The sequence below is a fragment of the Ceratotherium simum genome, chromosome 4, assembly GCF_057802395.1.
Source record: "Ceratotherium simum simum isolate JZ-2026a chromosome 4, ASM5780239v1, whole genome shotgun sequence".
In the NCBI taxonomy this organism is placed as follows: Eukaryota; Metazoa; Chordata; class Mammalia; order Perissodactyla; family Rhinocerotidae; genus Ceratotherium; species Ceratotherium simum.
In genome coordinates, this window is record NC_141903.1 from 70,570,876 (window position 1) to 70,642,964 (window position 72,089).

General features: G+C 36.9%; 1 long non-coding RNA gene across 1 annotated transcript; it reads left to right on the forward strand.

Annotated features, from left to right (window-relative positions):
* The first annotated feature begins 10,213 nt into the window (after positions 1-10,213).
* LOC147917323 (uncharacterized) lies at positions 10,214-54,658 on the forward strand. Its single transcript, XR_015552004.1, has 5 exons — positions 10,214-11,031; positions 13,347-13,439; positions 16,598-16,686; positions 25,297-25,333; positions 39,634-54,658. It is a non-coding gene; the product is annotated as an uncharacterized LOC147917323 (long non-coding RNA).
* Positions 54,659-72,089: the final 17,431 nt, after the last annotated feature.

Here is a 72,089-nt window from a genome sequence, read left to right on the forward strand (position 1 = left end):
TACTTCTTCCTTTCCAATGTGGATGCCTTTTATTTCTTTTTCTTATCTAATTGCTGTGACTAGGACTTTCAATACTATGTTGAATAAAAGTGACAAGAGTGGGCATCCCTGCATTGTTCCTGATCTTAGAGGAAATGCTGTCAGCTTTTCACTCTTGAGTAGGATGTTAGCTGTAGGTTTGTCATATATGGCCTTTATTATGTTGAGGTATGTTCCCAACTTCATTGAGAGTTTTTATCATAAATGGATGCTGAATTTTGTCAAAAGCTTTTTCTGCATCTATTGAGATGATCGTCTGATTTTTATTCTTTGTTTTATTAATGTAGTATATTACATTGATTGATTTGTGGATATTGAACCCATCCTTGCATCCTTGGGATAAATCTCACTTGATCCTGGTGCTTGATCCTGGTGCATGATCCTTTTAATGTCATAATGGCCAGCATCAAAAAGACAACAAATAACAAGTGTTGGCAAGGAAATAGAGAAAAGGGAACCCTCATGCACTTTTGGTAAGAATGTAAATTGGTGCATCCACTATCAAAAACAGTATGGAGGGGAGCTGGCCTGTTGGCGTAGCAGTTAAGTTCGTGCACTCCGCTTCAGCAGCCCAGGATTTGCAGGTTTGGATCCCAGGCGCACACCAATGCACCACTTACCAAGCCATGCGGTGGCAGGCATCCCATGTGAAGTAAAGGAAAGATGGGCATGGATGTTAGCCCATGGCCAATCTTCCCCAGCAAAAAGAGGAGGATTGGCAAGGGATGTTACCTCAGGGCTAATCTTCCTCACAAAATAAAAAAAAAAACCGGTATGGAGATTCCCCCCAAAATTAAAAATAGTAGTACCATATGATCCAGCAATTGCACTTCTGGATATTCATCTGAAGAAAACAAAAACACTAATTTGAAAAGATATATGTATCCTATGTTAATTGAAACATTATTTACAATAGCCAAGATATGGAAGCAACCTAAGTGTCCATCGATAGACGGACACTTCTATATACCATAAAGAAGTTGGGGGGTATATATATATATATATATACATACATACATACAAGGAATATCACTCAGCCATAAAAAGAATGAAATTGTGCCATTTGCAACAATATGGATAGACCTAGAGGTATTATGCTAGGTGAAATAAGTTAGACAGAGAAAGACAAATACTGTATGATTTCACTCATATGTGGAATCTAAAAAACAAAACAAATGAACAAACAAAACAAAACAGAAACAGACTCATAGATACAGAGAACAACTGGTGGTTACCAGAGGGGAGGGAAGTGGGGGATTGGGCAAAATAGGTGAAGGGGATTAAGAGGTACAAACTTCTAGCTATAAAATAAATAAGTCACGGGGATATAAATATACAGCATAGGGAATATAGTCAATAATATTGTAAAATTTTCTGTGGTGACAGATGGTTACTAGACTTACTGTGGTGATCATTTCATAATGTATATAAATGTCGAATCACTGTGTTGTACACCCGAGACTAACATAATAATGTATGTCAACTATGCTTCAATAAAAAACCAAAAAACAAAGTTGATAGGCACTATAGATGTCATCTGACTGATCTATTTTCTTGATGCCAGTACCACACACTGCCACCAATGAATAAAACACTTACAACCAGACTCAGAGAAATACACATTGTAGAAAGCAGCAGCATGGAATCCTATGTTGCCATGACAACAAGAAGATAATTCCATTTCAAAAGGATCACCAGCTCCTGTATGAAAAATAAACTTCTCTTCCAAGCAAGGTTTTTTAAATGTTGCATGCAGGAAGGAAAGTATTGAACATCTCACTCCAAATAACTGATTACATCCTTTGGTACCATCAGTACCAACTACAACCAATATGAAAAAGCCACTTTGCTTTCTCCAGGTGTCCCTAAAATGTGAGTGCCAGCAACGGAATGAAACTTCCAGATAGCATATCATTCCCTCTGCCAGGGAATAAAGTAGCTTTTCCTTGAATAGTAACAATCATGCAATCTCAGCAATCTCCTCAAAATGAAATGTTTTGATCTAATAAACTAACCTTATGAATAAACTCATATCCCAGAAGTCTTGCTGTTTTAAATAAATACACCCTTAAAAATTACATGACACTGATGTTCTTTGAGGCTATGTGATAGTAATATTATAGATATAGATTACTTTAGAATTACAAGTAACCCTACAGATCATTCAGTCCAAATTCTTCACATTTTGGATTAGAAAATTGAGACTCAGAGATGCTTAGTGACTCAATCAATGCCGCAAGATGAATTAATACTATTTTGTACTATTATACTGTTTTTGTACTACTGCAGCATTGATACTATTTTTATACTGTGCAGTGTTTTCTATTAAAAATAATCAAAGTACCCACACTTCCAGCAATTACTTACATGAGCAATACTGTAATCTCTAAGGATATTTTAAAATATTTTGCCAATATTATACTTCCGCATGTAGAAGTAACTTCCAATGTAATCTTTTTAACTGTAAGGAGTTAACGAAAGAATAAACTGATGTGTTTCCAAATCTTCCTTGTCCTTCACTGTCTTTTGAAAAACTGGTACTATAAAACTTCATCAAGTTTTTATTAATTGTAAAAACACTATCTTATCTAATGAAAAGTGTCCATTATTATATATCTAATTATAAATATAGTATAATTTGAAGTGTGTGGCTTTATTATCCAGTTGTTTACATTAACTGAGCTACTCAACATTAAAGTCCTACTTTAATGAATAGATAAAAATAATTTTAATTAAATTATTGAAGTACCTGAAATCTAATTTATATACTTATTTCATAAATAGCAATTATACTATATTAAGTTTAGAGTGTTTCTAAACTGGCTGAAAATAATTATTTTGCCTAATTAGGTAGATATGCCATTGAAATTTCACTTACTATTAATTTTCTTAGCAAAATTTTCATTGAAAACATAAAGGTAAATTTCAGTTAAGCCTCTCTTCAAATTAATATTCATTCATAATTAATGAAATTTGAAATAAAATATTTTATATGTTAATAGTGACAACATTTAAATAACAAAAAATTAAGTGTGCAGGAAAATATTTATCATGATATTTTCTAAAATGAAAAGAATAGGGAAGCTTGAAGAAAAGAGCTTACAAACAAATATATCCTTTTCCACCAGCCCCTTGTCAATCTTAATTACTTTCTAAGCCTTAGCATTACAAAATAATCAATTTAGAAAATAGACCTATCAATATTCTGCCCCAAGTAATTCTTCATACATTTTAGATAAAGGTAGAAGAGCAAAACTACAGAGAGAGGCAAATATATAGACTGATATGGTATGAGCTTCCTTCCCATCTTTTACGGCCACGAGAACCTTCTCTTTCTGAACTTTTCATTTCCTCTGTAAATGTCGACCAACCTTAACAGTCTGATCATAAGACGGACCAACTCCCTCCCAGATTCCCCCACCACTGCCACCAGAAAATGCTGAAAAGGAGATTCAGTCTTACTGCCACTATTGGCCATATATTAGGAACAAGACCTGAATAAAAGCAGAAGCAATGGGATACCTACCAGTCAGCTCATCCCCTATGCCACCATATCTAATCTGATGCTTATTTAACAAATGTTAAATTTAACCTTTCTTTGATTTAACCCTTTTTCCATCCTGGCAAAGTTAGTACAACATTGGAAAGAGATTATCATTCATATTTTTTTTCAGAAAGTAGAAATAAATATCCAAAAGGAGTAAATGATTTTAGGAGCAGGAGAAGATTTACAAATTGTCCCTTTATCAAAAGAACAATACAGTCTCCTTATTCACACACATACCTGGGTTGAGTTACTGATAGAATGACATAAAAATATGATTTAAAATAATAATAATAATAATCAGGACTAGATACTGGCCCAGGATATTTGTCTCTATCTCAGTGTAAAAGTTCTTAGCACAATCATAAAACATAAGTTTTCTTGGTTTCTGTTTGGCTTGGTTTGGTTTCAGAATAATTCTTCTTGCCCATCTAATGTAAGGGAACTGGCAACAAATATTAACGTGAAAATAAAAATTCAAACTTCATTTTAAAATTTATTTCTATTTTTAATATAACCAGAAGATCAAATTTTTCCAGCACCACCACTATCACTTTCTTTTAGAATGCCAAAGTCTAACCCCAATGTGGGGACTTAGGAACCAATCCATCCTTTTGCCAGTTAGGTGGCCTTGGGGGAGAAATTGTCCATTAGCTTTCTCTCCATTTCTTTCCCCCTTCCACTCTTCTCTGTAACAGCCTGAGCACATCAGCATTTCTCTATGGAAAAGAAGCAGTCATCATTGAAGATATTTGATGAGCAAAACTGAAAACGAACGAAATGAGAAAGATTAAGAGACTGAGTAACTCACCACCTAGGAACTAAACAGGAGTAAATGAGTACAAAATGGCTCTGAAATATGTGGAAATGAATGGTTGTACTCCTTGGGTATTCTAGATTACATTTTCAAGCACTAAAAGAAAATAATACTTCCAAACTCACTTCTTAAAACTAATTTCAGAATTTCCATTATACTACAGTCCGGATGTGTCTTGTAACATTTACATGTGTAAGGAAGGAAACGTAAGTTGCTCTCATCACGCTCTGGCCAATGTTTAGTGCATTTCCAATGCCAGTCCCTTAGGGACAATGGTCAGCTCTCCTGCCTTTTCTTTTCCCTTAAAGACTAGTAAACACCACACTAGATTAGAAGCCCCACTAATTAAGAAATACAGAAGAAAGAACATTAGTGCCTCTTGAACAATGAATGCCCTACCCTATAAATGGGTAGTCTGATTTATATTATTTGAGTTTAGTTAGCAAGAAGGGGATCAAATTTTTTTAATCCATAGTTTAAGATATTTGCTGTTGCTTAGAGATAGAGAAATGAGAAAATAAAATCCAACCCCCTCAACTTCATCAAGTCACAGAAAAACACCAAACCAGACTAGGATAACAGCCGAGAATTGAAGTATAATTTACCAATGTGAATCATGAAATTTACAGATTCATTTTCTATAAGGAGAGAATTTAAGAATGCATATGAGTATAATTGCAAAATAATACATAAAAGCTTGAGTCTAACAAAATGTTATTTTAAGGGTTCTATAATATGGTTGGATATGCTCTTAAGATCTAATTTGTATATAAAAGATATGTTTATAAGTTTCTTTATAACTCTTTGCAATATGTTATATAATAATTTTACTTGGTCAACAAATATTTTAGAGATAGTTATTACTATTCAGAGGTGGTTCATAGAAATATTGGGTATAATGGAATGCCTCAAACAAAGAGTAGCACTTAAAGAATTTTATGAGAAAAGACAAGACAGAGATTAATAAAATGTATACACTTGAACAGCATTTTTAATGCACTGGAAAGATGCTGTGCTATGTACATGCAACATTTGAATTAATAAAACACTACATATACCCCAAACATCTTTATGTATACCAAAGCCTCTGATAACTAGCTCTGAAAACCTCTATGCATGTCTATGCCTATTTTATTATCATGCACGTGAAAATTAGTTACTCAAATCATTCTGTGTAGCACTGAGAATATCTGAGAGCCTGCTTTTTAGAAAGAAAGTGGACAGTCACACTCAACAAACAGATTAAAAATGACAATAGCATTCCTTTTGGTTATTCTTTCTCACTCAGTTCATTCTTGCTGGTTAAGGTATAGAAGGAAGGAAGATAAACAAGTCCTTCTCCAAAGATGTTTACTTGCTCTAGAAGCTACCATGAATTTAATTAAGTGCCACCCATCCCTTCTCTGCAGAAGCCTTAAAAAAATATTAAAAGGCTGTTTAGTTTTCATAGATACTTAGAGTCTCCTAGATCAAGTCTTGAGAAAGGCTAAGAATGTCTCCCATATTCCATTAGCTTGTCTCTAGTTTGATTTCAAAAAACTCTAATTCTCAAGGCAGCCAGGGGCCACAAAAAAATGTAGGGAACAGAGAATATCAGAAAAAAAGAAAACGTAAGCAAACTCAAGAAGAATTAAAAAGAATGAAAAGACAGTGACTTAGAAATGTCTTTCTCTTTTCTTTTACTTTGAGATTATCATAATTTCATTCTTTAGAATCTTTCCTTTTTCTTTATCTAACTTCCATTATATTACTTCTTGGCCACGAGATAAAACCTACTTAATCTGCCTAGCATTTATGTCTATGTCAGATCATTTAGTTACACCCTTCTGCCTCCACTCCCTGAAACAGACCCTCCATAACCACAAGCACACCCCAGGCATTAGGAAGTTGATTAGGAAGATTAGATTAGGAAACTGAGGCCCAGAGAGACTGAGCCTTGGCCATTGCCTTGACATTTAATTGTCTTCTTATGATCAAATGTAAAGTTTTGATATTTTGCACATATTGTCAACTAACCCCTAATGCAACACCAGGGAGCTAATAAGCTCTATCAAGACACATACCCAAGTTTCCCTGGCAGTCACCTTATTAACTATTTCTTTTTAAAAGAATTTACAGGGATATCTCAGTGTAAAGACAAAAAAGAAACAGAGATGAGGAAGACTGGCAACTCAAAAAGCCTTATCTAATTATTTCAGATGGAATAACCTCTCACTACTTATTTCTATATCTGATTGTTTTATTTCCTCTTTAAAATTCACCTTTAATGAAAAAAATATAGAATATTCAGAATTTTTACCTAGAGGAGATCCTATATGAATCCTTTTATTTTTCTCCCAGAAGTAGAATAATTCAAACCAAGAAAAGAACAAAACTGAAAAGATTAAAAAAAAATTATACCCACACATAATAGTTGACTCTTTTCCTCACCATTCTGCACCTTTATCTGCTGAATTTTTCTAAAAACCATCAATTTAAAAACATGTAACTTGCGGGGCCGGCCCGGTGGCGCAAGCGGTTGCGCGGCTCCGCTGTGGCGGCCCGGGTTCGCTGGTTCGGATCCCGGGCGCGCACCGACGCACTGCTTGGCAAGCCGTGCTGTGGCAGCGTCCCATATAAAATGGAGGAAGATGGGCACAGATGTTAGCCCAGGGCCGTCTTCCTCAGCAAAAAAAGAGGAGGATTGGCGGATGTTAGCACAGGGCTGATCTCCTCACAAAAAAAAAAAAAAAAAACATACACTTTTATTCTCTAGTTCTTTTATGTCTGTATAATGTTTTCCAACACATTATGCACTGTTGTACATATTAATTGCATTTTTAATATAAATGTATTCTTTTGCATTAATAGTTTAAACCTGTAGGCCATTCATTATGATTAGTTATTTGAAGTAAACAAATGAGTCCTTGAAATCAGTTTGTTATATACCACGAGGAGAGAGATTGTTCAGTAAATACAATTGATAAACTATGGGACTGAGGACCTCTGCTGGCAGTTTTGAGGCATTATTTTTTTTAAACCATAATACTGACAAGAGGAAAGGTGAAACTCTCTCTTTAATCTGAAGTATTCCTTTTTACTTAGAATCCTTTAATTGCCTTCCTAAAACTTTAATTATTGGTTCTACCGCACTTTCAGCAATTTGAGTCTTTCATTTCCACAACAGTTGCTTTACTTTTTAAAAAGAAAAACATTAAAAGTAAGACTATTGGATGAAAATATTAATTTTAATATTATTAATGTTTTAAAGCAAATTAAATTTGTTCATGAATAATGACTTCATTTTTATTTGACATAGTGGCTGCATACAGATATATTTAGATGAAGTGTGTATATATAGATATAGATACATCCTCATGACACAGAACATGGAATTTAGTATCAAATTAGAATAAAATTTTAATAACATAATTATTAAGAAATTTCTCATTTTTCCAGAAACTAGACTTGTTTCATACCTAATATATATCTAGACACCCTTGGAAGACAAGTTTTTATCTAAATGTTCAGAGCAATTTTTTAAAGCTTGAAAATGCAATTGGACTGGTAACCCTTCACTCCACTTCACCCTAATGTCACTTACTTGTGCATTCTTTCTATTATTCATAAATTCATGTATTATTACGACTGAAAGAGACCTTAGAAGTCGTATAGTTCAGCCCTTTCATTTTACAAGGAAGACATCTGAGACCCATAGAGATGAACAACAGCCTCTACCTGTCCTTGCCAAGTCAGGACGAGACGAACAGATAACTCCCAGAGACACTCATCTTCTAGGGACCTATCTCCTCAAGCAAGAGAAGGGACATGGACAGCAGAGTTGCAGCTCTGGGCCACAAGAACCCAGTTCTGCTGTGGATACAGGAAGACCTAATCTGAGCTTGGTTCCAAGCATTCAAGCTGCTAGGAGGAAGTTTGGATTCAGGGGCAGGAGCAATAATAATAATCATGACAAACGTTATTGAGCACCAAGTATGTGCTAGGCAGGCACAGTCCTAAGCACTTGACATGGGATAACTCACGTAATCATCACAGCTATCCTGCATAGGATAAAACTGCTAGTATAATTAAGGAAACTGAGGCACAGAGAGATTGAGCCACTTCCCCAAGGTCACTCAGTGAAGGTTCAAATCCATGCGGTATGGATCCACAGCTCATGCTCTTAATCTCACATTAGGAGAAAACATAACAAGCCCAAAAATTGGTCCCAAAGGGTCCATCCTAGAATTATAGGTGCCCTGCATAACCTTGAATCAGATAGAGATCTCCTACAGCCCAATTCTATTAGATCTAGAATTCTAGAAATTTAAGAGCTGGAAAGGGCCTTGGAGAACATGTAATCTGGTGCTCTTTAATCTCTTTTGGTTTACAGACTTCTTTGAAAATCTGCTAAAAGGAATAAAACTTGTCCTCTGAAAAATGCATAAACACACATGATGGCACAGCAACAGACACACACAATTATGCATAAAATTTTGTGTTGCTTATGGAATCTCTGAATCCCATTTATAGATCTTAGGGGACCATAGGACCCCAGATTTAAAATTTCTGACTTAGACCAAACTTCACAATTCACATTTTATATAAAATTGTCTGTCTCATATCTCTGTACTCAAAGCAAAGAGGCTAGCTTTATAAATGACAATGCTGTCTGACTGTTTTCACATGATGGCACATATAGAAAATCATAATACTGCATGGCACCCAGGCATAAAGAAAGAAACCTTCTCAAGACCAGAGGTGACCGGCCCCAAGAACCCAGCATCCCCAGACCTCACCAAACCACCCAAGGACTGAGAAGAATCAATATCTCCAAATATCCATACCCAATTCACAGCATAGCTGTTGGGAAGCCCTGCCTTAGAGTCCTCCACTAGATGACAAACTACAAACTGGCTTAGGATACCAGGGCTTAAATTTCCTTCTCACTCCTGAATCCACTTAAAATTCTCACTCCCACCACTAGCCCCAACTTAGTTTAGATTTTAAACCTCACTTCCCAGATCTTCAAAATAATAGCTAGATGGGGCCAGCCCAGGGGCGTAGTAGTTAAGTTCATGCACACTGCTTCAGCAGCCTGGGGTTCACAGATTCGGATCCCAGGTGTGGACCTGTGCACCGCTTATCAAGCCATGCTGTGGCAGGCGTCCCACATATAAAGTAGAGGAAGATGGGCACAGATGTTGGCCCAAGGCCAATCTTCCTCAGCAAAAAAAAAGAGGAGGATTGGCAACAGATGTTAGCTCAGAGCTAGTCTTCCTCACCAAAAAAAAAAAAAATCCTAACAAAATAATAGCTAGATGTATTAGTTATTGATTGCTGCTTAACAAATTAACCCAAACTTAGTGACTTAGAAGAGAAGTATTTACTATCTCACAGTTAGGGCGGGCAGCAGCTTAGCTCAGTGGTTCTGGCTCATCGTCTCTCCGTCAGGCTGCAGTCGGAGTGTCAGGTGGGGCTGCAGTTACCCGAGGCTCGACCGCGTCAGGAGGATCTGCTTCCAAGCTCAAGCACACAGCTCTCGGCATGAGGCGGCAGTTCCTCGCCGCCTGGTTCTCTCTGCGACGGCACACAACATGGCTTCCCCCGTGGCAGGCAATACCAAGAGAGACAGAGAACCTCAAACGGAAACTGCAATCTTTCTATCACTTCATCTCAGAAGTGATGCTTCTGCTGTATTTGATTGTCACACAGACCAACACAGGCACAGTGCAGGGAGGAACTGCACCAGCGTGTGGATACCAGGAGGCGGGGTCATTGGGGGCCGTCTCAGAGGCTGGCTCCCACACTGGTGTTTATTGAGTGTCTACTCACTTACAAGCACATATTTATAGAGTATTATCTCATTTATTTTTTACAGTAGTACTCTGAGACAGATAGCCCCATTTCACCATATTGGTCAAAGAGCCTAAGGCCAAGGGATGTTAATTGCCCAAGGTCATACAGATGATAAGTGGCAGAAGAGAAAGTCAAAACAAGGCCTATCTGTCTGTAAGGATTCACATTCTTTTCAACATGTTATTATATTTCCATGATGTGCTTTGCCTTCCTGAATCTCAATTTTTCTAGACCTCATTTCTCATCTATGAACCCCCTGTCATTTTCTTTTCAGTTCTGACTCATCATTCTATATTTTGCCCACTCGTGCTGCCAATTCCACACCCTCTGATTACTTAGGTCAACAGCACTTCCTCAGACCATATTTCACCCCATCTTCTCAATAATCATGTGAGATGTGCAAAGCATTATGTATCAAAATATAATTGTAACTTTAGTAATAGCTATTGTTTAAAAAGATGTAAAAAAGAAAAGTGTAAAGATGTTGAAGAACAAACCTGAAACATATAATTGTTTCATTTGCAGAGATTAACAAGTGTATTCCACTGCCAGTAAAAACAGGCTGAAGTTTCAATGAGGAAGGAGAATGAGGCAAAGTGCAGGTGCCACTGAGATGATTTCCACACGTTTCCTGAAGACTCTACTGATTAAAATGGATACACAACAAGCTACAGGATGAAAGTGGCCCTGTAGAATATCAGCTGGCCATTCAAGTTTTCACTTCAAAACAAACAGGAGTCAAATATGAAAAACTGCCTCACTTGCTGGCCTTTCTGTCTACCAACTGCACTAAGTAGGTTTTACTGAATGGACTGGTGGGTGTATATTAATTAAAGGAATCCCATCCTAATACCAACCTATCCAGGTATTAACTTCCCTGGATATCAATTGGTCAACATGATATGAGCCAAGTAGATATGTCTAATCTAGTTTTCTTTCCACATATAAAAGAGCCTTAAAAATTGTGCTTCTTGAGATGCATCAAATCTGAAGTTACCCCTCTCTGGTCACTCTGAATAGGCAGTGGTAAAAATGTGTTGGAAAGATGGCGTATGCATATGTGTGCGTGCATTTGTGCATGTGTGTGAGTAAGTGTATGTTTGCATGAACGTTGTTCTGTGATTAACAGTGAAAATCAGACTTCTTGTCCTATTTGTACATTGTTCTAAGTCACTCTCACTAAAGTCATGTATTTGTAGATATGACTTTCCCATTTTGAGGGAGCAGGGGATGTAGTCATAATCTTCCCCAACTTAGAAAAAACCCTGAAGCTTAGACAGAAGTTGTGGACCATATAGAAGAACCAAGACTTAAACTCATGTCTCCCAGCTCTAAATCTAATTCTCTGTCTACTACACCAAACCAGAGAATCACAATCAGAGAAAAACTATTGGGAGACGAAGGGCTTATGATATCGAAGTAAGAAATAGTATCTCCTTTCTCCATCTGATTTTAAAATTAAACAAGAAAAGGAGGTCCTCAAATTCTTTGAAGGGATAGAGCAATCTTACAAACACTGAAAAAAGCTAAATGGTATAGCCCACCAGCCTTAAAATATTTTTACCACTGTCTAAAATGTTCTCTAATTAGTTTCATTGTATTCTTTCCAAGAGACCCTTTATAAGACAAATGTTAATTTCTCAATTAGGAGCACTATACATTTCATGTGATGAAATAACCATGTTAGTATAAGCTAGTGCAGAAATTTTCATCGTCCATGGAATCCTGCAGCCTCTGGAACAGGATCTTATAAACTTCCTGGAATACGAGGTGCGTGGGTGAGTCTCTACCTCTCCCATACGTCTTTTTTTACAGAGCTATCTCATGATTTTGTCAGTTTTATGTGTTGACATTTTGTTTGAATAAAGAGTTATATTGTTTTTAAAACTCTGAAAACCACTGTATTAATTCATATTATAAGTTCTCTTTTGGTATGAAGATGCTGGGTAAACATTACATCCCTACGACAAGTAGAAGGAATCACAGGACAAGGCCAATGAAAAAAATCAAACCCAGGGAAAATGTGAAATTCATGAATTCTGTCAATAGAGGGAGTGCTAGGCAAGTATGGAACTCAGAAACAAAAATTTAAAATGAGGAGACAATTCCAATGAGATGAGCCGGTGAAGGGCTTTCCTCACTCATCTGCAAGACTCAGGGTTTGTTGTATGCTGGGGCTGGCCCTGCAAAAACTGGTGTGCAGCCCTCCTAAAAGAAGCTATGTTCACTGTAAATTTTGAACGTTTTCAAGAACATCTTTGGCAGAGATCTTATGAAGCTAGGAAGGATACAACTGTGCCAGCAAGTTATATATAAAATGCATAAACCTGAGCACAGAGGATTTTTACAGGAGTGAAACTATTCAGTGTGATACTACAATGGTGGATGCATGTCATTATATATTTGCCAAAACCCATAGCATGTACAACACCAAGAGTGAACCCTAATGTAAACTGTGGACTTTGCGTGATAATGATGTGTTGATATAGGTTCATCAATTTAACAAATGCACCACTCTGGTAGAGGATGTTGATAATGGAAGAGGCTATGCATATGTCAGGACAAGAAATACATGGAAAATCTCTACACCTTCTCATCACTTTTACTGTGAACTCTTGCTCCAAAAAAATACAGTCTATTTAAAAATCTGTAAACTTGTCTTTTCCCACTATCAATTGTTATTAGTGAGAAAATTGGATATATAAAGACCAATTTTGCCCAACTGCTCTGTACCACACACAGATTATAAACTTGTTTTTTTTTCTAGAGACCCATAAACTATTCTCTCTTAACTGTTTCTCCCATTAAGAATGAAGAAAGACCTTCATCAAGAGAGGTGGCAAAAGTAATACAATGTAATCAATTATCTAGGAAATGCAAATAAGAGTTTCCCCCCCATCTGAAGTGACAATGGTCGTAATATTGCCCTTTATTTATATAGCTCTCAAAAGAGTTTTTACATCAAAAGACCACTCATGTGGTCATCAAAATTACCCTAAAACATGTGTAGAGTAATGAGAAATGAGAAAATCATGCCTCAGAGTATTAAGTGACTTTCCCAAAGTTGTGCCACCTGTATGTTGAACCAAACCTTTTGCTCTTACACAGATGACAGGATTCCTGTTAAGAGGGAGAAGAGGGAGAAGACATGAAAAAAATCCAAGTCTGGGCTGATTCTTCACAAATTTGGTAACAGAAAGGGTAGGTGCCTTTCTCCCAAGGCAAATCCTTCATCTTTATTTTAGATCCTATCCAATCCTACTTCCCAGGAATTGTACTTAATCAATGATACCCTATTCTTATTTGTCTTCATATCTCCATTTCTACTGGATTTTTTCCTCTGATATATATATGTGACTATCCCAAGTCTCTCAAATACCAAACGAATAAACCAAACTTTTCTTGACCCTATGTCCTACTTAGATAGACACCATTCTATCTCTTCTCAGTTAACCTTCTCAAAGACAGTCTATAATAATTGTCTCCACTTTCTGACCTCTTATTTATCCTTCAACCCACTCCCCTGTGCCTTCTACTTCTTCTATGCCATTGAAATAATTATTGCCCACTTAACCAATGACATTTTTATCAATAATCTCAATGGGAATTTCTCAGTTTTGAATTACTGGACTTTTGTGCTGGTTTTGACAAAAAACTGATTGCTGTCATCTTATTGATACTCTTTCCTTCCTTGGCTTTTGTGTTGGAGAAGGATGGAATGGAAAAGGAACAGAAAGCTTTCAAGACAAAAACAACAACATATATAAAGACTCCAGGGCACAAGGGAAGTGAATCAAAGAATTAAAGGATAGCCATTGTGATTGGAATATAGATAGTAGGGGTGAGCACAGCAGAAGGTGAGCTGGAAAGGTAGGTAGAAACTAGGTAATGCAGACCATTTTTAAGACTATAGATTTTACCCTAAGAAGAAAGGATGAAAACTGAGGAAGGACGTGATATAAATAGTTTATTAAAGATCACCCTGGCTACAGTCAGGAGAAAACATTGGTAGGTTGGATAGTGTGGACAGGCCACGTAGGAGGCTACTGTAATAGTTCAAGTAAAGACGATGATGGTTGAGAATAGGCTGGGGGTGATGGAGATGAAGAGACATAGCTGGAGGCCACTTTATTCTGGTTTTGATCTGACTTTTCTGGCCACTTCTTTTTTTCCATGTGACTCCTAATTTACCATCCCTAAAATATCGATGTCACCCAAGATTAACTTTTTTCTACCTTTGAACCTTCTTCATTTCATTATTCACCATTGTATCTAAGTTAGACATATATATTAGTATCACTTGTATAGCTTTCAAAATAAAAATATGTCCAGAACTTATTTCTTCTAGCATTTGGCATATGTGATGGCCATGAGAATGGGCCTCTCAGATCTCTGCCTGCAGGCAATGTGACTCGGTCAGTTCACTCAGGGCCCCAGCAGCACTCTGAAACCATCACAGTTTTATTGAGGCCATGCTGGAGGCCAGGCATTTCCCTAATTAATGAATTTCTTCTACATTTAACCCTATCTCGGTGTCTGTTTCCTGGATGACTCAAACTAAGCTCAGCTGTACCAAGAGTAAACCAAGATAAAGGCAGTAAGATCAAAATTTGGGTTGGTTACCCTGCTACCTGGCAGTTGAATAGGATGTCATCTGGTTAGTAGGGTGGGCACGGATTGTCCTTGACACAAAATGGCAGCACAAATGTTAAAATTTCAACTGTAGAAACCTGGGGAAATGTCCCGGTGGAGGAGAATGCTATGCCATGTGCAATGATAGGCATTTGAAAAATGATCCTAGTCATTGCCAAGTTGTTAGACTGCAGAAGGATAATGAGAGACTAAGGGATGTTAACAAGCCGTTAAGGGTTAAATGTGAAAGCACTATGTCCTCTCTAATAACCCACAGGATGTCCTTACCTCAAATAGAAGAAGGGCAGACAGACATAGCTGAGCAGTAAGCTAAAGACTTAATTGTTAGTCTTAGAGTCCCAGAGATGTATGAATGCTCAGCCAAGGCAGGTGTGTTATGTAAAAGTCAGCTTCCTGGTAGGAAAACCTAAGGCCCTTAAACATCCCGAATGGATGCCCCTGAGGATGTTGACTCTGCAACCCCTGAGACCTACAGATTTACACAAATGGTCCACACTTCCCTAATAAGAGCTATCACTTCTGCCTTGCTAGAACATGCTGCAGAGGCCTCTCCCTCACAAAGCATTATGTGCTCCTCTCAGGAACTTCCTATTTGATCTACCAGGCTGATAACTACCAGAGGTAAAGCCCAGCAGAACCAGACGGGATACATAATGGATCAGATAAGAGAGGAAAGAGATGATATACCTCAAGTGTTGCAAGAATTAGTCAGCATTTGCCAGCAGGAGCTAAGGGAGAACTCCTAGGACAGGGTTTTGAAGGTATTTGATCAAGTGAAGGAAGACTATAAGACTGGAAAAGTAATAATTCAGTGATATGGGGGCATTTTCTTGGGACACAGGATTTAGCACCTTAGCAATGGCTCCAAGGAATGGCCAATTCACTGCTGGGATGACTCTTAGAGGGCTGGAAAAAATGACAGCCACTGTCAACAAAGCGGAAATGCCTGATTTGTCCTAGCAGAAAATAAAGAAAGGAATAGAGACACTGGGAGAAGTGGTATAATATGTGAGGGCAGAAGAACTACCAGAGGATTATGTTGCATGGGAGGGCCCAGAGTCCACACTGTTCACCAAGGCCATCAGGAATGTGCTGGTGAGAGGGGCGCCCGCACCACTGAGAAGTTCAGTGGCAGCTCTCCTCGCAGACCAGGTATGGTGGCAGGAAAGGCCTTCACGGAACTGGGCTAGTTTTATCTCAGAAGATGATGGGATCCTGAAGTAATTGAGATCAGGTGGTGTGATGCTCAACTGCTGGACCCACAAGGCTACAATTACTACGAGGACCAGCAAGGTCAGAGGGGTAGCCAAGGCCACTGGACCTGCAAGGAGTTGAGACAGTTAATAGAGAATGGTGAGGGCCGGCCCCGTGGCTTAGCAGTTAAGTGCGCACGCTCCGCTGCTGGCGGCCCGGGTTCGGATCCGGGCGTGCACCGACGCACCACTTCTCCAGCCATGCTGAGGCCGCGTCCCACATGCAGCAACTAGAAGGATGTGCAGCTATGACATACAAACTATCTACTGGGGCTTTGGGGGGCGGGGGGAAATAGAGAATGGTGAACCAAAAAGCAAAATAGACAGCCAGCCAACCAAGGTGTTGTTAACATCTCTAATGTTAGGGAGAGGGGAGCAAGAATGGAGGAACAGGACATCACATTGAAGGTGATTGCTCCAATAAAAATTTACAATCTTTTGCTCATTTTCCAGACCTGAGCTGATTTTCAGGACCAGAATTGGAACCCACTGGCTGAAAAGATGGCCAGGCCCCTAGGAAGAAGACCCTGCATTATATACTGGTGATGATTTTCCCAGGCCTTTCCCCAAAGGGACATATAGCCATTTACTTGGGTGAATGAACACTGGGAAAAGAATAAACATTTGTTGATGATTTAAGAGAAGAAAGCAAGCTGGCAAGAAGGCCAGAAGAGTTAGGGAAGGTTTTAAGAAGAAAATAGGCTGAATCAATAGGATTAATTCCCATCTACTACTTATCATTTTAAAAAGCTGTGAATCAAGTTATAGAAAGTATATTCTATGACCACAGTGAAATTCAATTTGAATTCAATAACAGAAAGATATCTGGAAATCCCCAAATACTTGGAAACTAAATAGCACAGTTCTCAATATCTCACAGTTCTGAATACATCAAAAGGGAAATAATAAAATATTTTGAAATAATTAAAATACAACATATCAAAATTTATAAGATACAGCTATTGCCTGTATAAAATACTCTCTGCCTCAGTCTGTAATAATTTTAATTAGTTTACTTTTATTCGGTTTAGTATCTAGAATATAAACTCTGAGAGCAACAATTTCCTCTTTTTCTACACTGTATCCCCAGTTCCTAGCATAATGCTCAGTCCCAATTAAAGAAATATATATGTAGATGAACTCCACCACTCAGAAGCAACCACTACAAAAATTTAAGTGCATATGCTTCCAGAATTTTCTAGGTATGTATAAAAATATTCATATTATTTTTTACAATAATGGAATAATATTATCCACATCCATTGTAGACATTTCCCCAATTAACAATATATTGAGAAGCAATTTAAGTGTGAATAAATAAAGATATACATCACTTTTTAGTGGTTGTATAATATTGTATTATATATATTTATCATATCATAAATTCTGGTTATTATTCAATCTCTAGCCATGGACATTTAGCCTTCTGGTTTTTTATACTAAAAAAATAATGCAATAACTCACACACACACATCATACTTATCTGACTATTTTTTTAAGGAAAAATTTCTACAGTTACAATGGCCACTTAAAAGGTATACAGATGTAAATGTTTGATACAAAATGACAAATTCTAGAAATAATGTACAAATTTCACAACATACTAACCTAGGTATTTTTTTTTTAAAGCGATTATCTTGATCTTAGAGTCAAGTGTACATCGATAATTCTATTTGCCCCTTTCACTCAAGTAATGGTTAAAATGACAATTTTTCTTTGCAGCTTCCTAGTAGTCCATTAATAAATATTGCTAACAATTGTGCATTTTAAGACTTTTTAAACAAGCTGTTTTTGTTGTTATTTACAAACTGTTGATGAATGAAACTACAGTACCAATAAGGCTAATTGTTGAGCAGAATGAACTTGATCAAGCACTTATTTTGCAAATGCCTTAAAATTCGAGCAGACTACTTGATGTAAAAAATATTTACTCGAGGATGAAGCTATTCTTTCTCTTCTCCTACAGATCTTTTGTAGCTACTTTGGAAAGTAGGTGCTCTAGGAACCAAATTCCAAGTTTAATACACTGTTATTCCAAAATAGTATTCATTTTAGCCTCAATTTCTCCATTGACAAGATACAGATTATTATCACTTGTTAGCACTTGTATAATAGCTGCCTGGCAGAAAAATGATGGGATGTATGTCAGATAACTACTAGATTCCCCCACATTAGTTCCAGGCACTTTACACTACTATAATTGTTGTAATCTCACCATGAGATAAGTAGGAATATTATGAATGAAGGAACTGGAGCAACAAAAATTTAATAGTCAGGGGGCCAGCCTGGTGGTGAGTTAAGTTCCTGCATTCCGCTTCAGCAGCCCTGGGGTTCATGGGTTCAGATCCCGAGTGCGGACCTACTCACCACTTATCAAGCCAGGCTGTGGCAGGCATCCCACATATAAAAGGGAAGAAGATGGGCACAGATGTTATCTCAGGGCCAGTCTTCCTCAGCAAAAATAGGAGGCTTGGCAACAGATGTTAGCTCAGGGCTAATCTTCCTCAGCAAAAACAGGAGGCTTGGCAACAGATGTTAGCTCAGGGCTAATCTTCCTCACCAAAACAAAACAAAACAAACAAACAAACAAAATTTAATACTCAGTAGTCAAATAGGCAGAAAAAAACGCTATCATAACTTAGATTTTCCCACATCATATTTCAGCTATCAAATAACTGGCCCCTGAATAGGAAAATGCAATGGATCATGTTCTTAACTAGTAAGTGATTCTTTGAATGTGATAGGATTTAAATAGCACTCGATAACTCAGATTTGGAGAATAGATGGCACCAGTCCTACATTCCAAAGGGAGGTTAAAGCAGGATCAAATCCTAAGCAGGATTTGGATATGCAAATAAGGCATCTGAGAAACTGTTTTGCTCCCCCATCCCAGGATCATGTGGGGTCACACAGACCCCTTAGCCAATCTGTCACCTCCAGCCAAAAAAAAAAATGAGATTGAAGAGAAAAGGGAAGGCAAAGATTAGAAGAGATTAGGAGGAGGAAGGAGGTTGCTGTGGCCCACTGTGCATGCACTAACACCACCCTGAAGCCCGGGGAGAGGAGCATTGATGGCGTAGTCAGAAAGCTTGAGATATTTGCTCTGGAATTTGGAGATCACACCTGCCTGACATCAGACTCACGCCTGATAAATCTGCCTGGCCTGGTGGCTGACCATGGCTGGCCTCTCTCTCTGAACACTGAATCAAGAGAGATTGTTCCATTGTAGTCGATGTGTTCCTGACACAAGAGACAATTGGCCTGGGTGTTGTCCTGCTCAAGAAGATTGCTTTCCTACATGAGATAATCCAGCAGGGAGTAAACCCTCTAAATTCCTAAGAACTAAAGGAGGAGCTATACACAGTCAGCCAGAAAATGTATTCCTCAGCATCAGGGAAAGGTAGGTGCAGTATCTCCAATGATGGAGGAGGGAAGGTGCAGTGCTCTCCAAAGGGCACACAGAACACTTTTGCCAGTAAAAGTTGACTTTCCACATCTGCCATGGCCAGAGGAAACCAACACAAATCAGTGCCAGACAAGTAGTGCCCATAAATATATCTGCCTTCCCCACACCTCTTTCAACTCTAGAAAAAGAGTGAGAGGCAACCTCAAGAGTGGGGAAGGAGGAGAAGCACTCTGTGGAGAAATAAAGAAGCTAACTAGGCCCCTCTTTCCACAGCTGGTGGCCAATCTAAAGAAGGGGAGAATCTTTAACTTCAATGAACTTAAAAATTCTATTTCATGCAAATAAATATTTGAATGACCTGAGATTGTCCGCAGGACCAAAAAGTAACCTGAAAAGTTATGAAACCAGCTTTAAGTTTATCCATGGAGCAAGAGGAGAATTGGCCCCACAGAAAAAGTAGTATAGAATAATGGGAGACGAAAATTAAGCTGCCTCGTGATTGCACACTCCCTCTGTGTCCCACTATTTCAATATAATGATTCTACACTAAACCAAAAGAAAAGTGTTATTTTTATTAGGCAAAATATAATAGCATCTGTAGACTACAATGCATCAAGTATGACAGTCACAGTCTGTCAAATAACAATTGGATATCCACAATAGGAAAAAGGCAAGTTCTTGTTATGGATCTTCAATTAAAGAGGCATTGTTAAGTAACAGACTTCAGCTTTATAATATGAATATCAATCAGTCTAAAGGTATTGATTAAGCTCCATCTATGTGTCCATTTCTCTTTCCCTCTCCCTCAAAGGAGTAAAGATTCTGATTAAAGAAGCATTAAAACACTTAAAAGGTGTGGTTCCAACTAAAAGTTCAATACAGATTTTGAAATTAAAAAAAAAAAGAATATTAGAAGAGGTTAAGAAAGCTTACTTTATGAAAAGTTGAGTTTTAAAAATGTGTGTTTTATTACTCACATAAGCTTGGGTTTGTTTGAATTTGACATGTGCTTATTCCTGAAAATAAATAGGATATTTGAGGGGCCAGCCCCGTGGCTTAGCGGTTAAGTGCACACACTCCGCTGCTGGCCGCCTGGGTTCGGATCCTTGGTGCACACCGACGCACCGCTTCTCCGGCCATGCTGAGGCCGCGTCCCACATACAGCAACTAGAAGGATGTGCAGCTGTGACATACAACTATCTACTGGGGCTTTGGGGGGGGAATAAATAAATAAAATTATTTTTTAAAAAAATAGGATATTTGATACTAGAAAATCCTGAAAAAGAGCTAGAAGTAAAGATACCATATCTAATTTATTCAAATCAGCAGGTGGCCCAAATCTATTTACACGTCATAAATATTTCAATTATAGAAACAAAAGAAAACAGCAACATAAAAACCAAAGAAATCAACACCACAGAAACTGCTAACAGCATATGATGCTTTTAACCTCTTTAATATAAACATATTTTTCATATATTTTTATTTCTAAATATCTTTAGCAACCATGCATTTTTTTCTTACCTCAGGGTTCACTAACACACGATAAGAAATGGACTTTTTAAACAATTTACTTAAATGCATTATTATAAAAATAATTTTAACAAAAACTAATTTATTAAATTTAATAATTAACAATTAAATTAGTTAATTAATAAGTCATTATTAAATAATTAATTATCAACTGCAATAAACCTTACAATCATATTTTATTGCTAAATTATTTTTATCTCCAAAAACAAGTAAAAAATGTTAAAAGAGAAACTTAAAAAACAACAAAAATTATATAGGTATACTATCTGATTCTTTTTGAAATTAGGAGAATATTGAGCAAGAAGGGAAGGAAAAAAGAAGGAGAGGGATAGAGCAAAAGAGGAGAAGTTGAGACAAACCTTAAATAAACAAACAAGCTAATAATATATCAAGTGGCAAATAAACTAAAAATAAACGAAATGGTTGCAGTTTCAGTAAGAGCAGGTAACATTTTGATTTACAGAGTCCCATTAAAATTGGATCAATGAAACTCACTAACTAGATTTTATTGACACTATAGGGGGAAAAATCTGTCTATGTCCTGGAGTTCCAAAATGGAAGAATAAATCAGGAGCTACTAGAGGCCATCCTGCCCATAGAAGATGAGAGCCGGGCTGAGAATAAACACAAAAGAAAGCAGAGCTGCAAGATGGAGAGAAAAATCCCTGTCAACATCTTTGACCCCTTGGATACAACAGGGTCTATAGAACATAGCCCTGCGACTTTCATTTAGGGGAACCAATAAAGCCCCTGTTTTTTGTCTAAGCCAAATTGAGTTTTTTTTAATAACACTTGCAAATGAAAGTGTCCTGATTAATGCAATTCAAAAGTGAAATTTATTATACACAAGTAGTTAGAAAGTTGAAACTGATTAGCTGAGTGTTGGTGTGGTAGTGGTTCCAAAGACGTTCATGTCCTAATTCCTGGAACTTGTGAATATGCCACCCTACGTGGTAAAAGGAACTTTGTGGGTGTGATTAAATTAAGAATTTTGAGATGAGGCGATTATCTGGGTAGGCCCAATGCATTCACAAGGGTCCTAATAAGAGTGAAGCAGGAGGAGTCAGAGCAGAAAGAGAGAAAGCCAGACGCAGAGACTGGAAGAGGGAAGCAGAGATTAGAGGCATGAGCTTTGAAGACGGAGGAATGGGCCACGAGCCAAAGAATACAGGTGGCCTCTAGAAAAGGGAAACAGATTCTCCCCCCACAGCCTCCAGAAGGAATCAGCCCTGCCGACATCTTGACTTTGCCCAGATTTGTACTTCTGGATTCCATAACTGTAAGAGAATACATTTGCGTTATTTAAACCACCAAGTTTCTGGTAATTTGTTATAGCAGCCATTAGAAAATAATAGTAGTTGGGGCTGGCCCAGTGGTGTAGTGGTTAAGTTTGTACGCTCCGCTTCAACAGCCCAGGGTTCACAGGTTCGAATCCCAGGGGCAGACCTATGCACAGCTTATCAAGCCATGTTGTGGTGGCATCCCATATAAAGTAGAGGAAGATGGGCACAGATGTTAGCCCAGGGCCAATCTTCCTCAGCAAAAAGAAGAGGATTGGCAACAGATGTTAGCTCAGGACTAATCTTCCTCACCAAAAAAAAAAAATAAATGAAAATAATAGTTGGACATTTCATGGAAGCATTTTGTGTGTTATTCCAATATCCTCTACATGATTAAGAGAATTATCCTTCTAACAAAGCTAAAATTAGATTTGGGGTATGCTGAATTGAGAAACAAAATATTGGTTTGTACTTAAATATTTTCTCTACTCTGACTACTGAAAGATCCCAGGAACAGTGATACCCCAATAACAATGAGCACATCTAGCAATCAAATCTTGGTTTCTAAAACCATTCTCCATTAAAAGAAGCAGCACCCATTAGAGAAATGTCTGATTCTGGGGCTGGAGTTGGGAAAGTACAAGATGAGTCTGGAACATCTTTTTGAGCCAGAAAGTAATAAAGTACTCAGTGAATGAAAAGGACACGTCAAACTGACACAGAAGCCAATATAAAGGAAATTCCACTGACCAAATCAAGAACAGTGTGAGCATCAAAATAAATAATAACAAATTACAGCCCATTTTATAAAATAGGAGTTTGTGAATCCATATAAATAAAAATAAATAAATAAATAGGGAGAAGAGAATCTTATACTATACTGGAAACTAGTAAATATAGAAGGAATGCTTAAATCAGAAAAATCAAATATTTAGCAACCATTATCATAATAATACCATTAATTCAGCCAAAATATATCAATGGATACTAAAATTAATGGGTGAAAGTTTGACAAAGAATAAGATATTTACATATTAAAAGAACCAAAGAAATTGCAAAAAGAAAAAGATAATTATGGCATTAAGCTAGCCCTGAAGTCTAATCTACCCTCTGCATAGAAACTCTCCCCAAATACTTATTAATTATAAAGAGAATCGAGTAACTTTTGAATGGACAAACCTTATAGAGACCACCTCAATCAAGGATTCAAACTGAATATCACCAATGATGGAACAAATTAAAATCATAGACCACCTGATAGGATGCAATAAAAAGAACACACCATCGCTTCTGTGTTTCTGCGATATTCCTGCCACATAACATAATCTGAATCTAAGGAAACATCAGACCTACCCAAATTGAGGAGTATTCTACCAAATAATTGGCCTGTAAAGGTCATGAAAGTCAAGGATGACTGAGATTCAAGATTGAAGGAGATTAAAAAGAAATGACAATTAAATGCAACATGTGGTCCTTGACTGGATCTTTTTGCTATAAAGCATATTATTGGGACAACTGCCAAAACATGAGGGGGTAGGCAACCGTCTAGAAGTAATGTAGCAATGTTAATTTCCTGATTTTGATGATTATATGGTATGTAGGTGGGAGCATGTCCTTGCTTTTGCAATTACACATTAAGTATTGGAGCGTAATGGGCATTATGTCAGTAACTTGCTTTCAAATGGTTCAGAGAAAAAAAGTTCATTGTACTATTCTTGCAAATTTTCTACAAGTTTAAAATTATTTTAAAATAAAAACACTCAAAACTGTGATTCAATTTTTTGAAAAAATAAACCCAGAAACTACAGTTAGATTTGTGTAGCTCTGATGCCAAAGTCAGCACCATGGACAGACAAGGTTAATTATGTTGTCTTGATTATGCCTGGTTCTTAATAACCAAATCCCAAAAAAGATGTGTATAAGTTAAAAGACCACTTGATGGAATTTGAAGGTGCACTAGCCACAACTGTTTCCTCGTTTCAACATCTGTTACTGACACTGATGCATTTCTAATCTCCTCCTCTATAGAGAACATAACCTATGTAGTAGACACCATGGTTGTCTACACGGTATCTATTCCTCCTTCCTCTTTTCTAACACAATCCCACTCTTGCTTAGGCATCTACTCCTCGCACCATCACCAATGTTTTTAAATTTATTTATTTATTTATTTATTGTGTTTGTGTGTGTCTGAGGAAGGACAGCCCTGAGCTAACATCCATGCCAATCCTCCTCTTTTGCTGAGGAAGACCAGCCCTGAGCTAACATCTGTGCCCATCTTCCTCCTCTTTATATGGGATGCCGCCACAGCATGGCCTGACAAGCGGTGTGTCCGTGCTCGCCAGGGATCTGAATCCAGGCTGCCAGCAGCAGAGTGTGCGCACCTAACCACCAAGCCACAGGGCTGGCCCCAATTACCAATGTTTTTAAAAGAAATTTGATGGACCCCGGCACCAGAGTTGGGCCTTACTTATCTAAAAGTAATCCCATTCCCCATGCTAGAGATTGGTTCAGCTAATCCAATTAGTTTGTGGTAGTCCCCTAGCCTCAAAAATTGGTTCAGGAATTAGCTTGTAACCTAATAAGGACCAATGAGTCATGAAGGAGGGTTTTCTGGATGTTTCTGATAAGAAGCTTCTTAGCTTTTAGAAGCAAAATAGAGTACTTTCATCTTCTCCATTATATGGAGCCTAGAACCTCTAAAAGGCATTTTACCACCAAGAGGCAAATCAGCCTAAGGAAATCCCATCACTCTAGAAGGAACAAAACCAAGGAAACTGCAAAGAAAAGGAGTTGTACTCATGGTGTTAAGCCAGCCCTGAAACCCATCCTGCCTTTCTATGTTACTTTGTGAGCCAATTTAAACTAGTGGGATTGAACTGAATTTTCTGTTACATACTTCCAAAGTATGCTGATACAATCTGTATTTTCAGGTTTGAAAAGGTGGCACCCACAGGCCAATCTTTCCAGGTAATTTCTTATTTTATTCTCCTCTAAAGCCTAATATGAGAATAGTGGGAAGAAGAAGAGAAGGAAAAGAAGGTAAATAGTCTATTAGTTGAAAAGAAATTTGGAGTTAGAAAGGTATTTGCATATACATGTAAAATAGGGAAAAGTATTTTATTTATTTAACAAACATGCATATGGCACTTATGTGTCTGGCACTGTTTAGATGTTTTATAATGTTAACTCACTTAATTCCTATAAAAATTTATGAGAAATTGTTATTACTATCATCCCCATTTTTTGTGTGTGTGTGAGGAAGATCAGCCCTGAGCTAACATCCATGCTAATCCTCCTCTTTTTGCTGAGGAAGACCAGCTCTCAGCTAACATCTATTGCCAATCCTCCTCCTTTTTTTCCCCAAAGCCCCAGTAGATAGTTGGATGTCATAGTTGCACATATCATCCCCATTTTTAATTGGAGAAATTGAGGCACGTGGATGTTAAGTAACTGGCCTAAGGTCACAGCTAGCAAGAGGCAGAGCCAGGATTCAAATCACCATGTTATATTAATCCCAGACAGAGAAAAGATCATCTAATGAGGACACTTCAGTATTATGTATGTACAAAAGGATACGGCATGTGGTCAATTCACATGCAAACCTAGGATTTGCATCAGATAAAATCAACATTTCTCATATATCAGAAAACATAAATGGAACTATTAGTCATTTACCTAAAAAAAGATAATTACTGTATGTCTATGTTTATCTAAAACCAATACATGAATAGATAGTAGCACAAACTCAGTAATTATGAAGTAGGGTCTATTATAGTAGAAAAGCCTGTTAAAAATAGAAAAAGAAAAATTCCTCTTGTTAAAAATAGAGGGTGTTTGGAAGATATAGTGGAAAATGTGAATAATTTTAATTGTCAACTGGGAAACAGTACCAGACACAATTTTCTTTTTTGTCCAATACAATCAAGACTTTGCTTATTCAAGTCTGCCTAATTGACGCCTGAACTTCATTTCCCATCACCTTTACCTAATTAGTCTAGTCTATGGTTTCCAGAGAAGGTAGGTCTAACAAATCTTCTCCAGGCTCGGGAGGGAAAGAAAAGCAGCAGGAAGACCTCTCAGCTATGCTAAAGAAAGTCCTGTGTTGTGCCACGGTTTGTATATGACTTAGGGGGGCTGCCTGTCTCCCCTTGAACAAATCCTCTTTGAATATTTCCCTTTCAAAGCTGTCCATCATGGTCGAAGTGAGTGTAGAGAAGAGGCCTAATGATAGAACAAAGAGAAGAGTAAGATGGGAACTCTCTTCCACCCACCATGACTGAAGTGCTCAATGATGCCTTTAAGTGTTTAAATGCTGCACTGTCTAAATTTTAAATCGACAAACATAATATCAAGCATACAGTAAGGTTAACAGCATAATTTAAAATGTCTCTACTTGCTACAAGGAAATTGATCAGAAACAAGCCAGCAGTAAAACTTCACCGGACAGTTTTTAAGCTGCCTGCCCCATTCCAATCAGTCCCCAAAGCCCAGCTACATTCTAAGAGGGCGATCAACATTACTGGTAAACTGTTTTGTTGCTGTTGTAGTTAGCATCTTGATTCTATCTATATCAAATGTGTGTTAACTTTACTTTTTATGTTTTTTCCATTTCTGAATGTCAGAAAACATGTCTTTACATTGATATTCCCCACAGTATGTAGAATATAGCAGCTATTAAACAAATGCATTTGAATAAAGGAATTACAAAGACCACGCAGCAGGAGTCGTGAGCAGCGGTCATAACTCATCGCCCTTAACCTGTCTTGCTCCTCTTCTGCAGCACCGCCTGTGGAAAGCAAATGAATGGTTGGTTCTGCTCATTCATAAGCTCAAGTTCATTTTCCTGCCACATTTCAGAAATCGCCTGGTTTCACTGATTGCACGATACGTGGGGCCCTGCTCTGGGGGTTCCTTCAGCCCAGAACGCCCTCTCTTCTCACAGTCTTACCCATTTTTTAAAGTGCATCTCCAAGTGTTCCCTCCCTGACATAGAAGGAACATTAGCTAAATTTAGAAGGACTGAATTTTAGTCCCAACTCTTACTCTGACTTGCTGTGTAATGTTCGACAAGTTATTTAACTTTGTTCAGTATCAGTTTGTTTTTTCAAGTCGAAGGTTGAACTGCAAGGAAAGTTACAAAATGATACCCAATAGGGTTGTATATATGTTTCCTTTGACCACTCTAGTGTGGTGTGTGTGTGTGTTTTAAATTTTAAATGACTTACCAAGATTTTAAAGTTGAGTAGAATTTTTTGAGTAGAATCTCAAAAAATACAGGGAAGACATTTTTCTAATTTTATTGCACTTATAAAATAATTTGATTAATAAGTTTATTGTAGGCTTATCATTTTATCTTGGCTTTTATAATATGTTGCTAGTTACAATCTTGACTTATTTGATGGTGAGTAACTGAGCAGGAATGCAATTCAATTTTAGGTTCCTGTGGGAAAAGGCAATGTGTTTATAATGCATTTTCCAGAAATGAATTGGAAAAAGTAACGGTTATCTTGTGATTTTTGTTATTTTATAAGTTCACATGCCCACTAAACTAGATTTAACTCTTGTTATAATTAGTTGTGATTTCAGAGTTTATGAGGTTTGCTGATACAATCAAATTTAGATTGTGGCTAAGGTTGTTAATATTTTCTTAAAAGTAAGTTTAGTTGGTAGCTGTGGAGCATAAATAGTGGAAATTGGTATCAGCGCCAAATTTGCTTCTGTTTTCTCTCAGCTGCTTGTCTTTCACATTAGAAAATAAAGGGGAAAAAGAGCCAAAAATCTTAGTGGTGCTTACCAAGTACTTGAAGTTAGTTTTCAATTGACATTCAAATAAATTGGGGAAAAGAAAAAATGGTCATAAAGGAGTAATATAGATACATGGAAAATTCTACAGGGGAATTTTACTTTAAAATTCACTGCATGATTTAAATGAGTGTATACAAGTGTCTGTGTGTGGATTTCTGACACACATTAAATAACATCAATTAGATAGATGTACATGAGATAAAGTAAATAAGTTGCAAACCTATGATTAATGCAATGGTGTTTGTAGGCTTTGAATAGGCTGCCTCTTGGAATTAGGTTAGATAATGTCATCTTCTGAACTAGAATTGAATATGCTTTTATTAAATTAGTATTAGTTATCTGGATAAGTAACACACTGAAATAACATTTGTAATTGTAATGTTAGTGAATCTAGCATTTTAATAGCATTTTATCTAGCATTTTAATAGTCTATTAAAATCCTTTCAGGGAAACAAAAAAATAAATACAAAAAAAAAATAACCTGCAGTCTGTATGACATTTTTAAAAACTAGACCCAAAAGGTAAAAATTCCTTTGTCTCTAGTTCAGCCCTTTCAGGAAACAGAGTTCCTAGGTGTGATGGTTAACTTTATGTGTCAAATTGACTGGGCTACTGGGTGCCCAGATATTTGGTCAAACATTATTCTGGGAGTTTCTGTGAGTGTTCTGGGGTGAGATTAACATTTAAATTGGTCTGAGTAAAGCAGATTGCCCTCCCCAATGTGGGTGGGCCAGGCTCATCCAATCTGTTGAAGGCCTGAGAACAAAAATGATGACCCTCCCCCGGGAAGAGACAATTCCTCCTACCTGACTGCCTTCAAGCTGGGCTTCAACTTTTTCCCGCCTTCAGACTCGAACTGAAACATTGGCTCTTCCTGGGTCTAAAGCCTGCCAGCCTCAGCCTCAGACTGGAACTACAGCATCAGCTCTCCTGGGTCTTCAGGTTGCTGATCACCCTGCAGATCTTGGGACTTGTCAGCCTCTGTAATCATGTGAGCCAATTTCTCATCATAAATCTATTTTTTATATATATGACCCATTGGTTCTGTTTCTCTGGAGAACCCTAATACACCAGCCATCCACAACATTAGTTCACTGGTCTGTTCATCACATATGTTCCTATTTTAGAGATGGGTCCATGACACTATCTTATCCTGAAGGCATTATGCTTTAGGAATATCCATCTCTTTTTTATTTTCTTTAAATATTTTTATTAACTTTCTGATATTAATTTTATTTCACATGAAGTCTCTGTTACAGTAAAAGAATAGGTAGACCACTAAATATGTATTTTCCAGACTTCTCATCTAGCAATTTCATTTTTAACCAAGTGATTTGTGAGATTAATAAATCAGTTTCTTTAGAATGTATCTGTCTCCCAAAACCTGGTTGTTCTTGAATGGACTCACAATTCACAGGTGCTCACAACAAAGGCTAAAGAGCAAATTCCATGTTCAAGGTGGGCTCCCATGGAGTACTTGCTCCATATGACCTCTCTGAATCTTCTCTCCTTCTCCCCCACCCTTCATCTTTCCACTCCACTCCACCCCATTGGCATCATAGTTACATTCCAGAATTTTCCACATTATACAATCTTTAGGGAACAGATGGTAAGCGTATTTGAATCTCAATTTCTGATTCAAATTCATTAGTACTGGCTGTCTTACCCATTATGTTGAGAATTAACAAGCAAGTGTAGACCATTGGGAGAAATGATTAATTAGCTATGTCAGCCATAGATGAGACAGAAAGCAGTGGCTGCAAAAGTCATGCATTCACCATCCCTGCTCCAGATTTTTAAGTTGACACCCTTCTAAAATATACATGAAGAACAATGTTACAGGAAAATTTATTGAGATAATAATTTCTGTCTTATTCCCACTCCTCTATGAGACTCTCACAGGAAATGCAACTTTAATTTCATTACAGTTACCCAGACCCTTAGAAATAGGGACTTCCAGCATTGTACTCCAATTTCCTTTAGTGTTCAGGCTTGTTAACAGCTTTGGGTTTCAGAGGCAGAAACGGAGATTGTCTGGCATCCAGGAGACAACTCCTTTTTAGGCTTTTGTTTGGGACTCAAAGCACCTGTGGTTACTAGGTTGCATAATCCCAGTGGGGAGAGGGGAAGAAGGCTATGCTTGGAGTAATTTTAGAAAATTGCTCATCCTAGAAAAGAAAGAATAGCTTCTGAGAGACTAGTGCAGGCACAGGAGGACTTTATGGTTTTCATATCTGGTGCACACTCACAAACCCTTGGTCCTAATGGCAGATACTAGGGAGGACTGAAAGCCTTTGGACATCTGTGGAAGCCTGGCCTCTACATCCTGAGATTCTTCATCACAGAGAAAAGAGTCTCTGTGACGAAGCCTGAAGTCAGTACAGAAAACCTGTGTGAAGGCATCTGAGTCCTTCTGGAGCAGCAGTGCCTGAATAATGGTAGAGAAGCAGCTGTTTGCAGCAGCATCACTTGATAGAAGGAATATTAAATGAAAACCAACACAATGGACTAAGGACCAGGGTCTTCTTCCGTTTTTCACACACTCGAATATTTGCACAACCCTAAAGAGAGGTAGTAGTCTACCACTCCCCTACAAAAAAAAAATTAGACTAAAAGTAGGGGGCTCAAATCCACATTCAAGTTGTAAAAAAAAAACAAAAAAAATGTTGTCTATTGTTCCCCAAGAATTGCAGAGCAAAGTCATACCTAATACACAAGAATTACAAAATGACAGAAAATACATGATAATTTAAAATGAGTTCAAATTCATTGGTATCATCAGAAATTCCACAAAGCTGGGAGAAGGGGTCAGAGAATCTCATGGGTGAATGAGAGAAATAAAGAATGAGGATTGAGCACATATGTGTGGTGATGGATTATAATTAGTATTTGGGTGGTGAACATAATGTAATCTATGCAGAAATAGAAGTATAATGATATACACCTTAAATTTATACAATGTTATAAACCAATGTTACCACAATAAAAAAAAAAAGAATTAAAAGAATGAAGATTGAGGCACTAACAGCTTAAGCCATTTGTCCAAGATCACATAGTGAGTATGAGAGAACTGAAATACTAACACAGGTTTTCTGATTCCTGTGAGACTAAAGGAGCCAGGGTGATTCAGTATTAGGAAGCATGATTCATGTTGTAGTTTTGGGAACCATGTAGGGGGCCAGAGATCAGGTGGCTGAAAGTGATCCATGGGGGCCCTATGCATGATAGGGAGGAGTGAACAGAGTATCATCAGGAACAGGGCGGTACAACCATGACACCCCACAACATGTGTGACAGGTGAGGCATCACAGCAGATTGAGAAACTATAAATGGGGTTTGGAGTTAGGCAGGTCTGAATTCTTCTGCTCTCTGAACAAGTTCTAAATGTGTCATTATTATCTAAGTAATGAATAATTGTGGGTGTGATTTCAATATGGAATAACCTGCCCTCCGCTTTTATTTCTTAAGAGGTGTAATATAACTTCAATTGCTTTCAATGGGATGTGACATCTTCTGTACATTGATAGATGTATTATTGACATGCATGGTCTTGATGTGGCGAATTCTCTTCTATCTTTGATTAAAGTGAATCATCACATTGCAGCAGCTGCTCTCCCCACTGTCAGTCTCACAGCCAGCTTACTGCTCATTCACCACCACACTGAGGGTTTAAAAAGCATGTTCAGCAAATATCTTTGTGTTTCTATATCTGCAATCCAGTTTCCTTTTTCCTGATATAAGAGGCATGTAAACCTCTACTGCCCTGCAGTAGAAATCTATTGTTTTTGCCTGCCTGACTGCCTTTCCACTTCTGATCACAGCAACCCAATCTTCCTATGGAGAATCTCCCCTAACCCATTTTCAATCCTTGTGATAGGAGTGGGTCTGATCTCACCAGTCCCCCAACCACTTCATCTCTAAGAATAGGCATAGGAATCAACTTGGCCAATGAGATTAGTCTGTCTTTGGTTACAGAAGCAATACAGGTAATAACTATTATTTGGGCATTACACTTAATAGAAAATTAAAAATTGGCCTATTTTTTATATATGAAAATAATATATATATAGGATATAATATTGGCTTATTTCTGTATTTAGTGTCACTGAAATTTCCATTTGATTGCAATTAAAATATCTAGAATATTCAGTCTCAAAGAAATTATAAATATTAATGGAACAACATTTTATTTATTTTGTTGCAATGGGTATAAAATTGAAATGTGACATTGAAGGTCATAGGAGCTCTTGGGAAGGCTCTAATAGGATGAAAAAATGTGATAATTACCATTATGGGCACAACCAATTTTGGGATGGGTCATGTCAGCTGTTTAGTTCTAGTTCTTATATTAATTTGTTGTAATAATAAACCAGTTGCATATTAATACCTGTCTCACAAAAGATTAGATAGGTTAAAAAATGCTTTGAATTAAAAGAAAACTCACCATATAAATTCAAGGAATCATTCTCAGTTTTCTTCTCCCAATTCTACAAGACATCTCCTAAGTCCATTTATATTTGGACCTCAACCCATGGGTTGAGAATCTATTCAAGTTCAATATTAAACGAAGTAATTCAACTAATAATGCTACAGACACTTATTTAAAGAGATGTTCTGAATAAATTATTTATAAAAATCTGGGTTAATTGGCCAAACAAATGCTTAAAATTTTTCAAAATTAAATAATCAATGCTTTATTACTTAAAGGGAAAATTGATGGCACAGAGTTTTAATGATTCAATTAATGGAAAATTATAATGAAATTTCTTTAAAATTGTTTTCAACATCCTAGTGTACCACTAGATTCATTACCATTGTCTTTACATTCTATTAATATCAATGGAATAATTGAAGACAATCAAAATGGAACTCATTTATATCCAATTCTCCTTTTCCCAAGGCTTTATATTGCAGGTTTATGTAGCCTTTGGATTGAAAACAGAAAAAAAATTTTTCTTGGCTAAAAAAATTAGCTTTTCTGGTTCTTTCAGAATAAACAGAAACAGAAGAGTGGTATGTCGAATGGCTAATTGTTTGTTTCATTAGAAACCCAACTACCAGAAGACAATAATAAAACCATACTCAACTAATCTAATTTTTATTTATTTATTTATTTTTCCCCAAAGCCCCAGTAGATAGTTGTATATCATAGCTGCACATCCTTCTAGTTGCTGTATGTGGGACGTGGCCTCAGCATGGCCGGAGAAGCGGTGCGTCGGTGCGCACCCGGGATCCGAACCCAGGCCGCCAGCAGCGGAGCGCGTGCACTTAACCGCTAAGCCATGGGGCTGGCCCAATACTCAACTAATCTAAACGGCCAAACTGAAATAAATTTCCATTTATTTCAGATGTCCAGAACAAAAACACCAGCACTTCAGTTAAAAGCAAACACACAGCACAATTATGTTGTTGATATGACTATAATAATTAATCCCATCAACTCTAATTAAACCTTAATGATCAAATCCCTGGGAATTTCTTCAGAGTTCATAACAGGCAAGAATTTCATCTATTATTAAATCATCCATAGAAAGCTTACAGTGACACTGTTAGTGATATGCTATATTAAGCTACACTAGACCGTACTTGCTTGACTTTTTTAAATAAAAGAAAATGTAAAACGTAGCCTCAAGTTTTATTGTATTTGTTGAGAATGATACAGAAGAAATGGTGAATATTAGTTAGCTATTGAAGTGTAACAAATTGCCCCAAAATTGAGTGCCATACAACAGTATTATCTCACTATTTCTGCAAATCAGGAATCGAGGCACAGCTTAGCTGGATCCTTCAGCTCTGGATCTCTCACAAGGATCATCTTGGAAGGCAATCAAGCTGTCAACTGGGTCTGCAGTCACCTTAAAACATGACTGGTGGTGGAACTATTTCTAAGCTCGAGAGGGGCTGTTGGCAGAATTTAGTCCTCTCCAGCTCTCGGATTAAGGGCCTCAGTTGCTCACTGACTGTGGCCAGATGCCAACAATGTCTTCAGCTCTTTATCATGCAGGCATCTCCATAGGGTAGCTCACCACATGACAGCTTGCTTAATCAGAGCAAGCGAGTAAGAAGAGCCAAAGGGAGAGTCTGCAAGAAAGATGGAAATCACAGACTTTTACAACCTAATCTCAAAGTGACACCTCTTTTGTCTGTTCTATTTGTTAGAAGAAAGCCACTAGATCCAGTTCACACAAAAGATGAGGGGATCATACAAGGGGTGACCAGCAGGAGGTGGGGATCATTGAGAGTTATTTCAGAAATGGTCTACCATGTGGTGCCAGTACTACTAAACTATAGGGGTTGTCTGAGTAGAATAGTGTGCCCCTAATATTCATATCCTTCTCAGCACCTCAGAATGTGACCTTATTTGGAAACAAGGTTGTTGCAGGTATAATTAAGTGAAACTTATGTCATACTGGAGTAGAGATCAGCCCTATAATCCAATATGACCAGTGTCCTTATAAGAAAAGAAGACACACAGAAACATACAGGGAGAATGCCAGGTGACAACAGAGGCAGAGATTGGAGTGATGCCCCTACAAGCCAAGGGATGCCAAGGATTTCCAGCAACCACCAAAATCTAGGAAAGATCCTACCCTAGAGCCTTCAGAGGGAGCATGGCCCTCGCTTTCAGATTTCTAGCCTCCAGAACTTTGAAAGAATAAATCTGTTGTTTTAAGCCACCAAGTTTGTTCATACTTTGTTACAGCAGCCCTAGAAAACTAATATTTTTATATAGGTGCTAATTTAAAGAATAACTATATAGATCATCCCAGTAACAGAACTTTTTCTTCTGAAGAAAACAGTGTTTCTTCAGGTTAGATTAAGTAATACACAGATCTCTCTTTAAAGAAGAAAAATTCTCACGTATTACCAGTGATAAAACTATCTTAGGGGCCCGCCCGGTGGCGCAAGCGGTTAAGTGCGCGCACTCCACTGCAGTGGCCCGGGGTTCGCCGGTTTGGATCCCGGGCATGCACGGACACACCGCTTAGCAAGCCATGCTGTGGCAGCGTCCCATATAAAGTGGAGGAAGATGGGCACGGATGTTAGCCCAGGGCCAGTCTTCCTCAGCAAAAAAAGAGGAGGATTGGCAGATGTTAGCACAGGGCTGATCTTCATCACAAAAAAAAAAACTTTATTAATTATATTAGTTTTATGATAGATGATATTGCTTTGCTGAACATAAATGACACTTGTTGGGGTTAATAGTAGAGTATTTGCAAGTTTTACACTTCATTTATTGTGGGACGGACAGACTTGTAGGTGGCCTCAGATACCTGTCTCCTGGTATTACACCCTTGTATAATCCCCTTCCCTCGAGTGTGGGACCTGTGACTCTCTTCTAACCAAAAGAACACGGCAAAGGTGATGGGACCTCACTACCACAGTCACAGTATGTCATACAGGATCCCATCTTGCCAGAGACTCTCTCTCTCTCCTGCTGGCTTTAAAGAAACACGTTGCCGTGACTCTTACAACTGCAAGTAGTGAACCCTGTGAGCGACCTGAGCAAGCCTGGGCATGAAGTCTGCCCCAGTCAAGCCTCCAGATGAGACACAGCCGAGCAGGAGCGCTGACTAAAGCCTTGTGAAGCCCTGAGCAGAGGGCACAGCAAGACCTGCTCAGGCTCCTGACCCACAGAGACGTCAGATAGTACACGCGGGCGGTCTAAGGCTGCTGTGTCGTGCTGACATGTCATGCAGCAACAGATAACCAATGCTCCACTTGGTTCTTTCAATGTTAAGCATGACGATCCCTCATTTGAGTTATTATTGTCATTTTTTGCAGGGGGAAGTTTTAAATTTTTTTAAAGACTTTATGTTTTTAGACCAGTTTTAGGTTTACAGCAAAACTGAGAGGGAGGCACAGAGATTTCTCAGATACCTCGTCCCCCACACATTCATAGCCTCCCCCATGATCACCCTCTCTCACCTGAATGCTACTTTGTGTTTTCGTGTGTGTGTGAGGAAGATGAGCCCTGAGCTAACATCTGTCGCCAATCCTCCTCTTTTTGCTGAGAGAGACGGGCCCTGGGCTAACATCCGTGCCCATCTTCCTCTCCTTTATATGGGACGCTGCCACAGCACGGCTTCACAAGCAGTGCATCTGTGCGCGCCCGGGATCCAAACCCCAGGCCGCCACAGCGGAGCGTGCACACACAACCACTACACCCCAGAATGGTACATGTTTTACTGAAAAGATGAACCTACATGACACATCATAATCACCCAAAGTCCATAGTTTACCTTAAGGTTCACTCTTGGTGTTGCACATTCTATGGGTTTAGACAGATGTATAATGACATATATCCATCATTGTGATATCACACAGATTATTTTCACGGCCCTAAAAATCCTCTGTGCTCTATTATTTTTAAATAGTGTATTTCTTTCAAACTATCAATCATTTTTTGATGACTCAATCAATTACCTAGTGCTGACATTCAACGCTAAAAAGTAAAAATTTCTATTTAATTAAAAAGTCTTTTGTATATTTATTATTACTCAGTACAAAGAGAATTCTCCAAGTGGTGGGTAAATAAATTAGAGATTTTTACAATATGATTTTTTGCAATGTTAATATGATACGATCACACACGTAAGAAGACAATTCTCCAGTCACTTTTCCCAATTTAAACTACTGTGAAAATTTCATCCGTACAGCACATCGTGATGTCATTTGGCCGTTACTGGGTAAAACATAAGTCATAAAAATAAATGCACACTCCACAGAAATCACAGGGCCATTCCCAGATATAAATGATCAATCAGATGATCCAGAATATACTTATTTTTGCTTACATTAAAATTTTAAATTATTTTATAAACATAACTGCAAAATATAAAAGTTCCCATTAATTAACATTCAAAATTATTCCCAAAGACACTCAGATCTATACCTCTTCTTATAAAAATAGTAGAACAAAAACAAGTAAAAGTGATATAAAGGATATAAAAGGATAACTTGAATAATATTAATATGTTAACTTTTCTAATATAAATAATTTGCTACATTTGTTTCATTTATCAGTACTAGTTATGTAACAGGCATAAATGCCCTTTGTCACTAGCTTGGGATACAAAGATAGGCTCCAATTCTATCCATAAATCATGGGTGACTGAGGCCCTCCCCCAGTCCCCTGAGTTCTCAGTTATTCCCTAGAGCTTTATCAGGGTCCCAGGAATATCCCCATGTGGTGTTTAGGGAAGATGCTGCACTCATACCCACGTGGTGGGGTACCCTGACCTGGTCATCAGCCCTGGGCTGAGCTGCTAGGTGGGTCCAGTCTCTGCTCCTGGTAACTCACTTGAAACTCCCACAGTCAATGCCCAGATCTTAGAACGCTAAGACTTCTCTGCCCTTGTCAGAAGGATAGGCATGGAGGGGCAGGTAGGAAAAGGGATACATTCCAACCTTCACTGATGACTAGCCTATCACCCAAGGACAGACAAGAGGCTTCTTGATAAAGCAGAAAAAAAGAAAAGCAATCAATAAAGTTCCTTGGTGAGACCTTCTCTCTTCAATAATCAATTTCTAGCAGCACATCTCAAAGCTGACAACAAAACAATGATATGTTACGATAATGTAGTTTTTTTAAGAACCATTGCCCAATTATACATTCATATTTACTTGGTGGATTTCAAGAAAAAATTGAAATACAATACTTAAGTATAGTCATAATTATGCATTGCCAAAAAAAGGAACACTAAAAATCTTCATTAAGCAATTGCACTTCTAGGTATTTACCCAAGAGAACTAAAAACATGTCCATCAAAAGACTTGTAAAGGGCTTACGTTTTCCAGTGCAGTTTTCCAGTGCAGCACGTAAAGAGCTTGGAGGTCATCACTCCAGCATCACAAGCAAGAAGCTGAAAAAACTGAACATCAGCAATTCTTCTTAGACGCATCAGAGAATTGAGGTCACAGGGCAGGCATTGTTAAGAAGAACAGAATGCTCTGGTGTGTTTCAAAATGTTTCAAAATAGGATCTTTCTCCAATCTTCACTGTGAGAACCTGGTAGAGCTCCTGGAGGAAAAGCTCATGAAAAGGTGGGCGTGGCCCCTTAAGACTGGCCCCGGGGAGGTGGTAAATTTCAGACTTGTCTGAGCCTCCAGCAATTCGTCAGTTACCATTTAGGTTTTCTCACCCCACACTGAGTCCCAAGGAGGTTTCTGCTCATAGGTTTCTGCTCCAGGGCGTTGTGGTTCTCTGTGTCTGCCTGTCTGTTTCTCCAGCTTTTGAAGACACAAGCACAGAGTAGTTTGTATGTATTATTCTCACTCAATCTTGACAATAATTCTTTGATTCAATTATTTTCTCCACATTACAATGATGAAATTGAAGGTTAGAAAGGTTGAACTGTACCTAAAGTCCGAAGCAAAGCCAGGCCTTGAGCCTAGACCTGCCCAACTCCAAAACCTCTGCTTTGAACCACCCTACTGTATGGCCTATTCAGCCCCATTTCCTGTCACACGACTTGGAAGCTAAGCAGGTTAGCTGTCTCCTGATGTGCTTTTCTAACAAGTTCCAGGAGATAGCGGAGCTGCTGGTCTATGGAACACACTGAGCAGCAAGGCTCCAGATTGAAAATGTGAACTTTGGAAGAGAAGAGATGAATACGATGATTTAAATTCCCCAGCGAATCTTTTAGCAATCCAGAGGAAAAAGACAGCTGTGGGGCTTTTGGTATTAAATTATTGAACTCAGTTTTCTTAGCTAGTTTGATTTCATTCAGATTCTGAGCACTGGCCGTGTTGCTGGAAATGGCTGCTCACATCGCAGAATGTGAAGTCACAGGTCTTTTTCAGTCTCGGTTACCTGAAAATTGAATCTTGAGTTGTGACGAATTCTTAATCTTGGCTCAGCACAGGATAGCCTTAGGTGCCACAGATCCCTGGAAGCAGCACCTCCAGTTCTAATGTTGCTGTGAGATTTCAACAGCCCCTTCATTTTTCCCTCTTTTCTTTGAAGTTTCTTTGATCTCTCAGCTACCTGAAGAGAAAGGACGAACTTTCTAGCCTATCGGGAAAATGTCTCTCAACCAGCCCCACTACAAATACAAACAAAAAATAAACCTCAAATGCAGAGTCAATTTTTTTCCTTCTGGTTTTCTTTGCTGAATATTTGATAATGGATTCACCAATTTGTGAGGTAGCTGAAGATTAACTTCCATAACTTCCCAGCCTTCAAAAACCCCTCCTTTGTCCATTCCTAGGAATCCATGAACTTTATTTTTTCCCTCTACTTGTTAACAAGCCATTTATTTGATCTTCTATTCACATGAATGTATACACGATTGACGAAGTGTTATTTCTTCCTTGAAAAATTTACAATGTAGTTAATATAGACTAAAAGTTTTAACTGCTAAATTTCAGACAGAAAATCAGGAATGCTAAAGAATTAATTTGGGATAATCAGTTCCTTCTCTGTGGTTCTTAAATCATCTCTATTTCTTTTCGAATAGGTCAGTGGAAGACTATCAGCCAAGGCAGTGGCCAGAAGGAATTCACACACACTGGACTTGGTTCATGATAACTTAGTGAGCACTCGACTAATAATCAGAGGGTGGGGGCCCTTTCTGTTAGTGCAGGACAAGGAAATTTGGAGTCCTCAATATGCAGTGTCATTGCAATTATGGGTAACTGTGGGAAGTACAAGAAGCAAAAACTTTTTAGGATTTTAGATATGCATCTAAGCCAATTGTGTTGCCTTGTTTCACTAATTTGGTAGTTTTTACAGTTGATGAAGACCTCTGAAATTTTGTTTAGGCAAAAAATTAAATCATTTGCACTGTGAGAACTGCCACCTAGCCCGTGAATGTCCCTGTTTGGTGCCCAGCATCTGCCTATCAATATGACATTTCTCTCTTCTCTACCCATCCTTACCTGTACAGTCCTTATTATCTTACACCCTACTGCACTGAACAGCAATATTTTATAGTATAAAGATCTCAGAAATTATTATTATAAGCATATTTTAAGAATCTATTGTGCTTGGACTGAAGATGGGGACTTTTTTCATTCTCTGGCGTTTCTATTTTAGCTTCCTCCCTCTTATTCTAATCATGACTTAGTGTTTCTGAAAATCAGAATGGTAAATCCACTACACCTATTAAAACTGGTCCAAGAAAGTTTAGCTATATAGGAAATGCCACATGTACATTTTAGGGAAATAGAGCAGATTTCTCCAAAATGTCTCCCTTATCACAATTTCTTGGTTGTTTAAAAGACAATGCAATTGTTTAGCATCCAATAATTTTGAAGATGCGGGATTTTTTTCCTAACGTTTATGCATATTAAAACATCTTGACTCATTATACTGAATGTTTTATGATTATTCGATCTCATGTCTTTCATATTTAAAATGCATGCTTTATTTTGTGTTTCAGTGGAATATTTATCTGTTTTGATTTCTTTGTACTTCAAGAAAACAATGATCATTACACACAAGTAGAATTTTTTACATTTTATTCTTTTTCTAAGTTTTGGTATTTTGTATTTTGCAAACCAGGAGCATTTTGTTCTTTATCCCTATATATGCTGTAAGTTTCTGGTAATTAGAATATAAAGTAAATATATGAAAGCAAAAAGAAGCAAATCTCTGCTAGAATTTTATTACTCTAAACAAAGAGGTCAAAACCATTCCTATTTCTACACTGTGTGAGATCAGTGATTGATTCAATCCCATATCTTGTCTCTAAAAAAGGTATTTGGAGTCTCGTGAAAGGGACAGAACATTTTGAAACTAATGTTAAAGTTAAAATATATCTGAAATTAGCCATGAAGTTACTTTTTAAACATTTAAATGTTTTCCAGTTATCCATATCTTGAGTAGTTGTGATTCTACAAGAGAAGTACATGGGCTTATGGTGCTGTAGAAACAGGTAAACTCACTTTATCCATTTATAGAATTTTGCAGAGAAATTTCTGTTCATCTTTTCCCACCAATCTCAATTTTATTGCCTCCTGTTTCCTCTCAATGGTTATCATCCCAAGTGAAAATCGGAATATTTTTTTCTATTTTCTCCATCTCTTGGTAATTCTAGTTGCCTTTTTTTGAATATTTTTTTTGCTTGACTACTGAGAGAAACAATAAAAATAAATACATCATTGTATATTATAGTATTTGTTAAGATAAAAAAAGAAGGGAATTTTAAAGGAGATCAACTGGGGATTGAATACAGATTTGGGGATATCACTGAGCAAGTGGTATTTAAGTGGTATTTTCTGAGACCAGCCAAATAGACAGGACTTAGCTGGATTGAGAGTGCAGAGGAATTACCTTCTAGGTAAAGGAAAAGCATGTGCAAAAATCCTGAGGCCAAAACATATTAGGTGGGTCGAGAGACTCTGAGGCCAGACTATAACTTGAGGAGTTAAGAAATTGAAAAGGGACCAGTGTTTTCACACTGTAGTGAGAAAGTGTGAGAGGGACATGAGATGATATTGGAACAATAATTATTGGAGGCTGTGACAAAGATTTTGGTCCTTTGAGCGTCTAGAAATCATTCACATAAAAATTGTATTTAATATATTTTTTAATTATTTTTTTATTGAGTAACATTGATTGATAACGTTATATAAATTTCAGGTGTGCATCATTATATTTTGACTTCTGGATGGACTACATTGTGTTCATCACCAAAAATCTAGTTGCCATACATCACCATACCTATGTGGGTTTTTACCCCTTTCGCCCTCCCCCTCAGCCCCTTCCCCTCTGGTAACCACCAACCTATTCTCTGTGTCTATTTGTATGTTTGTTGTTGTTGTTTTATCTTTCACATATGAGGGAACTCATATGGTATTTGGCTTTCTCCATATGACTTAATTTCACTTAGCATAATACCCTCAAGGTCCATCCATATTGTTGTAAATGGCAAGATTTTATCTTTTTTTTATGGCTAGTAGTTTTCAGTCGTATATATATACCACATTTTCTTTTCCGTTCATCTGTCAATGGGCACTTAGGTTGTTTCCAAGTCTTGGCTATTGTGTAATGATGCAGTGAACATATGGGTGCTTATATTATTTTGAATCAGTGTTTTCATGTTCTTTGGATAAATATCCAAAGGGGAATAGCTAGATCCCACTGGTATTTCCATTTTTAATTTTTTGAGGAATCTCCATACTGTTTTCCGTAGAGGTTGCACCAGTTTGCACTCCCACCAACAGTGTATGAGGGTTCCCTTTTCTCCATATCCTCTCCAACACTTGTTATTTCTTGTCTTTTTAGTAATAGCCGTTATGATGGGCGTGAGGTGATATCTTATTGTGATTTTGATTTGAATTTCTCTAGTAATTAGAGATGTTGAACATCTTTTCACATACCTGTTGGCCATCTGTCTATCTTCTTTGGAAAAATATCTGTTCAGATCCCCTGTCCATTTTTTTAATTGAGTTTTTTGTTATTGTTGTTGTTGTTATTGTTGAGTTATATGAGCTCTTTATATATTTTGTAGATTAATCTCTTGTTGGATATATGATTTTCAAATATTTTCTCCCAGTTGTTGGGGTATCTTTCCATTTTGTTCCTGGTTTCCTTTGTGTAGCAGAAGCTCTCTAGTCTGATGTAGTCCCATTTGCTTATTTTTTCTTGTTTCCCTTGCCTGATGACACATGGTATTCAAAAAGATCCTGCTAAGACCGATGGCGAAGAGCGTACTGCGTGTGTTTCCTTATAGGAGTTTTATGGTTTCAGATCTTACATTCAAGCCTTTAAACCATTTTGAGTTAATTTTTGTGTATGGAGTAAGATAATGGTCTACTTTCATTCTTTTGCATGTGGCTGTCCAGTTTTCCCAACACCATTTATTGGAGAGACTTTCCTTTCCCCATTGTATGTTCTTGGCTCCCTTGTCAAAAATTAGCTGTCCATAGATGTGTGGGTTTATTTCTGGGATCTCCATTCTGTTCCATTGATCTGTGTGTCTGTTTTTGTACCAGTATCATGCTGTTTTGATTGCTATAGCTTTGTAGTATGCTTTGAAATCAAGGAGTGTGATGCCTCCAGCTTTGTTCTTTTTTCTCAGGATTGCTTTGGCTATTTGGGGTCTTTTGTTCCATATAATGCTTTGTATTGAATGAACATTCAGATTGAGGGAGTTTTTTTTTCTTTCCTCAGGTTTCCACATGGAAATTTTTATCATTACTTTCATAAGTTCCATGATAGATTTTTAAAAGCACCCTTCTAGAAAGACTGCTGAAAATCCTTGGGTTCTATTACCATATTTATTTTTATTTGTTCTTGTCATATATATTCTTAAAAATATATATTTGTATAAGTAGAAAATATAACTTTCCTCTCATTTTTGGAACATTTTTAGCTTTATAACTTTTATAAACATTACTCTCTCTAACATATGGGATATCTGCAAAATATTATGACTAATTGTCTGTTGAAACCAGAAAGTCATCTTCCATTGACACATCAAAGATACCGAAAAGCTACTTCATTAGGACAAAGTATATCCTCAGTAATATTTATTTTATACTTACTCGTGCTCTGATGGACTGTTTTGTTCTCTTCCTGGCCACTTAGGCATTTCATTAATGAGACAATTCACTTCTTAGAGCTTTGAGTTTAGATATATTTTAATTATGCCATACGCTTCACTAAAAATGGAGCTATTATAGTATCATTAAATTCAAGCTTTTATCACAATTGTTTCAGTTGGAAGGCTTTGCATGAGAAAAAGATGCAGAGAAAGTATTGATACTGAGAATAAGATTATACCCATAAAATCCTTGTTGCATTAAACATTTTTAATTTTAACTGATTTAGGTATTGGTTTTCTGTCATTTTGCTTGGGAAGATCACTTAGATCAAAATGATTCTTTATCAGCAAGTTTAAAACACATTGACCACGTATTTATTCAATTTCAAATGATCTTCTTAGCCAATCAGTGAACTATCCTGAAATAAAAGCTCTTTTCCTTAATCTCTAATACATTTCAATATGTAAGCATTTTAGGTGCTTTGTCCTTCAAATTGATATCATTTTAAATGAGTTTGTATACACTTAATGTACTTCCTTTCTTTTTATGAGTAATTTTGTTGCATTTTACCAATTTTTTATCTCCAGATTTCTTCTAGTTAATTCATCTCTTTACGATAATGAAGGACAAACTAATTGCTGACTTAGCTAAATTATCTAACCAGATATTATATCAGTTGATTCAGGTGATATAGAGGATACAACTTCTTGCTCTTTTGATAATAACTTTTTCATCTTGAAATGTTTAACACTGTTTATTTCTCTTTTTTCTTGTCTCAAATTCATCCTTCCTTGTTGCTTCTTTCTGCTCAGCTAATTTATTTCATTTCCTTTGATCTAGAGATTTAAAAATTATAGCTAGTTTTATAAAGACTCAATATTGTAAAGATGTCCATTATTCTCTGGTGAATCTATAGATTCAATGCAATCTTAATTAACATTGAACCACGATGTTTTGTGTGTGAAAATTTCAAGCTGATTTTTAATTTTATGTGGATCAAGAATTCTTGGACCAGGTATAACCAAGAAAATCTTGAAAATAAGAACATATCAAAACATTTAGTAAAGACACTTTCATGAAGACGGTATGGGATTCATCTAAATACAGCCTAACGGAACAAAGTGGAGAATCCAGAACCAGAATGACAAAGGTAGTACAGCAGGACATTGGTGCAAAAATGTTTTATGTGGTGGCAGCCACAAAAGCTAGGGCTCCAGGCGTGTGTACAAGCTCCTTCCAGAGAGATGTTGGTGACCTGATTTTATCCTTGGAGTGAGCTGGAGGGAGAAGGCAGTGGAAGTACCAACACGTTAATTAGAAGCTGCAAGCTCAGGCAGCAGTTTGTAAAGTATCCAGTCAAACCCCTTTCAGGGAAGGACTGAGAGATGGGTGTTTTTGCCTCCTCCCTCTGTGCTGAGCCCTGGGCAGATGATTTAGGTGAGTGCTCATGTGAGCACTAGTTAAGAACTGCTTCTTTGTTTGCTACAGTCTTTTATAACTCATGAGTGCAAGCCCCATTGGCTATCAGTGCCAGGCAATCTAGGGGCCATCTCTTGGGTGTGAAATGCAAAACCTGGCACGTGAATAGCTAAAATCTAAAATATTGACATTGCATAGTTTTGGCAGGAGTGTAAAGCAAGTGGGAGTCTTGATTACTACTTGAAGGACTATAAATTGGTATAACCACTTTGTAAAACTATCTGACGGTATTTACTAAAGTTTAGCACCAACTTGCCTTATCATCCAGCAGTTCTACTCCTAGATATTTCCCAAAGAGAAATGAATGCTGCAAAATATATATACAAGAAGGCACATAACAGCCTTGTTCATAATGTCTCTCAACTAGAAACTATCCAAGTATTCATCAAGAGAAGATTTTGGCGGGGCCTGCCCTGTGGCCGAGTGGTTCAAGTTCCGCATGCTCTGCTTAAGTGGTCCAGGTTCATGAGTTCATGGGTTTGGATCCCGGTCGTGGACCTGCTCCACTCATCAGCCATGCTGTGGTGGTGACCCACATCCAAAATAGAGGAGTATTGGCATGGATGTTAGCTCAGGGCAAAACTTCCTCGCCAAAAAAAATCAAAGAGTAGATTTTGGCAAATATATATCTGTGAAAACTATTGAGCTATTATTATAATTTACAATAACATAAAAGAATCTCACTAATTCATTGAAAATTCATCAATGATCTTAGCCTATGTGATTTTAGCACTTTTTTTGCATGCACAGTATACTGAGGAAATAATATATTTAAGCAAGCACTACACAAATAACTTTCATTTTAAAAAGAAAAAGTATTTTTTAATTTAAAATTAGAGGTAATAGGGAATGAAAAAATAGAGAAAAAGGAGGAGGAGGGAAATAGATTAGGAGTTGAAATATTTATAAGTATTTTTCCATTGATTATTTTCATTGTAAAGCAGTAAGTGTTGTGAGAAATAGGAAATAATTAGATCTTGTCTAAACTAAAAATTTGGTTGATAAGACTAAACAAAATGAGAAGAGAAGTAAATAAATGTCTAAACAAATCTTGATGGATACAAAGGGGAGGGAGAGTCTAAGTGTGGCCAGGAATCAGGAATGCTGGAGGAAATGGCATTTGGCATGGCTCTTGAAGGATGGGAAAGATACTGACAGATGGTATTATCCAGGAGGGTTTCTCAGAGGGGTTAACATATGGAAGTAGGAATGTATAGGGCAAATTTGGGAAACCAACAAATCAGGAATTTCTGGATGCATCAATTTAGAAGGTAAATGTGGCAGAAAACGACAGGAAGGTGAGTTGGGTTCAGATGCTGGGTAGAGTTGAATTCCATTCTAAGTAATTTGAACCTTTTTCTATCAACATTGAGTTCCTGTGGAAGGATTTGAGTAGGAAGTTGATGTTTGATCTATGTTCTGAGAATGTAATTGGAGGAAATGTGAAGGGAGGATTTAGCTGGGGAAAAATTACATGACTTTAGGGGAATTTTCAGAGAACACAATCCCCGTATTTAATACATGATAAAAGAGGCTCATATCAATTGATAGCACAGGAAATGATAGAACCCAGATTTCTGAATTTTTAACCCAAGTAATCTTTTCTCTAGAATTAGGAATAGGGGGCAAGCTATTGAATTGTCTAGGTGAGAAGAGATGATGGTGTGAACTAGGGTAGTGGGAATAAGAATAAATTGACACAGGAGAGAAACTTTGGAAAGGTGTGACTGAGAGTATTTGGTAACTAATTATATGTGGGGAATGAAGGAGAATATTTTTGGATTCCAGCTTGAATGACTGGAAAGAGGAGGAAGTTTTTAACTGAGCCGGGGAAGAGGAGAACCAGCAGGTTTGCGAGGGAATCAAAGAAGATGTTTAATTTATTTCTGTGTATAAATCACTAACTTTACTTAGGAATCAGCAGTAAGTTCAGAAGTTCTATTGAAGATTCCTTTTCAAGGCTGAGATGATATGTCAAAATGATTGGTTCACCTGTTTGAATGATTTACTCAAGTCAATTGCTAAAAATTAGATTGATTATTCGAGTAACCAGATAAATGCACTTTTTGATTTTCACTTAGTTGTTTTAGCATTCTGTAGACATCTTAGGAATTTTCCTTCATAAAAGTATGTCTGATATTTGTTTTTTTGAATTTTATTTTGGGCGTCATCTAAGTTAACTATGGCAAGAGGGAGAAAAAGATGCATCGTTCAACAGCAGCCGCATTTTTCCCCAAGCAGCTTTGAAATACAACATTGAAAGTTCTCTATCCATAATGATTTATTTATTCAAAAATAGTGATTGAGTTCTTCCTATGATGCAGACATTGTGATATGCCTAGGATTACAAAGGTGAGTGAAAACGGAGGCAGACCTTGCTCTCCTGGAGTTGACTGATTAATGTGGAAGCCAAGGATCTATCAATTCATCACCAAATGTAGTGGTTTAATCATAAATACTGATGAGTGCTCTGCAGGAAAGTCATACTGTGCTATGTGATGGTGAGGCTGAGAAAGCTCTGTATCTCTGTCTACAATCAGTGTATTAAAAAGAATTAGCACAAATAGTGTTTGAGAATCTAATTCGAATATGTTTTTTCAAATAATATAAACAGTATCACTCTAAGAATCTGAACTAAATGCTGATCCAGATCAGTAAAGGTTGTGATTAAATCTTGTTCTAATATATTATAATTTACTAAAAGCTGAATGTATGGGTCATGACATACCAGGAAAATTAGGATAAGGTCTTTTTTCTATGAATGTACTTTTCATCTCAAGATATTTAACTCATTTGAATTTTTTTGTGAAGTGAAATCTGAGCCAATTTAATTAATTCTAAATGATACTTGAAAAATACTACTTTCTAAACTTTGCTAGAATCATCTGGTCTATTCGATTCGCACTTTATTTTTGTAGAATTTTATTATGGAAATTATCTCTGTTTAGTCTAACAGAGAATTTTAGACACAACATATAACCCTAACCCAAAACAAACACAATGGAATACTACTCAGCCATAAGAAACGATGAAATCCAGCCATTTGTGACAACATGGATGGACATTGAGGGTATAATGCAAAGTGAAATAAGTCAGAGGGAGAAGGTCAAATACCGTATGATTTCCTTCATTAAGTAGTAGATAATAACAACAATAAACAAACACACAGAGACAGAGATTGGATTGGTGGTTACCAGAGGGGAAGGGGGGAGGGAGGAGGGTGAAAGGGATAATTCAGCACAAGTGTGTGGTGATGGGTTGTAATTAGTATTTGGGTGGTGAACATGATGTAATCTATGCAGAAATAGAAGTATAAAGATGTACACCTGAAATTTATACAATGTTATAAACCAATGTTACTGCAATAAACAAAAAAATTAAAAAAAAATTTTGTATTATATGCAGAATACCTTGGATTATTGGAAGACACATCTCTTGGTCTCCTCCTACTTCTGGGTTGATTCTTTATCTCCTGCGCTGGCTTCTTGGTCTCTAACCTCTACTTAAACCTGCTGTTCTCCAAATCCTGACTTCAGTTCCTTCTCTTGCTATCCGCCACCTTGAGTAACCTCATTTGTTCCAACAGTGTAATTATCATCAGTAATATAACTCTATGTCTTCATTTGTAGAACATGGTGATTTGCTGATTGGGCATCTCCAGCTGCTTTTCCTCAGGTGTCTCATGATGAAGAGTTTGGTTCTGAAGTTAGATACCTAGGTTTGAATCCTTGCTTTACCACTTACCAATTGTGTGTCTTTTAAAGATATTACTTAACTTCTCTGTGTTTTGGTTTCTTTATCTCTAAAATGATAGAATAATGGCATGTACATCATAGGGTTGTTTTGAGGCTTAAATAAGGTACTATTTAACAGTGCCTAAAACATTTATCTAATTGTTCCATGTGTTTATGAAAAGGAGTTGCATTCCCAAACTGCAGAGAGGGAGAAATAGCTGTTAGATCCACCTACTATTTGATTTATTAGATTCCTATGTAGTCTTCCTTTCTCTATCTAAATAATTTTATGTCTGCTTATAGATACTATTATATAGATACTATTATAGATATATAATATAGAATATTATATATAATCTATATAAGTATATAGATAATATATTAGATAATAATACAGATAATAATCTATATAAATAATATAGATACTATTATTTGTTTCACTGAAGATCAAGGCAGTACTACATTATTTATCGTTTTTACTTTTTGGTGAGGAAGATTGGCCCTGAGCTAACATCTGTGCCAATCTTCCCCAAATTTTGTATGTGGGATGCCACCACAGCATGGCGAGTGTTGTGTAGGTCCAAACACAACAAACCCGGGATCCAAACTGGCAAACCCCAGGCTGCAGAAGTGGAGCGCATGAACTTAACCACTATGCAACCGGGCCGGCCCCTATTTATCTTTTAACATGCCTCCCAGATATTTTAGGACAAGGTAGTAAAGTGAGTTAGTGCTTAAATTTAAATGTTAATGGAAGATAACATAATAAAAACAAATACAGAGTTATAGCTATGCTCAAATATAAGGCACGTATCTCCACGGAGCAGAATGTGCACCATGGTGAACAGAGCTGATGTTGTGGGCCTGCTGGCCTCTGGGTTAGTAGATGCGCAGTGGAAGCCAGAAGTTTAGCTCCTATCAGTAAAGTGCATTAGAAATGATTTTCAAATAAAATATTTCATTGGTTGAAAATAGAGATTAAGATGTGGCACCTGCTCACAAGATGTGGCCGGAGAAAACTGCCTCCAAGTTTGTAAATTGATTTCCGAGAGCCCAGTCAAAGTACCTTGACTGACTCTGCCATGTCCCTTAACACACTGGGAGTAGACCCATATTCTTGACAGATAGGGCCAGCTACAGGCATCTTTAAAAGAGCCAAAGTGGGATGATGCACAGGGAGAAAGAGAGTGGGGAAGAGGGAGAGGAAGAGCATGTGCAGTATTAGTAATAACAACAGAAATCTTCCACCAAATGTGAACCTGAGAATAAAATTTTAAAGTGCATTTAATATCATGCTAAGAAGACAAAACAAGGGGCCTGCCCAGTGGTGTAGTGGGTAAGTTTATGTGCTCCCCTTCAGCGGGTTGGGGTTCACTGATTTGGATCCGGAGTGCGGACCTATGCACTGCTCCTCAAGCCATGGTGTGGCAGCGTCCCACATACAAAATAGAAGAAAATGGGCATGGGTGTTAGCTCAGGGCTAATATTCCTCAGCAAAAAGAGGAAGATTGGCAGCAGATGTTAGCTCAGGGCTGATCTTCCTCACAAAAAAAAAAAAGAAAAAAGAATTTTTCCTGGATAAAAACAATTTTCTATAATATTTTGATAGAGACTTTAAGTATGTTGTGGCTGTTCAACAAATCAGATTAATACCTAGCTTCTATGAAAAGAGAATAAAAAATTATGCTCTCAAAAATTATATCCTAAACACTCCAACAGTATATGTCACATAGTAATCCCTCAATAAATAGTCCATGAATAAATTAATAAAAAAATAGACCAATATCACTAATGAACATAAGACTAAAGATATGAAATAAAATATTAGCAAATAAAACTCAGCAGTGCTTATAAAAAAGTATAAAATATTGGCAAACTGAATTTATCAGTGTATACGTTTAAAAAATCATATTATGATCAAATATGGTTTATCCCAGTAATCCAAGGAAGTTCAACACCACAAAATCTATTATCGCAGTGTATATTTAGTTGATAGTGTGATGTACCACTAGATACTCTTTTTGGACTTGAGGACTATTTTCCTATGCCTGGGAATGCTATTTCCTAGCAGATAGCCCTCAGCTACTGGTCATTTCCAAGAAATGAGTGGATGAAGAGAGTCACCTTGTCCGAGGTTAAGCTCCTTTTCCTAAACAATTTGCATTAAATGACTGGTCCATGAAGGAAGTTAAGGCCATGGCCCCCTCCCGCCAATTTAAGAAAAGTCTGACATACCATCCCACCTCAGCTGTGGAGCCTCTTGTAGTGTTGGCTGATGTTTCCCTTGAGATTTCATTACAGACTAACTTCTCGCTCTGCCCCATCCTGCCTCTTTCCCTTTCCTTCCATAGATGATGATCCCAAGGCTTGATTCCTGATCATCTTCCTACATGTTAATTTCCATCTCAGAATCTGCATCGTGGGAAACCCAACTAGAGATGGAATAATACTAGTACAGTCACGTGTGGCATAATGACGTTTCGGTCCATGATGGACCACATATACAATGGTAGTCCCATTATAATAGTACCATATGGTCTAGGTGTGTAGTAGGCTGTACCATCTAGGTTTGTGTGAGGACACTCTATGATGTTCACACAACGATGAAATTGCCTGAGGACACATTTCTCAGAATGCATCCCATTGTTAAGTGACTTGTGACTGTACATTAAAGAAAAATATACAGGAAAAACATTTGAATGATTTAACATTTACTGAAGATATATCTCTTAGGAAACTAGAAATTGAAGAGTATATCCATAAAGTGATAAAATATGTTAAACCAGAAGCAAATCCAAGAAAATCCCCAGAAAGAGCATTGGAACTAATAAGAAAGTGAAGCAAGTTTTCTTACATAAAAAATCAACATGCAAAGGCTCAAAAGCATCCCTATACAACAAGAAAAACTAATAGAGAATATAATAAAAAACACATTAATAATAGCAGTTAACAGTTTTTGAGTATGTACTGTTTGCCTGGTACTTTGATAAAAAGATTTACATATTCCCAAGTAAGGTATGAATAAGCATCTAGGAATAAACTTAACAAAAAATGGCAATGTGTATATGGAGAAAATTATAGAAAGATATTTAAAGATATAAAAGAAAATCTGAATAAACGAAGGATATGCCATTTTAGGGATCATAAGATTCACAAAACTTTCAGAAGCTAATCTTGATATTTATACATAAGATCTAAGTGCCAAGAAGAGCCAAGACATTTTTGAAAAAGTTGGAGAAACTTTCCTTATCCTATATAAACTTACTATAAATCTAGGAGAATAAAGACAGAGTAGTATTAGGGTAGAGATAAATAAAAATAGAGCCATGTAACAAAATAGAGAGCTCCAAAACAGGCTGTGAGTATATGGAGCCCTGATCCATGACAGATGGAGCATGCACATCAGTGGAGAAAGAATACAGCAAATGGTTCTGGGACAATTGACTAACCTTATAGAAACAAATCAATTTAGATTTTAATTACACCAGGCACAAAGATCAATTCTAGCTAGGATAAAAAAACCTTAACGCAAAAAGCAAACCTTTAAAAACTTTCAGAAGAAAATATTGGCGTCATATTTACGATCTGGTGGTTGGCAAGGATAATTTCAAGAAGGCAAAAAAGCTCAATCCATAAAGGAACCAACTGATGCATTGACTTCATTAAAATTTAAGTATTCTGAGTATCAAAAGATATCACACGACTTCATTTTTTATTATTCCTTAACTTGTTTTTAATACTTTATTACATATTTATGGATTTTCAAACATTATATATATGAACATTTCATAAATAACATCCTAACTTGGTTTTTCTTTTCATTTAATAATATATATATATTTTTAAGAGGATAAATGTAGCCTTACATCATTCATTTTTTTTTTTTTTGTGAGGAAGATCAGCCCTGAGCTAACATCCATGCCAATCCTCCTCTTTTTGCTGAGGAAGACTGGCCCTGGGCTAACATCTGTGCTCATCTTCCTCTACTTTATATGGGACGCTGCCGCAGCATGGCCTGACAAGTGGTGCATCAGTGCACACCCGGGATCGAACCTGGGCTGCCAGCAGCAGAGCGTGGGCACTTAACCACTACGGCTTAATGGTTAATGAACGGGGCCAGCCCCATTTCATTCATTTTTAATTTCCATAACATAATGAGTTGCAAGACTATTCCTCAACATACACATTGATAGAAATTTATATTGTTTACTATTTTTTCTTTTTATGAATAATGTGGCTATGAACACTGTTGCAATATGACCTTGCATGAGGTTTTCTCTAGAGAGAAAGTATGTAGAAAAGCAAAAGAAAGAAGGTAGACCATTATCTTACACCATACACAAAAATTAACTGAAAATGGATTAAAGACTTGAATGTAAGACCTGAAACAATAAAACTCCTAGAAGAAAATATAGGCAGTCCACTCTTTGATATTGGCCTTAGTGGTATTTTTTCAAATACCATGTCTACTCAGGCAAGGGAAACAAAAGAAAAAATAAACAAATCGGACTACATCAGACTAAAAAACTTTTGCAAGGCAAAGGAAACCATGAAAAAAATGAAAGACAACCCACCAACTGGGAGAAAATGTCTGCAAATCATATATCCAACAAAGGGTTAATTTCCAAAATATATAAAGAACTTACACAACTCAACAACAAAAAAACAGTCCAATCAAAAAATGGGCAAAGAATATGAACAGACATTTTTCCAAAGACGATATATGGTTGGCCAACAGACACATGAAAAAATGTTCAACATCACCAATTATTAAGGAAATGTAAATCAAAACTCCAATGAGATACTACCTCACACCTGTCAGAATGGCTATAATTACCAAGACAAGAAATAACAAGTGTTGGAGAGGATGTGGAGAAATGAGAACCCTCATACACTGCTGGTGGGAATGCAAACTGGTGTAGCTGCTGTGGAAAACAGTATGGAGATTTATCAAAAAATTAAAAATAGAAATACTAGTGGAATCCTGCTATCTCACTTCTGGGTATTTATCCAAAGAACATGAAACAAACAATTCAAAGAGATCTGTGTGTACATCCCTATGTTCATTGCAGCATTATTCATAATAGCCAAGACATGGAAGCAACTCAAGTGCCCATCCATGAATGAGTGGATAAAGAAGATTTGCTATATATATACACACACACACACACACACACACACACACACACACACACAAGGGAATACTACTCAGCCATAAAAAAGAGAAAATTGTGCCATTTGCAACAACGCGGGTGGACCTTAAAGGTATTATGCTAAGTGAAATAAGCTAGACAGGGCATGACACCATATTATTTCACTCATGTGGAAGATAAACAAACACACAGATAAGGAGAACAGATTAGTGGTTACCAGAGGGAAAGAGGAGGGGAGGATGAAAGGAGTAAAGGGGCATATATGTACGGTGAGGGATACAAATTAGACTATTGGTGGTGAGCACGCTGCAGTCTATACAGAAACCGATATATAATAATGTACACCTGAAATTATACAGTGTTATAAGCCAATATGACCTCCATAAAATAATTAAGTAAAAAAACAAAATTAAAGGAAGGAGGCAGATAGGATGAGGGACAACACATGGAGTTTCATACAGAACAATGAAAGAAATTAAAAAAGTTGAAGCAAATATGGCATAAAGTTAAAATTTGCAAACGCTAGGTGGAGGGCACATAGCTCTTCATCATATTATACTACATGATTTTTTATATATTTGAAACATTTCATATATAAGAGAGAACTCCTTGTTTTCTTAATGCATTGAGTTCAACTTTGTATGGTATTGATATCATGAACTCTGCTTTTTGTTTTTCTCTGATGTGTATTTGCGTAACCTGCTACTTGCAACATTTCCGAGCTATTTTCTTCAAGATGCAGTTTTTAATTACTGCATAAAAAATAGATATTGTTTCTTGATTCAGTCTGACATCCCTTTTTCCTTCTAATAAATAGATAAGTTGATCTTACTCATATTTTTCAACTGCTTCATGGAGATATAATTCATATACAATACAATTAACCCATTTAAATTCAGTCATTTAAAGTATACAGTTCTGGGCCAGCCCCGTGGCTTAGCGGTTAAGTGCACGTTCTCTGCTACTGGCGGCCCGGGTTCGGATCCCGGGTGCGCACCGACGCACCGCTTGTCCGGCCATGCTGAGGCCGCGTCCCACATACAGCAACTAGAAGGATGTACAACTATGACATACAACTATCTACTGGGGCTTTGGGGGAAAAAAAAAAAGGAGGAGGATTGGCAATAGATGTTAGCTCAGAGCTGGTCTTCCTTAGCAAAAACAGGAGGATTAGCATGGATGTTAGCTCAGGGCTGATCTTCCTCACAAAAATAAATAAATAAATAAATAAATAAATAAAATAAAATAAAGTATACAATTCCATGTTTATTTGGTAATTCATTCACATAGTTATGCAATCGTTGCCAATTAATCAACCTAACTTGAGAACATTTTTGCCTTTCAAAACAGAAGCTTTATACCCCTCCAGTTAGTTTCCTTTTTTTTTTTCCCCCACCACTACCTTCTGCTGGGCAAACATTACTCTAATTTCTGTCTCGCTGGTATTGCCTATTTTGGACATTTCATATAAATGGAATCACACGGTATGTGCTTTTTTTGTGTCTGGCTTCTTTCACTTAGCGTGCCTTTGAGTTTCTTCCACATTGTAGTACATATCATCACTTCATTCCCTTTCATTCCCAGATAATATTCCATGCATTTGTTTATTCATTGATAAGTTGATAGACATTTGGATTGTTTCCACGTTTTATGCTACTTTGAAGGCTGCTATGAACGTTTATGTACAAGTTTCTGTATGGATGTATAATTTCATTTTTTTGTTTTGCTAGAAATGTAATTACTAGGTTATAAGGTAACATTTTGTCAAACACACATGCTTAACATTTTAAGGAAGGAAACTTCTTTCCTTAAAGGAAGGAAGGAAACCTTCCAAACTGTTTTACAAATCAGCTGCAGCATTTTACATTCCCATCAGCAACATATGAGAGCTCCTGCATATCCACATCCCTGTCAACACTTGTCGTTGTCTGGTGTTTAAATTATAGCCATTTATAGTGGGCATGAAGTAGTATTTCATTTTGGTTTGATTTGCATTTTCTGAGTGAATAATGGCGTTAAACATCTTTTCATGTGGTTATTGACCATTTGTGTATCTTCTTTTGAGAAATGTTTATGTAAATACTCTGCCCCTTTTTGAATTGTATTGTCTATTTATTTTTATTTTTTTGTGTGAGGAAGATCAGCCCTGAGGTAACATCCACGCCAATCCTCCTCTTTTTGCTGAGGAAGACTGGCCCTGGGCTAACATCCGTGTCCATCTTCCTCTACTTTATATGGGACGCCACCACAGCATGGCTTGATAAGCGGTGTGTAGGTCCACACCTGGGATCTAAGCCTGCAAACCCGGGGCCACTAAATTGAAGCAAGCAAACTTAACCACTATGCCACTGGACAGGCCCCCTAGCCTCAATTATTTTTTCTTTTTTTTTGTGAGGAAGATCGGCCCTGAGCTAACATCTGCCAATCCTCCTCTTTTTGCTGAGGAAGACTGGCCCTGGGCTAACATCCATGCCTATCTTTCTCCACTTTATACGGGATGCCGCCACAGCATGGCTTGACAAGTGGTGCGTCGGTGCATACCCGGGATCCGAACTGGCGAACCCTGGGCCACCGCAGCATAGCTGGCGCACTTAAGCGCTTGCGCCACTGGGCTGGCCCCTAGCCTCAAATTTTTGATAAAGAAATATAAGCTTGCCCCAAAGTTATAGTCCTCTTTGGACCCCTCCCATAAGAAAGTAAAAAGGCAAAGCATAGCCTGTGAGAACATATTCACTATGTCTGTCTCTCTGTCTCACTCTGTTTCTATGCTTCTCTCTCTCTCTTTCTCTCTTTATCTGTAATTGCCTATCTGTCATCTATCTGTCTATCAATCAGTCTGTCTGTCTATCTATCTATCTATCTATCTATCTATCTATCTATCTATCTATCTGATCTTTCCCCAGAAGAAACTGCTATCATGAATTTGACATTTCTCTTTCAAGTATGTATTTAAAATTGTTTTAATATTTGTCATTCATTCACTCATTAAGTATATAGTGAATGCCCAATATATACTAGGCATTATTCTAAATGCTAGGGATAAAGCAGTAAAAAATGTAGAAAAAATTCCTTCTTCCTCTATTGGAACTTATATTCTAGGAGAAAAGATAGTAAACATGATTTTAGGAATAATTAATGCTATGTGAAAACAGCAGTTAAGGTAATAAAAGGTATTAGGTATGTATATGTGTTTGTGAGGGGTATTTTTTGATAAGTTGGTCAGGCAAGGCAGTCTTGAGCGGGTTATATGTCAGCAGAGACTTGAATGACACGAATAATCAAGAAAATTTGGAGGAAGAACGTCTAGCAGAGGTTTCTCTTGACTGTAGTACAACCACAGCATTTTGAGCTATCGATCTTGTGTTTAATTATCTCTGCTGAACTGACGCTGGTCCACAGCTACACGGTGACTGTGCCTTCTCCTCTCTTTTTCACTCTTCAAGTTCTTGCCATTTCTGTTGGTTGAAGACAGAGTCACAGAAAAGGAAAAGGATCGCATGTTTGAGTTTTATCACTTTTTGCTCCATGTTTCCTAAGGAAATCTTTAAGATTCGATGGGAATCTTTGATTTTGCCATTGGCTTGTCAGTAGTGTTTGCCACATGGCTTCAGGGAAATGGATGTTGTTGGAGTTTTAAAGGATTATGTGAATTATTTGTAGGTCATAATACATGAGAATAATGCATCTCGTTAGACATCTTGGCTAGTATACGTAATAACTGGTGTTTTCCTTGATTTGGGCCATACTCCATTCTGTTTTATAGATAATAATACTATTTTAATTGCAGATAGTGTCTATTGCATAATTAAATTAAAGATGAAGTTTGCTTTTCATGTACTTTTTAATTTTATTGATTTATTTTGAGGATGCTAAGAGGCAAATGGGTGAAAAAGACTGACTCCAACACCTTTTGAAGGAAGTTAAAATGTAATCTAATCAGATTTTCTAACATTTAAATTATACCTCAATGCTAATTTATTGTAACATGATTACTGTTAAATATAATTGACACTTTCAAAGAATTTTTAAAATTCATGTGATGAAACCATTTTTACCTTTCTTTTTATGCATATTATTTTTTATCTTATAAATTAAAATTTAGATGGTTTACTTATTAGGTTATTAGCTATACAGATTAATAGCCTAAATACTTTTAATATAAAACCATTACTATTTCTGTTTTATGTATGTCGTCGTATGTTGAAATTTTACACAATTAAAATTGTTATTAATAGCTTTCAGCCTTCATTGGGGTTTCATTTTTAAACTAAATCTATTATTCTCTAGATTCAACATTAGTATAGTAATTTTTTTAATTGCTTGCTCTTTTAACTACTAAGATTTTAATACATATTTGTGGTAAGCCTAATTTTTAAATGGCTCCCATGACCTTCACCCTATGGTGTTACTTCCATGATTATGTCACGTTATATGGCAAAAGGTAAATTTTTCTGTCGGTCCTAATTTAATCACACAAGCCCTTTAAAAGCAGAGAAGTTTTCCCACTTGCAAGAGAGAGAGTCAAAGCATAGAGAAAGAGTCATTGCTCCATTGCTGGCTTTGAAGAGGGACGAGCAAATCCAAGGACCGAGGTGCACTCTCTAAAAGCTGAGAGCCACCCTGGTTGACAGCCACCAAGGACACTGCGATCTCAGTCCTACAGCCACGTGGAACTAGATCCACCAACAACCTAAATGATCCTGGCAGTGGATTCTTCCCTGAGTTTGTAGAGAAGAGCTACCCCAGCTGACAGCTTGATTTCAGCCTTGTGAGACCGAAAGCAGTAAACCCAGTGAAGCCCACCTACACTTCTAACTTAGACAACAGGGAAATAAGGAATGGGTTTTGTTTTTTTTTTTCAATTTTTTGTTTATTGCAGTAACATTGGTTTATAACATTGTAAAAATTTCAGGTGTACATCATTATACTTCTATTTCTGCATACATTACATCATGTTCACCACCAAAACAGTAATTACAACCCATCACCACACACACGTATCGAATTATCCCTTTCACCCTCCTCCCTCCCCCCTTCCCCTCTGGTAGTAGGAATGGTTTTTAAAGTGCTGTGTTTGTGGTACTTTGTTACACAGCGGTAGAAAACTAATATGATATTAAAACATAAATAATCATAAAAATGTTCTGTTTTCTTTTTAATTAATTAAAATGCTTCAAATGATTTAATATGTTTGTAAACATCTATTTTGGTTTTACATCATTGGCAGTAAGAGTAGGTTTTTTTTTTTTTCTTTTTTTTTGAGAGCCTCTGTAAAGGGGTCTGGTTATACAGGAGGCATATGATGCAGTTTCTGTAAACTTAAGTTCTTAAACCATATTTCTAGGCTTAGGTCCAATCCAAATAGATCTGATAGTACAGTGAGCCTTGACAAGTAAGTCGCTCTCTTGGAGGAAAGAAATTTTCCCCACTGTGAAATATTAAATCTCATAGAGCAGCATGAACTATTTACTAGTTTCCCTTTCCTTCAATACACCTTTAATGTTTTGAAAGAGTTTGACTCATTTCACGTGTGGGATCAGTTTACCACTGGCTCGATATAAATCAGAGTTATAAGTAACTTGCAATGCTATACCTTAAGATTTCTGAAATGCTTTGAATTTCTAAACTTTCACTTTTATAGAAAAAAGTCTGAAAAATGCTATTCCAAAAAAATGAATTTATTTAAATGATATCAAGGGAAAAGATGTCTTTCCTCATGTTAAACATATATATGTGCATATATATGCATATATAATCTATATACATATAATATATATGTGTGTATATAATCTATTACAGACTTCAGAGTAATCCCAACTTCATGGGTGTCTTTGGCCCTGGCTAACACCTATGATATATTACTCAGTTATATTATTCATAAATTTTTCCACTGAATGTCAAGTAAGTGCCATGTCCTTTGTTGAAATTGTATATACATCCTGAATAACTTAGTCTCTACCTTTCAGGAGTTACATAGAAACAGATGAGAAACATAAAATGTGATAAATTTTATAAGAAATATGCGAAGATAATAAAGAATTTTGATTCACTGCATATAGAAATTTATAGTAGTAGAGGGTATACTAAAGGGATTTTATTTTACTATATTTGTTTAAATGCCACAGGCAATACTTTCCTGAACTCTATCTTCATTATAAACAACAAAATATGAATAGGATACAATTTAATTTTTAATCTCCTCCAATAAAAACTGAAACAAGTACATTATTCTTCATTTATCTTTCTATGTTTTGTAACCTTTAAGATAGTGAAAATAAAAGCACTCAATTTATAGTGTTGTAGAAATATTAAGGAATCATTTTTTCCAATATGTCAACTATGCCTTCGTTATCATGGACAGAAAGTGTCAAGGGTTTTTTTTTTAAATATATATTTTATCACAATAGGAGACTTGTAATAACAAAAGGAAAGTTATTAGTTTGATAATATTTTTTAGCATAATCTTTTAATCTTTGATATTTGATTACATAGACTATGCCACAATAAAAAATTTATAGTCACCACGGGCCATATAAGAAGAATAAATGATGTATGATGACAGTTAGATGTACAGAGAAACTTTGTTTTCCAGTAAATATGGTTAACTAGAAAAGTTTAGTTTATCTTAGGATGTTACCTGGGAATTGAATAATTGTAGGTACAGAGTGCAAGACAGACTTAGGGTCAAAAAATCAAAGTTTGAATCCTGAGTCTGCCATAAAAAACTTTACTTGTATTTATTTTGTTTATTCATTTACTTTTACCTTGGACAAGATACTTGAAGTCTCTTGAACTTTCTCTGTGCAAACAGTAAGGAGGATGTGTTTCTGACAGGGCTGTTAGAGTCAACATTAATAATATACGTGAGATTTTCATTTTAGGCTGTAAGATATACTAAAGTAGCAAATGTGATGCTTATGGTTATTTATATTAATAATATCAAATAAAAATAGGTAATTGTCACTGTTTAAGACCAAAGACTCATGATATATCTCATCTCTCAAAGAATTGTCAATAGTCATTGTTCTCTACACATTTCCACGGAGGCTGAACAGGATGTGAAGTCAATATTATAAAGAACACGTGCATGACAGAGTTTGCAGGTTTGGGGATGCACAGAACAATAAAGTGTGGGATACAATAAGTGGGGAACAATGTGGGCAGATGGCACAGAATCAAGAGCCTTATTGATGTAGCATCTCTGTCTTTCTCCAATAAAAGAAGATTCAATGGAAAGGATTATGTTAAACTTTTGTGTGAGACGTGTTTTAAGCCTTTTTATACACTAATGTAGCAAGAACTTTTTAATATACTTTCTTGATTGGTTGGTTGTTTGAATGGTAACACATTCTTAGACAAAGTAATCAGATTACATTGTTAGCGGTTTTCAAGACAGGGAGGCAAGGTTGCATTCGCAAGGGCTGGCTCTGTGTAAATGGTCCATCTGTTTCCATGGTTACAGGCTGGCTGAGTAAACTACAAATTTGTAGGTGTTGGTTTGTGCCCTCTTATCTTAAAGAATCTGAAGAAGATTGTTTCTGTAAATATGGTTTCCATCTCTGGGCTAAGTATGTGTCTGAGAATAAATTTAGGGAAGAGACAGCTTTTAAGCTATATAAATAGCAGTTCATAAAGATACCTTTCCCTGAAACTTGTACCATGTTTTCAATATTAAAAATGACCATATTTGTAGTTTCCACTATTCTAATTATAAGGAAATGCACTTTATCACATCTTTTCGGAAGGCATCCATTTTTATAATTTTCTTGGCCACAGGTGCTGATGTAGTCTTCAGTAATGCAGAAGGCTGTCTTTTTTAATACAATCTATTACCTTGTCTTCAGGACAATTACAGCAACCAATTTTAGCAGGCACAAAGAGGATTTTAAATTATGTTACAAAAGAGATATTTTCAAATCCAAAATAAGGTTTAGGAACTTGCAAGAAACACAAATGAACATATTTAGATCTTATTTAAAAGAATGGAGAGTTTTCATTTCTTATACAAGAAAGTGCATGGCTTTTTTATTTTTTCTTTACAATTTTAATTTATTCTTTTTGCTCTTATTTTTTTCCTATAAAATAATATTTAGAATTTTATTTCTTTTAATTAAAAATAGCAGCCTTACCTCATTTTTCTTAACTTTGAAACCATTGAACTGTGTTTTCTATTTGCTTTGATTCTGTTCAGTGTTATGGTGCAATTTTTCTTTCTTCCACACCCCCAAGCCTCCTGCTGAGTTGAATTGATTGCTGAACTCTCATTGATTTCAAAGGGAATTCCATACTCCCAAAAACCTCCCTGACTGTGTGTATGTGCATATAGCCAAGTGATAAAGTGGCTGAGAATTACTTACAGCATGTGCAAGATGAAGATTGGGATAATAATTTCGTCATTATGATTACTGCTATTTAATATTTATATAGCACCTTACTCTGAGAAGCTCAAGAAACTTTATGAATTTTAAATTATCCAGTGAGCTCTAATCTTAGCTACACCCCTATGTGCTGGGTAAGGCACAAAATTAATAATGGATTTGAGTGCCATATATCGCTAAAGATATCCAAGTCCATTGCTGTTTAGCTCTCTTCTGTTATTGGAAAATGGCATTATATATTTATCTAGAAAGTTGGATTACTATCTCATTATTTTAGTACTGGGGGTCTATTTGTAATTTATTTTGCAATAACTCCAGGTAACAGCTTACTCAAAAGTAAAGAAGAAATATACTGACATATAAGTGCAAAGAAAATTTTTATTTAGATTTAGTATTAGTCATTAACATTCCAAATTAATCTTTAATGAAAAAAGGAAAATTTTATAGCTTTTTATCCCATACAGACTATAGTAATTTTGCACTCGGTGCCTAGACTTACATATATCTGAATAAATTTTCCTGGTTCTTTAAATAAAACTGGATTCAGTATTCTGTCTTTAGGCCTATTTTACACATGGAAGTGAATTTCAGATTATTACAATGAATTATTTGATGCCACTCTCCTAATCTAAAATTATAACAGAATGTAAACATCATGCATTTCATGAAGCTGAGTTATTAAAAATACTAATTTTCTCAATAATACTTCAAAAAGCTCCCATTTGTTAGACTTTTGAAATATAATTTTAGCTCTACTGGATTTAGATGTGGATTTTAGATATTTTTTCTTACATGATATACTACTGATTATCCCTAAGACTCTTATCTTTCTCTTCCTCTTCTTCCGTTATGTGGTAATAATCTAAGAGCTTGAAAAAATTTGTCTAGAATAGGCTAATTCGTATCTAGGAAGACATTGAAATAATACACATCAAATAAATATCTATTTAGATAAATAAATAGAGTAAGAGTTGTTATATAGCCCTGGACACATTTTTTTAAAATTTCACTAGAATACATAAATTTATAATTGTGGTATAATCAAGTGAAGAATCCAATTTTGCAAGCGATTGGCGAAGAGGAGGGAGTGATGTGGATACGGATAAGTGAGTAGCATTATTATAACTTCATTTAATAATCATACAATTCTAAATATATTCTAAACTATTTTACAAACAAGGAAGTTGAAACTGAAGAAACCTACGTAATTTGAACGAGGTCATACAGCTGGTGAATGGCTGAAGAAATCTATTCTCAAAAACCTGTGCCTCAAAACCTATGGCCTTCCTTGTCAAGTAGGCCAGAAATGGAATAGATTTTGACACAGAGGAACATATCTAGAGGGCTTCTCAATAACCCCAGTGTGTGAGCACGAAGACAACATATAATTTGTCCACAGGACTACTGTTTTATGGCTTAGAATCTCTTTGGCCTTATCAAATATTTTTCACTTCTATATCCACTCTCAGTAGGTTTTCACTTCTAAACCATGTTACATTTTACGTAAACGAGGTTTGCGAGGATTTTCTGTATGAATAAATGAATACAATTCCAAACACTACGACCACTACTACAGCCTCATGGAGCAGTGGTTTCTGGCGATCAGCTTATCTCACTTGCCTGCCTGCCATGCATGTTTTTTTCAAATCATATGCACAACAGAACTGCAAAGAGCTACATGTCATAGACATTCAAAGCCATGATAAACTATTAACAGTAAGTCTGTTACCAAGCCTCTACTAAAGTCATCCACGTTTAGGTTTCTGTTTATTGGTTTATGTTTTTAAGCCTTGCTGTTAACTTAATTCTTTGAGGAATCCCCCCACAACAAATATGGCTGCCACATGAATTTCTCATGACTGTGGAGCCTAGATATGCATATGGGAGAAATGCTGGAGAAGTCATTCAGTCATTGCGTACACATAGTTCCAGCACTTACATTTCATATACAAGTGAAATATATGTATATTTAATTTTTTAATATTTTATTTAGAATTATTGCTTCTATATTCATTAGTAAAATTCATCTATACTTTCCCTTTCCATATCTTTAACTACGGTAATTTAATCCTGAGAGTATAAAGGATGAGGATGAAACAAGAAGAGCTAAGGGACTGTGGGTCTGTGGGTGCAGATAGATACTGTTATCCACTCATCATCCTTACTGGCCACTAGACCACTGTAGTAGACAGGAGATGTACCACCCAGACCCCATTTCAAGAGAGGACTTACTGCCCAGCCGTGTGTCAACTCCTTCACGGTCTTCATCAGAAGCAGAAAGCTGACTCAACAAGGTCATGCCCTTTCCAGAGAAATCCACATCTGGTGACTGAGTGAGGCAGGGGTACAAATACCTGGCTGTTTCGGCTTGATGCAGGACACCTGTGATGGTAGTTCTTGCTCCCAAACTCTCTGCTTGTTAGGCCAAAGCTGTGTTAGGCCAGCATCATAGTCTGACTTCTCCCTTTGTCCAAGCCTGCTTTAGTCTCTCTCCTTTCATAGGTATTGGTCTCTAATAAATGCATTGTCCCTCAAGCTCTATCTCAGCATCTGCCTCAGAAAAACCCAACCTATGACAGCTACCCTGATATCACCCTGTCATACCTGTCTGTGGCTCATAGCGTTAGTGCATGGAGCAATGTGCAGTCCTGTGCAATGTGGAAGAGGGAAAGAACATGATTAGAAGCTCTCCTTTGGTCTTTCCATTCTGGATTGCCATTTTCCTCCAACAAAGGGACATAAATATAAAATTTCTTAAAAGTTGACTGTTAGTTTCTCACATCCAACAATTTCCTTGTTGATTCTGTCAGTTCACTAGAGTTGGGTTTAGGAGAGAGAGCCAACTGTCTGCGTTAGTTCCCCATCTTGCCAAGAAACTGTTTGTGGGATATTAAAAATGATCAAGTGCTGCGTATATTTCAATGGTTGTTAGACAGCAGTAGGCTTTCATATGTTTTGTATTCAATTGTAAAAATGCTGAGTACTTTTCAGGTCATGGTATTGAGATTGACTTTTTTTTAAATTTTAGCTTGTAAGATTTGAACTGAATGAAATTTCTACACTATTTATCGCCACCAGAACAATAGTCTTAATGGTTATTTGTCTAAAGAGGCAGGTGTAGTAGAGAATCTGTTTCCTAGCAGTTTAAATTTAATTGGATAATTTGAACTAAACTCATTTGAGGTTGACCTTTTGTGTCTCCTTGTCATTCTTATCAATGAAATTTTACCATAATAGCTGAATGTGACATCAGATTTATAATTGTAAGGCTGCAGAATAGGTACTTCATAAAATTGAAGATACTCTCTTGAAGACTATACTCTTTAGTAAAGCTCTAAGTGTGTCACTGACCTCAGTCTACCACTCTGGATTTTCAGTGTCAAATGTGCAATTACTTGATAAAGGTGCTATGAAGGGAACTAAGCCCTGGTGAAACTTTCTTAGCACTCCGCACGGGGCAGCAGTGAGGGAACCATAAAAGCCTTGCCCTGTAGAAGTTTTGTGAGTAAATATCGTAGAGCCAGCTCCTGGGAAGGAGGCTGAGATATAAGGCCAGCTGTTCCATTTAAATGAGATGGGCATGCCAGTTAACTGCTATTAGGAGTCATGTGAATGCTCTGAACTAAGTCTCTGCCTTGCTGGTTATTCCAATTAAGCAGGCATGCCATGTAGCAGGGTAATGAATAAGTGGAACTCTCTCAATTGGGGCACTCAATTTCTTAGTCCATTCTGCTCGGCAAATTGTAGCATAGGAGTTTATTCTCTTCTTCCCTCGTTATCCCAGTTTCCCCAGTATGGATTCTTGGACCTCAATAATTACTTGTTTGGAAGTGATTTCTTTATTCTCATGGTGCCAATTTCAATTTGCCCACTGAGGATATGTAGTTGAATATTTCTAAAGAGGGACCCATTCTCAAAGCACTTCAGTACCACTTGATAAGCCAATATCTGGGAACTTATTTCACATTTCACACACATACACCGATATAGAACATGTCAACTATGGTTATGTCTGGGTGATAGGATTATAGATAATTTTCATTTTCGTTTTGTGAATTTTTGTATTTGTATTCATTGCAATGAATATGTAGCACTTTTCTAATACGAAAAAAATAATAAATATGATTTAAAAATGCATCTTTAATTGGCACATTTAAACGCAAGCAATGAAAATGAAGGTTTTAGAATCAGGAACTGATAGTATAATTACTTAAAAGAAATAGCACAGAATGAAAAGCAGAATAACTAGATTTCCTTCCTCCATAAAATGTTTAGCTATCATTAGTACTGACTTTTTGTTTTCTTTCCCATTTCCCTCAGCAGAAGTGCCTGTTATCCATCTGTTTCTCTTACAATAAACAAAGATAATAGACACAGAAAATCTTACAGTTAAAAGAAACCTTAAAATTCAGCAATTCTCACAGCTTTATTTTACAGATGATGGTGTTTGAGCTCCAAGAGTTTATGTTGTGACAGGGTTATCTCCTGATTTGTAGGCAGGTTCGCTTGACTCTAGTTCGTTTTATTGCTTAATTTTGGGAAATCAGGAACTCTGGATACAGCAGGACTATTTTTGTAATATGACATTACTGCTTTGATTACTGTGTTAATGTGACCTCTCAATTCATTTGTTGGTTATGAAACTCTAGTTCTATTACTATCTGTCCCAGAGGTTCCATGCTGACCCAGGTAAAAAACTTGAAAATACTTCTTTAACTCAGGGTTAAAATTAGATGACTTTTTCCTCTCATTCATACCTATGACAAAGAGTCTGTCCACTTTATTTTATCATCTTTAGTGAAATTATCTTTTTTTTCCCCTGGCAGCTCAATAAGAAAAATGATGTGATGTTGAAGTATGAAATATGAGTCTGAAGATTTAGAAGTAATAGAGGACTGAGTGAGAAGAATTGCTTGTCATTTATCCTGGGCTCTGTGCAGCTGCGAAGACCCAGTCCAACAGAGGCAGCTGTTTAGGCCTGCTCCACCTGATAATTTTTCCAGCAGCATTTCCCTTAAAAAGTGTCATCGACTGTTATGATCATCTATCTTATGTAAAGATAGAGTGCTATTTAATTTGAGCCAAGTTCTTCTTCATAACTGTCTTCTCACAGTAGCAAAATGAAGTGAGGGAAGTTCTTGTAGCTCTAGTCTTGGCTGCAGCTTTTACTGGCTGCAGTTCGTTATTTCACCACAGCTTGGCGGTACCCGCCAGTGTAGACACAGGTTTTGCCAACCCCATTTGTATTCATCCATCAGAATTCACAGAGTGTTAAAAGGCAGGATAGCTTTGTGAGTTTTTTGTTTATTTGGCTTTTTGCCTCAAGTGGCAGAAGATACGTCCTGAGTTGATCCATTAGAAAGCAGAAAAGGAAACAAGTCACTATGTAACATCTTCAAGCCAATGGTTCCCCAATTCTCTTTTTTCCCAGGCTCTCTGAGCTGCCGTGTAAGGCAGTGGCCAGCAACCTCTTTAATTCCAAGCTTGTAGAGGTGAGAGAGATGATAGTGCTCAGAGAATTGATTTGTAAATGTGTGTTTATTTTCAGTGAAGTTGATTATGCCAAATGTTGAGGCTCTTGACACCTAATAATAATCTTCTCTACGGAGATCTTGATCCAATTGAGAAAGAAGATCAAAAGGTTAGCGCATGGAGGCCAAAATATCACCTTTATTTTTATAAAAGTTTATATTTATGGGCAACACTGAACCTGAGAAGTAGTAGCCTTAGCCACACAACAGGGCTGGACTGGGCAGGCTTCTCTGTGGCCACTCTGGGAGGCTCCTTTAAAATTGGTGGCATGGAGGAACAGATTGGGACACGTGTTTCCTGAAATAGCTCAATTCCAAGAAGGCCAGAAGCAGTCTCTGTTCTACTCACATGCAACTCTCCTCTCAAACTCATAATTAGGTGAAAAGTGAGGGAGGGAATTGAGACAGGCCAGTGTTGCTATAGACAGTGAACTTCTTCCCCTGGAGAGAAATATTAGAAACAGGGCATTTCCCACATCACCACACACGTTGAAATGATCCAAAAATAGGATATGCTATTTTAAAAGCAACACTTTACCATTTATCTAACAATATTTATATTATGCCATGTAATATATAACTAGTACTTACCCTCCCTTGTTTATTTTCTAAAATAAAAGCATGATTGAAGACATTTAGGGGGAGAAAACCACCTTCTTTCCCTTGACTGACTGCCAAGTAGAGCAGTTGGTGCCAGTTGGCAACAATATCTTATATGTCATTGTTCCATGCTATAAAGAATTAGGGGACATTCTGATCATATCCAGAGCTGCAGCAGACACCGGAAGCTGATTTATTTTTCTTCTTGGGAACTGCAGATGGTCAAGTCCCCCTTTCATTGCCTTTGGGATCAATCCATTTCCGGAGCTGATGGAACTAACTAGCCTGCCCTTCTTGGTACACCTGTCCCCGCTGACTGAAAAGACTGCAGCGTTCTTTTTAGGGTCTTATGGCAGATGTTTTTTTGTACTACCTGTGCAAGGTTAAATTCTTGGGGAAAAGAAGAGCTGGATAGTACTTTCGATTATAATGAATATGCTTATTTATATGAAAAGGTAAACTTTTCCTATTAACTTTTTCCTCATATAAGGTTTTTTCTTACTGTTGGGTCATAATAAATTGCAATTTTTGTAGATCAAACATAGTCCAATATTGGCAATTTCATATGGTTCTACGTAATGGAACTATTAGTAATGGTATGTTATCTGGAATAGTGTATATAACGGAATAGTAACGGTACTATTATCTGAATCAATTCAAAGTTCCTGATACGCTATCTGCATGCTCTAAAGCACCTTAAATGTTAGTGTGTGTGTATACACCCACAGTAATTACATATATATGTGTAACATTTAAGATATATACATTATATATGTTACATATATGTGTGTACATGTAGCATTTAAAGTTTTTTAGGGCATGTAGACAGCATATCCTGAGTATATAGAACAAGTGTTTCTTATAACTTAAAATGAAGCATATAACTTAAGGGTTAGTTGCAATGTGGAATCTGAAACCATATCAATGAAATTCATACTTACAATGATGAGAGAATGAGAATTTAAAGGGCAAATAATGTCTTAGCATTATTATGAAAATAGTCTTAAATTTCAGTCCTCTTGAAAAACTCTGGCGGTCCCCCAGAAGTCCTTGTACTACACTTGGAGAACGCTGACTTAATAAAATATGCTAATGCAGTAGAGCATTATAGGTGTGTGTGTGTGTGTGTGTGTGTGTGTGTGTGTGTGTTGGGTCAGTATTCTATATAGGGTGGTACTTCTCTGAGGAAGTGAACTTTGAACCAATGGCTAGTGATGAAGAGGAGCCAACCACAGGGCCACCTGGGAGAAGAACCTTCTCTGCAAAAAGAGCAGCCCGTGCAGGTGCTCTGAGTAGAGAGGAACAGAAGAGTCTGCATTATTCACTTATCCAGACAATTAGATAATCTATTTGCAGAAAGACACATTTGTAAATTTCAGTCGCTCGAAATGACTTCAGTTTTGATTTAATAAAAGGTTTGACAGAACAAGGAATGCGACTCTCTTTTAGAAAGATTCACTGATTTTATCATATTGCTACTTTACTGATAGCCGTTCTGTTCCTGCTTGTGGAATCTAAAGGATGTGAATGTCCCATGCTTCTGTTTCCACTAATTTTGGGGATTTAAATTGCAAAGTATATTCATAGCTATTTTTTCCAACTTAATAAAATAAAATAGTTAATAAAGATATATAGTAATTAGGCAACTAAAATATATGCTATTTTTTTTTACTTGTAAATATGGGAAAAACATAATTTGTTAGAATTAACCATATGTGAAAGATTTAAGTCTGTCTGTTTATTTCAAATAAGTCTCTGATACAATTATGGATAGTTATTTCTCTGAAGAAATTCTCAAGTAGAACTTGCATTTATCATTCAAACAAGAAGCTAAAGAAATGTGACTTTTCTGTATAATTTTATAGAGCAGAATTTACAAATACTTTTATCCCAGAACATGACTGAGAAAATATTTCCGGAAGCATAACATATTTTGTGTTCATGATCTGCTCCCATATGCTTGTTATTCTATATCTATCTTTAGAATCTTTCTATAAGGATGTTTGTTGATGATTCCATTTTAAAAAATCTACAAAAAAGGGGGATTTGGGCATACTCTTGATACCAGAATTTGTAAAATTTTAATTCACAATAACAAATGAAAATATCCTCAACTTCTCTTTTCAATCTACCTCAGTGCGTGGCAGCCTATCCTATCAGGGAAAGGTCCTGAGTTGTCATGTACCTAAACCTTATCATTCATTGCTACCATCTCATTTAAGCGCAGCTTTCTCTCCTTGGTAGATATGAAAGACAGATAGTCTACACTGCATCTACCCAAGGGAACTTCTCAGGAACTTGTTGTCTAAGGCTGTAAGAATTTGATTAACTGCCTTCCTTGAAAAGTTGCCAGAGTTACCTCCTCTGCCAAGCCATCTGTGACAATCGGGAGGTTGGATAGGAGGACTGGGTAGGATGTGTGAACCCCAGCAAAGTGTGAAAATAGCACCTTTGGTGGCCTATATTTCTAATATGATTCTTTCTGGGTTTTCTACTTATGATTCATTTCTAAGTGTTTTATGAATCGTTTCAAAATCCTGGTAAGTGAGGTCCGACTCAAATACTCCCTCCCTCAGGAAGGGTTCCCGAATCCTCGTCTATGATTCTCTAACACTGTTTGTAGCAACCAGATAAAGTTCTACTGAAAGACGCTTTTTTCAGAGCGTTACCACAGCACCTTTATTGCCACGCCAGTCACGCTGTGCTTTGTGTTCGAGTTGTTTGTGGGCCGTAAGCTGCTGAGCTGTGGTGGCGGGGATGGCGGAACACGTGTGTGTCTTGGGTTTAGACAGTTCTGGATTGGAATCCAGTTTGATGTCAGGAATCTTTCGTCATCTCTTTAATCTTTACTTTCTTCATTCGTAAAATAGGGTAAATACGTATTTTGTGGATTGTTTGGTAATTATATGGGATTTTGTCTGTAAAGCATATAGAGCATATTGAATACTCTATAAATGTTTAGTCCATTTACCTTTCTCTCCTTGCCTGGGGGTCTGGATTACGTTTTACTCATCGTTTAATCTCATAAAATGTGTTGCCTAACCTATTATTTTGGGTTTCTAGCAAAAGCCAATTTAAATTCTGCTACCTCTTCTTAAGTCTTGCAAGCATTATTTGCACTATTATCAATGCTCTAATCTGAGAAACATTTGGTTCAAAATACTGCAGAGCTGAAGAATGAGTACGTTATCTAGGGAAAAGACGGAGGGATAGGTAAGATCCTAGAGGAGAGTTCTCTAGTCTTGAAGGAAAGAAAAATTATGCCACGTCTGAGAGACTTAAGCAGGTAGAGTAAGTGTGACTAGAGTAGTTAGAGAAGGAGGAAGCAGGAAATTAGACAAAACTCGAGTATAGATGGTCTTTCCACACATATTAAGGACTTAAGACTTGGTCCTCAGGGACACGAGAAGATATTGGAGTGTGTTTTAAACATCAGGGTATTATAATCAGATTTATATTTTTAAAATAATCTTTTGTCATAAAGTGGAGAAAACGTGAGTGGTAAGTAAGGGTGACAATAAAGAGATCAAATGAGGATGCCAAGAAGA